The 72,089-nt window shown below is 44.8% G+C and overlaps 2 protein-coding genes across 5 annotated transcripts; both read right to left on the bottom strand.

Annotated features, from left to right (window-relative positions):
- Nucleotides 1-55,000: 55,000 nt before the first annotated feature.
- On the bottom strand, nucleotides 55,001-60,829 carry LOC123046522 (uncharacterized). Of its 4 annotated transcripts, XM_044469920.1 has the most exons (10): nucleotides 60,604-60,740; nucleotides 59,874-59,983; nucleotides 59,605-59,767; nucleotides 58,390-59,430; nucleotides 58,202-58,290; nucleotides 57,113-57,286; nucleotides 56,922-57,038; nucleotides 56,586-56,765; nucleotides 56,440-56,486; nucleotides 55,001-55,575 (listed from the first exon to the last, which is right to left on the bottom strand). In XM_044469920.1, the coding sequence occupies exons 2-10, from the start codon at nucleotides 59,949-59,951 to the stop codon at nucleotides 55,341-55,343; spliced, it is 2,124 nt and encodes a 707-aa protein (XP_044325855.1). In that variant the 5' UTR covers nucleotides 59,952-59,983; nucleotides 60,604-60,740; the 3' UTR covers nucleotides 55,001-55,340. The 4 variants fall into 4 exon arrangements, with proteins under 4 accessions (XP_044325855.1, XP_044325856.1, XP_044325853.1 ...); XM_044469921.1 differs by lacking the exon at nucleotides 59,874-59,983 and having other exon boundaries at nucleotides 60,604-60,829; XM_044469918.1 differs by having other exon boundaries at nucleotides 58,202-59,430; nucleotides 60,604-60,738.
- Nucleotides 60,830-61,417: 588 nt separating this feature from the next.
- On the bottom strand, nucleotides 61,418-71,296 carry LOC123046521 (putative DNA ligase 4). Its single transcript, XM_044469917.1, has 27 exons — nucleotides 70,882-71,296; nucleotides 70,312-70,403; nucleotides 70,146-70,231; nucleotides 69,907-70,043; nucleotides 69,620-69,694; nucleotides 69,395-69,486; nucleotides 69,207-69,278; nucleotides 68,758-68,837; nucleotides 68,636-68,673; nucleotides 68,527-68,533; nucleotides 68,093-68,248; nucleotides 67,773-67,848; nucleotides 67,546-67,670; nucleotides 67,412-67,446; nucleotides 67,121-67,179; nucleotides 66,737-66,820; nucleotides 66,530-66,622; nucleotides 66,390-66,438; nucleotides 66,157-66,244; nucleotides 65,807-66,010; nucleotides 65,558-65,683; nucleotides 65,377-65,476; nucleotides 65,195-65,300; nucleotides 63,142-63,272; nucleotides 62,896-63,054; nucleotides 62,663-62,818; nucleotides 61,418-62,557 (listed from the first exon to the last, which is right to left on the bottom strand). The coding sequence occupies exons 1-27, from the start codon at nucleotides 71,215-71,217 to the stop codon at nucleotides 61,795-61,797; spliced, it is 3,525 nt and encodes a 1,174-aa protein (XP_044325852.1). The 5' UTR covers nucleotides 71,218-71,296; the 3' UTR covers nucleotides 61,418-61,794.
- Between the last annotated feature and the right edge of the window lie 793 nt (nucleotides 71,297-72,089).

The raw sequence follows: 72,089 nt of genomic DNA, 5'->3' as shown, positions 1-72,089 counted from the left end.
TAGGAACAACACATACATAGGGCTCAATCAACTCCTACACATGCTAGTGGGTTTCATCTAGTTACTGTGGCAATGACAGGTCATGCAGAGGAAATGGGTTCAACTACCGTTGCACACAGCAGTTTGAATCGCGTTGTCTTAATGCAGTAAAAGAGAGCAGGAGCGAGAACATGGGATTGTATCGATATGATCAAATGGTTGGTTGCTTGCCTGATGGTTCGATGCACTGATACGGTTCTTCGTTAGGGTAATCACGGTACTCCTCGGAGGCAGAACCTATCGCAAAGGACACCGATACACAACCATCACCAAACAATGTGCAACAATATGATGCATGCATGAAACATAGCAATATGAGTGTGTTGGGGTAATGCAACTAAAACCAGAGGGGTTTGAACAAATTTGAATCAAAGATTCAAATTTCAAACTCAAACATGGTCTCTTTAAGTGCTTTTCCTTGTTCTGCTTGAAACATCAATTTAACTTGTTTGATCATGCATGAAAATAGTACAGATGGATAGATTGGATTTTTCTGATCATTTTTCATATATAATTTGTCCAATTTGGAGTTACAGAATAAAAGTTATGAATTTTTGAAGTTTAAATAATATTCTGGAATTTCTTGATTTAAATTGAATCCAGAAATTATAATTATTGCGTCAGCATGACGTCAGCATGACGTCAGTGGTCAACTGCGGCTGGCTGAAGTCAAACCTGACGTGTGGGGCCCACACGTTAGTGACAGGGGGGTTAAACAGGGTTAATTTAATCCTAATTAGTAATCAGTGACGCTGGGGCCCACTAGTCAGTGTCAGGGGGTTAACTAACAGTGGTTAGCGCTAATCCTAATTAGCTACAGGGCTGGGCCCACCTGTCAGGGACTCAGGGGGTGTCCTGCCGTGGTCAAAGTGGGTCAAACCCACCGGCGACGTGACGCCGACGAGGCCTGAGACGGCGGCGCGATGCGGGATCGCGCTACAGGGCACGGGCGAGGCCGTGCTTGGGCTCGTTGGAAAGCTCTTGCTCCCGCGCGTCGAACGGTGGCCGTGGCTGGGCCTGGGGTGGCCGGAGTCGACGGCGGCGAGCTCGGCTGCGGCCGCCGGGGTTCGGTCGTGCACGGGAACAGGGTTGGAGCTCGAAGTCGAGCGAAGCGAGGCACTAGGGATGCTCTACGGGGTTTTGCGAACTCGTTGGACTCGCCGGGGTGACCAAATGGTCACCGGAGCTGCGTCGACGGCGAGCTCGGTGACGGCGGAGGTTCGGCCGTGGTGGGGAGGAGGCTACGGTGGGGGAAACGAGGGGGAGGATAGGGGGAAACGGTGGCGTAGCTCACCGCGGTTGCAGTGGGCGTCGAAGCGGGCTCGGGGACGCGCTGGAGACGGCGAATCGACGGCGACGGTGGTCGGAGCCCGAGGAGGGGAACGGCGACGTGACGGCGATGCAGGGCTTCTGGAGGACCGTGGAGCGGTGGGGAGGAAGAGGGGGTCGTGGCGGAGCTTCTGAGCTAGTCGGGGGAGCGAGGGGTGGCCGGAGACGGCTGCTATGGCGAACGGCGGCGACGGTGGTGTTCGGCCGTGTGAGAGAGAGAGCGAGGGAGAGGAGGGAAGAGCCGGGGCGAGTGAGAGAGAGCAGGGGGGAGGCGTGGCGTCGTCCAGGGGCATCGAGGCGAGGAGGGGAGGGCAGGCAGGCAGGGAGAGAGGTGGCGTGGCGCGGTGGCGCGCGCACGCGCCGGCCACACTCCCCTCCCTCTGTCGGGACGAAGACGACAGAGGAGGGAGACGGGCTGGGCCGCCTGCTGGCTGGGCCGGCCAGCTGGCTGGGCTGCACAGGGAGGAGCCCAGGTAAGCTTCTCCCTTTTATTTTTTTTCTGTTTTCTAATTTCTGACATTTGTTTTGATTTAAATAATATATTAAATCATTTATTTAACTTATGCCAATTTTTGCAGGGGCTAGATATATTATTCCAGAGCTCCTTTATAATTGGCATAATATTTGGACATATATTAATATATATAGAAATATATTTCCAATGCAAATATGTATGCATTAATTCCAAATGCCCATAATAAATGTCCATGAGCCACTAAAAATATTGCTTTGATTTTTATCTCTGTCCAATATTTCCAGAGAGCAACATGAGCATTTTCTTGGACCCTTTTGGAGAAATTTTTATTTGGGTCATTTTCAAAATGATTCTGAGGGTTTCACAGATCCCCATTTCAAGTTTCTGATGAAAGAGTAAACATGATGCAACACTCTAATGCATGACTAGCTAGGGTGTGACAACTCACCCCCACTCAAAAGAATCTCGTCCCGAGATTTGGGTTCCTCCGGGAAGAAGGCGGGGTACTCAAGTCGAAGACGATCCTCCCTTTCCCAAGTTGCTTCATCCTCAGAATGGTGCGACCATTGAACTTTGAGAAACTTGATGTTCTAACGTCGGGTGATACGTTCGGCCTGATCGAGGATACGAACGGGGTACTCTCGATATGTAAGATTATCTTGGAGATCAAGCGTTTCGTGGTCCACTTCACGGATAGGATCCGAGAAGCAACGCCTGAGTTGAGAAACGTGGAAGACATCGTGGACTCTGGAGAGGTGCGGAGGTAGTTCCAACTGGTAGGCAACTTCTCCTCGTTTGGCGAGAATGCGAAAAGGTCCAATGTAACGAGGAGCCAATTTGCCTTTGATACCGAAACGATGGGTTCCCTTCAGAGGGGTGACCCGAAGATAAGCCTTCTCGTCAAGCTCGAAAGTCATAGCCTTATGCTTTCGGTCATATTGACTCTTTTGACGGGATTGGGCTGTTTTCAACTTTTCACGAACGATACGAACTTGTTCTTCTGCTTCCTGAATCATATCCGGGCCAAAGAATTGTCTTTCCCCGGTCTCTGACCAGTTAAGGGGTGTTCGACACCGTCGTCCATAGAGAACTTCAAAAGGGGCTTTACCCAAGCTAGATTGATAGCTGTTGTTGTAAGCGAATTCGGCAAATGGAAGGCACTTCTCCCAGTCCATTCCGAACGAGATAACAGAGGCTCGAAGCATGTCTTCTAGAATTTGGTTGACGCGTTCCACTTGACCACTCGACTGAGGGTGGAAAGCGGTGCTAAAGGAGAGACGAGTTCCCATAGCATTTTGGAAACTTTCCCAAAATCGAGAGGTGAAAAGACTTCCTCGATCCGAGTTAATTTCCAAAGGAACACCATGGAGAGACACTATTCGGGAGATGTACAAATCTGCCAGCTGACTAGCGGTTATACTCTCACGAACAGGTAAGAAATGGGCTACTTTGGAGAGACGATCGACCACGACGAAAATAGCATTATTCCCTCTCTTGGTCCTGGGAAAACCGGTAATGAAATCCATACCAATTTTATCCCATTTCCATTCAGGAATAGCTAAGGGTTGAAGGGTGCCAGCAGGCCGTTGGTGCTCTGCTTTTACACGACGACAGACGTCGCAATTAGCAATAAACTGAGCAATTTCTCTCTTCATCCTAGTCCACCAGAACCTCTGGCGTAGGTCCTGATACATCTTAGTACTACCGGGATGAATGGTGAGAGGAGATTCATGAGCCTCCTTAAGGATCAACTGCCGTAGATGCTGGTTCTTGGGAACCACTAGACGGTTCTCAAAGTACACAACACCATGATCATTTGTGGAGAAACAACTAGCACCTCCGCTAGCAATGTTCTCTTTGATTTTAGATATTCCCTTATCTCGCTTTTGGGCAGTGATGATTTGATCCGTAAGAGTAGGTTTTGCTACCAAGGTGGAAAGAAAACCTTGAGGAACAATGTGAAGGTTAAGCTTCCGAAATTCCTCATGGAGAAGCGGTTGACTTTGTTGTAACATCAGGTTGTTACAATAAGATTTACGACTTAGCGCATCAGCCATGACGTTGGCTTTCCCTGGGGTGTAGGTTATTCCTAAGTCGAAGTCTGTGATCAATTCAACCCAACGTCTCTGCCTGAGATTCAAATCCGGTTGGGTGAAAATGTACTTCAGACTTTGGTGATCAGTGAATATTTCGCAACGGTTACCGAGGAGGTAATGTCGCCAGGTCTTAAGTGCATAGACTACGGCTGCAAGCTCTAGATCATGAGTAGGATAATTCTCCTCATGTGGGTGCAATTGCCGTGAAGCGTAGGCAATTACGTGTCGATCTTGCATAAGAATGCAACCTAGTCCTTGTCGCGAGGCGTCGCAGTAGATAACAAAGTCCTTGGAAAAGTCTGGCGGCACCAGCACGGGAGCAGAGGTCAGGCGTCTTTTCAGTTCCTGAAAGCTGTGCTCACATTGTGGAGTCCATTCGAACTTCTTATCTTTCTTGAGGAGTTCGGTTAGAGGTTTAGCAACTTTGGAGAAGTTCTCGACAAAGCGACGACAATAGCTCGCTAAGCCTAGAAAACTCCGAACTTGCTTGACCAATTCAGGTGGAGTCCAATTAAGGACGGCTTGAACTCGCTCAGGGTTAACAGCAATACCTTTACCAGATATTACATGACCCAGATAGGTCACTTCTGACAACCAGAATTCACATTTCGAAAATTTGGCATAAAGGCGATGCTCTCGAAGTTTCTTCAACACTAGCCTTAAATGTTCGGCATGTTCTTCCTTGTTCTTGGAGTAGATGAGTATATCATCGAGATATACTATGACGAATTTATCCAAATACTCCATGAAGATTGAGTTCATTAACCGAGAAAAGGTGGCTGGAGCGTTGGTTAAACCGAAGGACATGACGGTGTACTCGTATTGGCCATAACGAGTAACAAAGGCCGTTTTAGGAATGTCCCCGTTTCTGATTTTGATTTGATGGTAGCCCAACCTCAAATCCATCTTGGAGAAGACTGAGGATCCAGCGAGCTGATCGTACAGGTCGTTGATCCTGGGAAGTGGATATTTGTTCTTGATTGTGACCAAATTGACAGGTCGGTAATCTACAACCATCCGGTCCGTACCATCCTTCTTCTTAACGAATAGGACGGGGCAAGCCCACGGAGATGAGCTAGGTCGGATGAAACCCTTTTTCAAGGACTCATCGAGTTGTTTCTTAAGCTCGGCTAGTTCTAGGGGTGCCATCTTATAGGGTCTTCTAGCAATCGGAACGGTTCCTGGAATGAGATCTATTACGAACTCAACATCCCTGTCAGGTGGAACACCTGGCAATTCCTCTGGGAAGACATCCGGAAAGTCACAGACTACCGGCACGTCCTCAAGATCTGGCAAAGGGCTGGCGTTAAGAGAATATAACTGTCGCTTGGCTATTCGGGTCAAGACATTGACTATCTTCCCCGAAGGATGGGTGAGTTGAACGGTCCTAGAGAAGCAATCAATTTTGGCTTGATGAGCTGACATCCAGTCCATACCCAAAATGATATTAATATCTGAAGATTTAAGGGCTATCAAAGATGCGAGAAAAACAAGTCTGTCGACTTGGATTTCATTTCCATGGCTTACTCTAGAAGTTTGCCATTTGGATCCCGGAGTTTGAATTACCATAGAGGTTGGCATATCACCGAATGCGACGTTATGCAAGCGAGCATAGTTTTCAGATATAAAAGAATGAGAGGCTCCTGTATCGAAAAGAACAAATGCCGGGTGGCAATTAACAAGAAGCGTACCGAGAACGACGTTGGGATCCTCTTGAGCTTCTTCGGCAGAGATGCAGTTAACATGGCCACGTGGAGCGGTGACCGGCTTGGCGTGGAACACTTTCCCTGTCGGCTTGCCACGGCCAACAGCTTTAGCAGATTGATTGGGGTTGGTCTGGGGACACTCACGCATATAGTGGCCAGATTCCCCACACTTGAAACAAGTCACGGAACTGGTACGTGGAGGAGCATTGTTGGTTGGACCCCCATAGGGCTTGGCCGGTGCAGACTGTTGAACAGGGCGAGGCGCCTGGAAAGATGGCCTCGGTGTGAACCTGGGTGGCAGGGCGGTGTTGGGTACCCACACGCGGCGCTTCTGAGGTCCAGCACCGGATGAGGAACCCATGTCACGACCATGCTTGCGTGTTGCGTCATAGTCAGTCTGACCAGTTTCAGCACTGATGGCTTTGTTGACAAGTTTCTGGAAGGATGTGCACTCATGCAGACGGAGGTCGCGGCGAAGCTCAGGACTAAGGCCCTTACGGAACCTTGCTTGCTTCTTGGCATCGGTAGACACTTCCTCAGTTGCATATCGTGCGAGATTACCAAACTCCCTGCTATAGGCATCCACAGGAAGTCGGCCTTGGGTGAAACTGCAAAATTCTTCACGTTTACGGTCCATGAGACCCTCCGGAATGTGATGTTCACGGAAAGCCTCGCTGAACTCAGCCCAAGTAGTGACATGGCCCGCTGGGCGCATAGCTCCATAATTCTCCCACCATAGACTGGCGGGGCCTTCAAGATGATATGCAGCAAAGGTGACCTTGTCAGCCTCAGCTACTAGCGCGGAACGCAGCTTGTGAGAGATACTGCGAAGCCAGTCATCAGCGTCGAGAGGCTCGACGGAGTGGTGGAACGTGGGTGGATGCAATTTGATAAAATCACTGAGTGACACCACGTTAGCCCTCTGATGGTGTGTTGTATTCTGTTCAATACGCTCCAACAAACGGTTGGTCTCCCGCTTGTTTCTCTCAGCTTCCATCATAACCTCGGCTAGTGAAGGAGGATGAGGCAGATTTGCATCCCTGACTTCACTGCCTTCGGCCTGCTCTTGGGAAGCAGGGTTAGCACGTGTGTTGACCATCCTAGGTAACAAGACAATGATTTAGTCAGAACGATAAAATTCCGACATAGGGTACAGAATGTAAGGAATAATTCGGAATGCAAGATGATCATCCGTATGACATGGTAAATACAGAAACTGCTTCTTTATTCCATCGTCATACACACCATACAGGGTTTAGTACAAGACCAAACAAAGTACTATTACGGTGAAAAAGGATTACATCTCATCGGAGGCATTCCAAGCTCCTCTACATTATTTTTCTACACCTCCGGAAGGAGTACAAACTAGGTCATATCCCACGAGTCACGCGGGACGACAGACGACACAGCTAGTGCGAACTAGTGATACTACCACTAACTCAGACCGATCCGTAGTAGTCCTCGTAAAAGTCACCTCCATAGCCTGGAAGCTCAACATGATCATCCGGAAACAGACGATCTCGCGGAGCTTGTGGACCATAGGGGCTAGGATGAGGCCTTGGACCAACAGACGGTGGCCTGCGGGGACCGCGAGGTGGGGTGATGCCTCCTACATCACGCCAAACCATCACGTCTGGCAGAGCAGATCTCACAGGATAGAGATCGCGCATATCTGAATATCCAGCTTGCATCGCCGGTGCGAACCGAGTCAAAGTGGCCCAGTGGTCAGCACGGGTATTGAAGAGCTCTAACCTTAAGGCCCGATTTTCACGGTCCTTATCCTCGAGCATCTCAGCAGTGGTGCGAGTCCGTGAATCCTCCTGAGTGGGGTCAGCATAAATAGCCTGGAGATACCCTTGTGCTCCCGGAAGTGATCCTGGCATATACCGGAAGTCAGAGTCCCGAAATAGACCAGATCTGACTCGCATAATGGTCATCATAGAGTAGGCGGCGTCCTGCACAGCCATCTCAATAGTAACCCCGAGTCCATAGGAGCAGTGAAGAGGCTCGGTGGATCCAGGATAAGATGGAAATATCCTGACAGTGCAGAGATACTGGCTTTGATTAAAATCTCGGAATTGCTCTTCGACCGTGTACTCGGGATACCAGCGGTATCCAGCCTCAGTCATTACCCTGACCAACTTAGCAGTATGGCCGAGTACATCTAGGCATCAAGTCAGGCGAACCACTTGATTGAGGTCGCGAGTGGCCATCTGAAAGCACAATCATAATGCAAAGGCATTAGAATTTCTAACAGAATTTTGGCAGCATAACAGCTGTAAATGCTCAGAAAGGATTTTGAGACATTTGACAAAGGATTTCGTACACACTCAACATCATCATATCAAAGTTCTGAAACCATTCTAGCAACATAATGTGGTAGTAGAACTGAACTAGGCTTGTAACCATCAAACTTATAAGGTACTACGGATTAGTAACTCGTGATCCTGATAGAGAGAATAGATCCTGATTCCTTAACCCCGGTGGAAGAATGGACTGACTCAGATCAGAAAGTCATAAGGTATAAGGAGTAAAAAGAGCCTTACGTTCCAACCCACAAACAATTCCCCTACATATAACTAAAGAATTTCTAGACTCAACATCGACCAGTTTGGCTTGGAGAACCTACAGGCAGTCCGGCTCTGATGCCAACGCTGTCAGGACCCCGACTCGATGTCACATCGATCTAGCCGGTAACACCTCATATTACTTTGCGGCCTCACGCACGGTATCCCCACGGGTGTCGTCTTACCTTTTCCCGGGACCGTTTGCGCCTTTTGGCTCACGTATATGATAGTGTCGCTAGCATCCATATGATAAGGAGCCCGGGCTGACATGACTAGTCGTAAACCCAAAGTGGCACAGACTTACAGGGACAGGCATCCATGACCCAGCTTCGAATGTGTCGGTCATCAGCAAGTGGGTCCGGGCTGTAGCACTGGGCTAACAGGACTCCGGTAAACCGGGCTGTAGCGGGCTAACAGGACTCCGGTACTCAAAGCGTGACATTTCCCCGAAGGGACAGACACAGGAACGAAGAAGGACACATGCCGGCCAGCCTAAGTGTTCCAGAGCAGTAGCAAGCTACCATGGCTCAGCGGTAACACTAGGAGACATTTCCCGGTAAGAGAGGCTACTAAAGATAAACAACTAGATAGTCAGATCCCACACATACCAAGCATTTCAATCATACACACAATATGCTCGATATGTGCAAATACAACGAAGCATCACAACATGACTCTATGACACAAGTACTTTATTTAAGGCTCAGGGAGCCATACATAACATACACCAAGGTACGGGTCTCACGACCCAACATACAAGTCATACAGTCATACAAACCAGCAGCGGAAGTAAGTTGTCTGAGTACAGACAACTAGTAAAATAAAAGAGGCTTGGAAAGCCTAGCTATACTACGTGGTCCTTCACAAGCTCAGGGTCACCACCTGGGTCTTTAGCCTACTCGTTGATGTCAACGTCTACATAGAACCCATCAGAAGGGGTTGCAGCATCTTCTGTAAAAATGTAGATTATAGCAACATGAGTACAAAGGTACTCAGCAAGACTTACATCAGATCCTACATACATGCATATTATCAAGAAGGGTTGGTGGAGTTATTGCAGCAAGCCAGCTTTGACTCTTGGCTAGACTATCCTACGATACTCCAACTTGAAATGGTTTTGCGCACACGAGTCCACTACTCACCACTTCAATACACTACCGAGGATCCACCTCCGTCTTCCTACGGAAGAGCCATCCTCGGCACTCACACTTATCTTGAGGCTTTTAGTAGTTTTCCATTTACTTGTCTATGAACTGTATAGGCAACCAAGTAGTCCTTTACCGCGGACGCGGCTATTCGAATAGATCATGTTAACCCTGCAGGGGTGTACTTCTTCATACATGTTTCCACCACTTAGCGTCTGCACACGACATGTGCTCGGCAGACTTCAAGCGAAAGCCGACGTGGGTGTAGACCACGACCTACCTAAACACTTAAGCCTCTAGTCCAGGTTTATCGCCTATTCAGGTTCCATCCGCAGGGAGTCCGGTCGAGGTTTCCCATACGGCCCCGAACGATGTGAACAGGGTTCCCGAGATACCTAACGGGTATTCGGTACACCGTGCCACGTACCTACCGCATCACAGCCCACCCCTACGGTCAGCGCTGTCCACGGCCTCCAGTAGGCTACAAACACCAGAAACTACTTGCAACTCCTAGACAGAGAGCTAGGGTGAATAAGAAGTCGAGCGGGGTCATATTTCAGGGCCCAATGCATGGTAGTAGCTGTACCTTAAATCACATATACAGATCTCAGTGCTTAAGGTCGGCTTCAATGAAACAACCCACCATGTACTCCTACATGGCCTCTCATCGATACCTTTACCAAATCGTGTTCACCACACCACTCTCATTACCGACATAATCATTTCACTCTAGCCCATTACCCAAATGAACCAGACCTGACACGACTCTAAGCATAGCAGGCATAGCAAGGTAGGAACAACACATACATAGGGCTCAATCAACTCCTACACATGCTAGTGGGTTTCATCTAGTTACTGTGGCAATGACATGTCATGCAGAGGAAATGGGTTCAACTACCGTTGCACACAGCAGTTTGAATCGCGTTGTCTTAATGCAGTAAAAGAGAGTAGGTGCGAGAACATGGGATTGTATCGATATGATCAAATGGTTGGTTGCTTGCCTGATGGTTCGATGCACTGATACGGTTCTTCGTTAGGGTAATCACGGTACTCCTCGGAGGCAGAACCTGTCGCAAAGGACACCGATACACAACCATCACCAAACAATGTGCAACAATATGATGCATGCATGAAACATAGCAATATGAGTGTGTTGGGCTAATGCAACTAAAACCAGAGGGGTTTGAACAAATTTGAATCAAAGATTCAAATTTCAAACTCAAACATGGTCTCTTTAAGTGCTTTTCCTTGTTCTGCTTGAAACATCAATTTAACTTGTTTGATCATGCATGAAAATAGTACAGATGGATAGATTGGATTTTTCTGATCATTTTTCATATATAATTTGTCCAATTTGGAGTTACAGAATAAAAGTTATGAATTTTTGAAGTTTAAATAATATTCTGGAATTTCCTGATTTAAATTGAATCCAGAAATTATAATTATTGCGCCAGCATGACGTCAGCATGACGTCAGTGGTCAACTGCGGCTGGCTGAAGTCAAACCTGACGTGTGGGGCCCACACGTCAGTGACAGGGGGGTTAAACAGGGTTAATTTAATCCTAATTAGTAATCAGTGACGCTGGGGCCCACTAGTCAGTGTCAGGGGGTTAACTAACAGTGGTTAGCGCTAATCCTAATTAGCTACAGGGCTGGGCCCACCTGTCAGGGACTTAGGGGGTGTCCTGCCGTGGTCAAAGTGGGTCAAACCCACCGGCGACGTGACGCCGGCGAGGCCCGAGACGGCGGCGCGATGCGGGATCGCGCTACAGGGCACGGGCGAGGCCGTGCTTGGGCTCGTTGGAAAGCTCTTGCTCCCGCGCGTCGAACGGTGGCCGTGGCTGGGCCTGGGGTGGCCGGAGTCGACGGCGGCGAGCTCGGCTGCGGCCGCCGGGGTTCGGTCGTGCACGGGAACAGGGTTGGAGCTCGAAGTCGAGCGAAGCGAGGCGCTAGGGATGCTCTACGGGGTTTTGCGAACTCGTTGGACTCGCTGGGGTGACCAAATGGTCACCGGAGCTGCGTCGACGGCGAGCTCGGTGACGGCGGAGGTTCGGCCGTGGTGGGGAGGAGGCTACGGTGGGGGAAACGAGGGGGAGGATAGGGGGAAACGGTGGCGTAGCTCACCGCGGTTGAAGTGGGCGTCGAAGCGGGCTCGGGGACGCGCTGGAGACGGCGAATCGACGGCGACGGTGGTCGGAGCCCGAGGAGGGGAACGGCGACGTGACGGCGATGCAGGGCTTCTGGAGGACCGTGGAGCGGTGGGGAGGAAGAGGGGGTCGTGGCGGAGCTTCTGAGCTAGTCGGGGGAGCGAGGGGTGGCCGGAGACGGCTGCTATGGCGAACGGCGGCGACGGTGGTGTTCGGCCGTGTGAGAGAGAGAGCGAGGGAGAGGAGGGAAGAGCCGGGGCGAGTGAGAGAGAGCAGGGGGGAGGCGTGGCGTCGTCCAGGGGCATCGAGGCGAGGAGGGGAGGGCAGGCAGGCAGGGAGAGAGGTGGCGTGGCGCGGTGGCGCGCGCACGCGCCGGCCACACTCCCCTCCCTCTGTCGGGACGAAGACGACAGAGGAGGGAGACGGGCTGGGCCGCCTGCTGGCTGGGCCGGCCAGCTGGCTGGGCTGCACAGGGAGGAGCCCAGGTAAGCTTCTCCCTTTTATTTTTTTTCTGTTTTCTAATTTCTGACATTTGTTTTGATTTAAATAATATATTAAATCATTTATTTAACTTATGCCAATTTTTGCAGGGGCTAGATATATTATTCCAGAGCTCCTTTATAATTGGCATAATATTTGGACATATATTAATATATATAGAAATATATTTCCAATGCAAATATTTATGCATTAATTCCAAATGCCCATAATAAATGTCCATGAGCCACTAAAAATATTGGTTTGATTTTTATCTCTGTCCAATATTTCCAGAGAGCAACATGAGCATTTTCTTGGACCCTTTTGGAGAAATTTTTATTTGGGTCATTTTCAAAATGATTCTGAGGGTTTCACAGATCCCCATTTCAAGTTTCTGATGAAAGAGTAAACATGATGCAACACTCTAATGCATGACTAGCTAGGGTGTGACAATCTGTCTCCCGCGGCGAGCGCCGCGACGCCCGAAGATGGGCGATGTCCTCGATGGTGACATTCGAACCCATCCAGGAGCCCGACGGCAGTGCCATGATCGAAGAAAGGAGAAAGAAGATGGACGACGAAGGGGTTCTGCTCGGAGCAGCGGGCGCCGCAGTGCGTCGGTTGCGAAGAGAAGAGCAAGAGCAAAGGGACAGGAGGGCATGAGCGAGAATAATGTCCGCCACCCCACTGCCCCCCAATTTATAACCCTCAATTTGAACATGGGGGAGTGGGATTGTCTGCACGCGCCCTTTCCACTACCCCACAATAAGTGTGCACGTACACACGCAGTAATTGTCCGGGGAAGAGCAACCGGCCCCCGGACGCCGCAATAAAACCGGGCGCGTGGGCCAAGGGCGCACGGCGGCGAGCCCCAGCCCGTCGCCCAGTCCCGTCACGCGCATGGACTGTCAGGCCCCTACGACTTCCGGGCACCACTTGGCGCCCGCACGAAGCCCGAGCGATCGCCCAAGATTCGACGGACTCCTCGGTTCCCGCCATGGCCGGGATGCCGCGATCCGGTTTCCGAAGAAACCGACACACAATGGGTGTTGCCGGACCCAACATTCGCAGAATCTGCCTTGCTTAAGGGGGAAACTGCGAAGGCCCACTCATCCGAAGACGGCGGACCTTCACAGCTTCGGGGACTACTGTCGGGGGGATGAACCCCGGGTAGGCAATGGAACCCGGATCCTTTTTAAAAACAACGGGGCTGGCACCACCCCTCGAGCCGACATGCGCTTGGCCGGGTCGCTCGACCCGGTCAATCACCGCAACTCGGCCGAACTCTCCGACCCGGCAAGACGCGTCGAATCGGCCTCAATAACTAGTGCAAGACAGCCGAACCCGGCACAACTAAAGCTTTCTCGACAAGTCAGCTCCACCTGTGGAATGCTCCGCAATCCAGCCACGGGTCGGCTCCCATCCCATCCAGGTCGTACGATGGGACGAGTCTTCAATCAACGATGACCAAGGCAGCAGTGCCCCGCCCATGCCTCTGGTCAGCCGGAGCGTGGCAATAGTGCCCCTCACCTACCCGCTGACCAGGGCTGGCGTGGCTATAGTGCTCCTGCCCTCACCGCTGACGACAGCAAGCAGCAACCTGGCAGAGAGCCATTGTACGCGACTCGACTCGGCCACGCCCTGATGATCGATAAGACGGTGCACAGTCCCCCTAGGCACGTGGGGCCCGCGCCTAGGGGAACCCAGCGAACCACAAGCCCTCAGCGGGTCCCAGCCCGGGTCCCCGGACACCGACTACCCGGACCCACCGACTTGTAACATTACCATTGTACCCCTGGGGGGTTGGTCTATAAAACCCCGCAGGAGCCCACACTCATACGGGCACGTAACGAGAGAAAGGCCAGTAAGCACAGAACTAGCCTCCAAGATAGAAACACCAGGGAGAAGGAGCAGCCTAAGCCTTGGCCAGCCTCCTTCCTCCCCCATATAGCTCCAGGAGCAACATTGTACTATCGAACATCCAACTACACTCGGCATGACTAGGGGTGTTATCTCTCCGGAGAGCCCCGAACCTGGGTATGTCCGGCGTCCCGCGCCCGCTCATGCCAACCTCGCCTCTGGAGCCCACCAGCGCCCTCGAGCCTCCTCCTCTCTTTAGCCATCCCTTGGCATCTGTCGTGCGCCCACCACGACACGTTTGCAATAGCAAAAACAAATTAGCAGGCTAATTCGCCATTAGCAGGCTAATTGCCCTATTATTAATAATCCATTTATTAATCTAATTGTCGTTCATATTAAACACATAATATATTTCATTCCCATATTAAGGAAGTAGGGCTTCATAATTGAAATACATCAGAGTACAACATGATAGCTTTAGCACTCAACTACCCCATTACACAACTGCACCAGCACCAAGTTTTACATGACCTTTCGAAATTAGCATCATAGACGGTACATAGACAAATGCATCTCATCAGGAAAACTGCTGAAGCGGAAGGCAAATATTGAGCCTTCATTGATGTTGAAGGTATTTGAAACTTTAGGCCAGTGCCTGTGGATGATTGATCATCCATCCTTCGTCCTCTTCAGGAACACTTCAATATTGAACCGTGGGTGTTGTATGAATACCTTCCTTGCCTCCTGTCCATACAGGTGGTTTGAGAGGTAATCATCAGTGAACTGTTTTGGAAAGGCCTAAAAACAAGGATGTGCATAAATATCTTCTCTATATTGGAAATGGGGCAAAGGAATAAAAAATACAAGGTATGATAGTTAGTACCATCCTGTAGTGAACTGATGTCTTCTTCATTGTGCAGACAAAGATCTTGTTGTTTTTTGTCGCCAATTTCTTTATCCTAACAATCTTTCTGAGTTTCTTGACTTGATTGATATTCATGGACAACTCATTTCCCCATATGCAAAAAGGGTCAAACAGTGGGTCAAAACCTCTGACAGCAGGACCTACATGTGCAAGACCAAAATTTTAAAACCTAAGTATTAGAATGGTTCCTGCAATTGCACAATAATGTGCTATTAGACAACAGACCATGCACGTGCTAACCTCAATTGTAAACCTCAGTGCTTCACATTATATTGTTTCCCTGCAACACATATATGGTAGGTAGTCATCAGGTTAAGTAAGGGTTCGCATGCTATCAGTAAAATATGTTGATGAAAAATAAGCATGTTGCAGATTCATCAGATTAATTCAAGCCACATGGAAAACCCATTTATCCAAACCAAGCATCATCAAGAACTAGGAAATATAGCAATTGTATATGTTTCCCATGTATTAAGTGCAGCCAAATTCGATTATTCCTCACATGCACAACAATACAAAATTATACCCACGACAATTGGACATTGCATTGCAGAATTGAACCAAGCAGTTAACTAAACACCACAACAAATGAACCAAACATTAACTGAGCACCACATTGCACAACATAACATACTCCTAATAGAAGATAAGACATTTAACCAAGCCAAGCATGCTTAACAACTTGGAAATATTGCAATTGTATTTGTTTCTCATGTATTTAGTATAGCCAAATTCAATTTATTTCTCACATGGTATACAATAACAGAATGCACCCACAACAATTGAACATCGCATTGCAGAATGGAACCAAATAGTTAACTAAACACCACAACAAATGAATCAAACGTTAACTGAGCACCACATTGCACAATGTATAACATACTAGAAGATCAAACAGTTAACCAAAACTAAGCATGCTTGACAACTTGGAAATATAGCAATTGGATTTGTTTCTCATGTATTTTGTAAAGAAAAAATCGATTTATTTCTCACATGGAAGACAATACAAAATTGCACCCTGAAGAATTGAACATCACATTTGCAAAATTGAACCAAACAGTTAACTGAACACGACAACTAATTAACCAAACAGTTAATAAGTGAGCACCACATTGCACGACATATAGAACATATACACTAGAGCAATTTGTTAACGAAAGGCAGGAGCGACACACGCAACGGGTAAATCGAGTATGCTTAACCGGCGTAGCTAGCAAATGGCAAGGTGCTCCTCCAAGATCTATGGGTCGGCACGAATGGCAGCCATCACGACCTCATCCGCGCGTGCGTCCGTGATTTGCTTCTCCGCTGCCAAATGCTCCTTGAGATCCTGGCTATACTACGTGCACCATGGCTTAGGGCGGTGCTTATTTTGTGGAGGAGCCGGTGATTTGGGTGGAAGGTGTCGCGCTCGCGCCGACGGTTGGGGCATGTGGGATGTGGAAGGAGGAGGAGGATGGGGGTCGGGTGTGGATTACCGGCCTGGATAGGCGAGGCCGAGTAGTGTGAAGGAGGGTCGTCGGCAAGGGGGGCGGCGCTGCAAGCAAGGAGTGAAGGTTTCAACTTGGAAAGGAAGGTGGAAACAGGGGAAATGTGGCTTTTGGTAAGGGGGAGGGGAGGGGTAGATATTTCCGCGGAAGCCGAAAATTTGGAATCGCTTCAGTGAAAAAACTGGCGCGCAAAGTGTCATCAGACATTGCCCTCGGGATGCGGGTACACATCCCCATCTTTCACCGGTGACGATTGAACAGTGAAATGATATTTTGGGAGCGAGCTAGTGTGCTTGACACGCCGGCTGTGGACTGTAGCCGACGAACCTTCTCGCGTAAGCCATAGGCGTACTATACACCGACGGTGCTCCAGGATATTTTGTACAACATCTCACACGGTTGGTGATAATAAACTGTGTGAGATCTACTTGATTTTTCATCTTGATTTGAATTACATAATGGGGTCACAGCTGCAAAGGATGGTGTTTGAATTCCTAGAACTTCTATCCGTAGTTAACATGCAACTATAGGTGTTTCGTCAAAAAATTTGGAATTATTCAGGGTTCGTTTGGACATTTTTATACGGTAACTTGGTTTTCTAGGCATTTCAGGTGCACAATTCAAAATTAAACCACATGCACATGCTCCGGTGCACCAAAATGGGTTGTAAAATGATATATGTGTCCATGGGTTGATTCTTACGTCCCATACAAGAATTGGGGATGAATTTGAAACACCACGGCACCGTGGCTCTCCAGCAAACGTTGAGGTGCTTGCTTTTGTAATTCTAGTAAATACAAACTCATCTGAAATTCATGAACCTTGGCATGCTATCATGGAACGGCATCAAGATGCTGGGGTAAAAAAATATTGTCCCATTTGGGCCAGGTTATGTATAATCTTCTCTCAAACTAGAGCTTCTCTCACCACAAGCATGATGGTTTCGGTAGGGAATGTGCCACCTTGGGGGACGAAATGATATTTGCTGCATCTTCTTACTTTTAAAAAAATTCTTGTGTCAACAAAGAACAACATGAATGTTTGCAATTTTTTGGGATAATTAGGGGTTCGCGTGGACATTTTTATACATTAACTGAGTTTTCTATGCATTCATGTGCATAATTCAAATTTGAACTGCATGCACATGCTCCAATGCATATAAAGGGGTTGAAAAATCAAATGTGTGTCCTTGGTTGCAACCTTAGGTCCCATGCAAGAAATGGGAATGAATGTCAAACACCTTTGCCATTGTCGCTCGGCCGCTAACATTGAGATACATGGTTTTAAAATTCTAGTAAATCGAAAACTCGTCTGAAATTCATGAAACTTGACATGCTATCATGGAATGGCAGCAACATGCAGTGGTAAAAATATTGTCCCATTTGGGGCAGGTTGGGGTATAAGCTTCTCACAAACCAGTGCTTCTCGCAACAAGCCTCATGGTTACGGTAGGGAACGTTTCACCTTTCTGGACAAAACAATATCCTTTGCCTCTTCTTGATTTCAATTTTTTCTCTAGTGTCAACATATAGAACAACAAGAGTGTTGTGTTAAATTTTGAACTTTTTTGGGGTTCATTAGGACATTTTTATGCATTAATTGACCTTTCAATGCATTTATGTGCATAATTCAAATTTGAACTACATGCACATGCTCTAATAGATATAAATTGGTTGAAAATTCAAATATGTCTCCTTGGTTGCATGCTTAGGTCCCATGCAAGAAATGAGAATGAATGTCAAACACCCTGCCACCGTCACTCGGCCACAAACATTGAGATACCTGATTTTTAAATTCTAGTAAATCCAAAACTCGTTTGTAATTCATGAAACATGGCATGCTATCATGGAGCGGCATCAACATGCCATCGTAAAAATTTTATCCCATTTGGGGCAGGTTTGGGTATAAGCTTCTCACAACAAGCCTGATGGTTTCGGTAGGGAACGTTTCACCTTTCTAGATGAAACGATAGCCGTTGCCTCTTCTTGATTTTTTTTTCTCTAGTGTCAACATAGAACAACATGAGTGTTGTGTTAAATTTTGGAATTTTTGGGGTTCGTTAGCACATTTCTTATGCATTAATTGAGTTTTCAATGCATTTATGTGCATAATTCAAATTTGAACTACATGCACATGCTCTGATGCATATAAATTGGTTGAAAATTCAAATATGTGTCCTTGGTTGCATGCTTAGGTCACATGCAAGAAATGGGAATGAATGTCAAACACCCCGCCACCGTCACTCGGCCGCAAACATTGAGATACCTGGTTTTTAAATTCTAGTAAATCCAAAACTCGTCTGAAATTCATGAAACCTGGCATGCTATCATGGAATGGCACCCGACATGCCATGGTAATTTTTTTGTCCCATTTGGGGCAGGTTTGGGTATAAGCTTCTCACAAACCAGAGCTTCTCACAACAAGCTTGACGGTTTTGGTAGGGAACGTGCCATCTTTGGGGACGAAACGATACCCGTTGCCTGTTATTGCTTTCAAAAAAATTCTAGTGTCAACATAGAACAACAGGAGTGTTGTGTTCAATTTTAGATTTTTTCAGGGTTCGTTTGGACATTTTTATATATTAACTGGGTTTTCTAGGCATTTTATGTGCATAATTCAAATTTTAACTACATGCACAAGCTCCAGTGCATATAAATTGGTTGAAAAATAAAATCTGTGTCCTTGGGTGCATGCTTAGGTCCCATGCAAGAAATGGGAATGAATTTCAAACACCAGCACTATTGACTACCGGCAAAACGTTGAGATACTTTGTTTTTAAATTATAGTAAATCCAAAACTCGTCTGAAATTCATGAAACTTGGCATGCTACCAAGGAATGGCACCCGACATGTTGTGGTAATTTTCATGTCCATTTTGAGAGAAGGCGCACTCGAATAACAGTCAACAAAGGCATTTTGAAACAACTAGCTATCACTCTAACATCGCAAACGTTTTAGATAGAACACCCGTACGTACACTAATAGCTTCCCCAGTAAGCCAAGGGAAAATGTGCCGAGCAGGATTTGTGGAGCTCTTCATTGCAAACATTTTAGATAGAACACTTGTATGCAAAGTGAGAGCTTTGGTCTTCCGCAATAAGCCAAGGGGAAATTCGTTGCGTAGGATTTGTGCATCTCTTCATGGCAAACAATTCAAATTGAATAAGGTATACAAAGCGAGACTTCAGCGCTAAGCCAAGAGAAAATTTGGCAAGCAGGATTTCTACCTCTCTTCAACGCAAACGGTTTTTTCGGATGACCCGTGTGCAACCACGTACAGACAATTTGGTAAGATTTGCATTTGTCATATTGGGTATATTGCCATTTGTCAAATTGGAAATATTGATATTTGTTGATCTAGTAACATTGCCATTTGTCAATCCTTGTAACACTGTGATTTGTGAAAATATGCAACTAACAAAAATCACTAGCACTATCTAATTTTTGCCACTAAAATTCAGTAATTAAGCATAGATTTCATTCATAGATTGAGCAGTCATGCTTAATTTATACAAACAGTTCAACTTTAAAGCTGAACCGACCAAACTTTTCCCCAAATGTTGCCAACCACGTACTGAAATAGCGAGTTCAACTATATATACTAGTTAATTTTAAGTACGCTGTATAGTTTCACCACATCTATAGTTAGATGAACTGAACAAAATAGCCCCTAGATACTACTACGGAGGGGCTTTGTACTACATCCGGCAGCCTCTCCTCTACTGAGCGCGCTCAGTACGAGGAAGAGGAGGAGAAGGCTACCGACAAACTGGACAACTGCAATACGGTGCCTGCCACTGCTGCACCTTCAGCGACGCTCACCTCGAACGCCCTCTGCTGCTCCAGACGACCCCTCTCAAAGCGGTGATTCTCCTTGTAGATATCCTAATTCCTCGCCTCTGCATCGGCGTGTGCCGCGGCCACGACGGTGGTAAGGCTCTTTGCATTCTCGACGAGGCGCTCCTCCTCCTCCCACAGGAACTCCATGTAGCGTGCAAGGTCGCTGCCGCACGTGCAGACCTCCACCTCCACCTTCCTCCTGCGGGCGGTGGTGGCGGAGCGGGTGATGATCCCTGTGGTCGACGGTGGGCTAGCGGCCACGGCGGACAACGATGGGGTGCCGGCCACGACCACCACCTCCCGCCTTCTGGTCGTGGTGGCGGAGCGGGTGATGGCCACGGTGGCCGGCAGTGGGGTGATGGCCATGGCGGCGCAGTGGGTGATGGCCCTGGCTTTCGACGGAGGTGTGGCGGCAACGGCGGCCGGCAACAGCTGCCGATAGGCACCGGCGGCCGAGCGTGTGGTGCGTGTTCCACGCACACCCAACTTGGAAGCCGTGCGCACTATAGTATGTCGGGGACTGCGCCGCCGCTGTGGTGTAGCCTCCCAGCTGGAGTTGTGCTCTGATAACGGCGGAGTGGCTGAGCGACGATGACGGTCCAGTGCCATTGCCGATTTTGGGAAAAGCGGACGAGATAAGCTACAGGGAGGGAGGGGAAAATGCGACGCAGGAGTCGCCGGCCGTGAGGGTTTATATAGTAGGCTAATAAGCATTGGGATTTGGGGGGATTTCACTGAGTCGGGCGGGAAGCATGCGCGGGAACCTGCGCGGTTGTGCGGGAACGGGCTTAGCACCATCTGGCCAAAAGAACGCCCCCACGCGCTGCTCAAGCTTGCGCTCGAACGTCTATGGCAGCGGGGTGACCAGACGTGCGAGAGAAGGACGAAAGGACACGTACACATGATGAGATGAACACGGACCACACGAGGGAACCCGTTGGTGATGAATTCATCAATCGCAAATGATTGTACACTAGCAAGCGTTTGCCCACAACACACACGGCTTATTCCATCACAAACAGGTCGGGTAGATCAACTGTATGCCACGTATACACATTATCAAAAAGTAATGCGGTAGGCCTTCTTTAACATATGTTAAAATATAAAATAAAAATAAAAACAAGAACCTCGAGGTTAAATTAGCTGAGGGAATGGGGCATTTCGGTCATTTTGATGACCGAAATGACCCATCCTATCAACTAATTTAACATCAACACAACTTCCCATACAGTCACCCATCCTATGGCTGCTCCAGCCTGAGCACAATTAACTTGAGAGTTCTCTTAGATGAGCTACCGGTGGAACAGCTAGATCTTGCTGATGTAGGATGCCTCTTCGCATCCTTATGGTGTATCCGGATGACCGCCCGTCCCCCAATGGCCAATACATGTTGTGTAGACAGAGCATATCACATACGTCTTATTAGAAGCAATCGTCTGTGTTATTATCGGGCTTCGCACACATTTCTGATTATAGACCTGTTTGCCGCGTATCACACACACCTTGTTATATTGAGCCATTTATGTTCGCTTGTCTCAACACAAGCAGTTCAACCGAGTGAACCGCATGTTGTATATCGCACACACCTGGTTCTGGCTGACCATTTCTTTTGTGTTGCCTAATCACAAACAGTTCATACTAGTGAACCGTATGTTGTGTATCGCACACGCCTTCATCTGGCTGCCTGTTTCGTTTGTTACTCCTCATCGCAAACAGTTAATTGAACTGAACTGTATGCCCTGCATCGCACACGCAACTAAAATCTGAACCGTGTTTGATGCATCCGTCATCGCAAACGTTTTGGACATTTTTTACGGTTCTCTGACACCACTATTTGCGATTATTGCATCGCACACAGTTTCTCGAAGGGTTTCTGATCGTAGTGTCATGTTAGCAGCATCCTACACTAGTGGTAGCTCTGGAGTTGATGATCTCGCTCACCATGAACCACCATCCCAGGTGCTTGCTTTGACTTTGCGGTGTCATATGTGGTTGCATATTGCTATGGTATCTAGCTTGTATTGCTTCCAATTCGGTTAAATTGCATCTGCTTAGCTTACACATTGTACCTTTGAATATGACATGCCTTCCTATTTCTGGTACATACTAGTACATCTGTCTATTAACCATGTTCTTACATCAAACTAATGTTCTTGTGTATCCCTCATCAATCACTTATGATGAGACAGTCATGCCAGTGGGTTACTCTGAGAAAATACGCTCTTTTAAAGAATGCAATGTCAGCCTCCCCACATGATTCTCAAGAAACAGCAAGGCTAGATGAAGATAATGAACGTAGCTCTGTAGTTGATGACCGCTGAGGGAGTCCTGGATTAGGGGGTGTCCGGATGGCCGGACTAACCTTTGGCCGGACTCCCGGACTATGAAGATACAAGATTGAAGACTTCGTCCCGTGTCCGGATAGGACTTTCCTTGGCGTGGAAGGCAAGCTTGGTGATATGATATGAAGATATCCTCCCATTGTAACCGACTCTATGTAACCCTAGCCCTCTCCGGTGTCTATATAAACCGGAGAGTTTTAGTCCGTAGGACGAACAACAATCATACCATAGGCTAGCTTCTAGGGTTTAGCCTCTCTGATCTCGTGGTAGATCAACTCTTGTACTACCCATATCATCAATATTAATCAGGCAGGAGTAGGGTTTTACCTCCATCGAGAGGGCCCGAACCTGGGTAAAAACATCGTGTCCCTTGTCTCCTGTTACCATCTGCCTAGACGCACAGTTCGGGACCCTCTACCCGAGATCCGCCAGTTTTGACACCGACATAAAGGGCTTATAAATAATTAAATAACAAGCATGTCATAGTCGGGCGTCTGAGTGACACCACATAAAGGGCTTATAAGTAATTTAAATAGCAAGCATGCCATAGTCGGGCGTCTGAGAGACACCACATAAAGGGCTTATAAATAATTAAATAGCAAGCATGCCATAGTCGAGCGTCTGAGCGACACCACATAAAGGGCTTATAAGAGAATAATCACAATGAATATCCAGGAGGTAGAACCGTCCCAGGGATACTCAATAATTCAAATAATACCAATGGTTAGGCTATAGTAATAATAATCATAATCATCATATGTCCCAAGCCATGATCAATGTTCTGGTTTAGCAATTTTTCCTCCGAAGACCGACACTAAGACCGACACTTGACCCATCCCAGAATGTAGTCGTTAACCATGGACACAGCTATTCGAATAGATATAATTCTGAAGAGGGTGTACCCTTTACCCACGAGTAACGGATTCCTTTAGTCCGTCGGGGCTAATTTCGTCTACGGCCTTTTAATTGAAAACACACCTGACCGCACACACCAGCCTAACTTACTGTTGTCTGGAATCACCCACGACACCCGTTAAGCGAAACTCTAAATGGGGAGGCTACAACCTCGACTAGCATGGGATCACAAAATTTACAACGCGCGCAAACTAGGGGAGCTACCCCCTCGGCTCCAACCGGAAACACCCATGCCAGGGTGAGACTTTTCTCCCCGGACAGATCTTCGCATTCGGCAGCTTCGCACTACGGGCCAATTCGCTTGGCCATCTGGAGCAGATCGAAAGCTACGCCCCTGGCCATCAGGTCAGGTTTGGAAGCTTAAACTACACGACCGACATCCGCGGGGACTTGATCTTCGACGGATTCGAGCCACGTCCGAGCGTGCCGCACTGTCACGATGGGCATGATCTAGCTCTGCTGCCGGACAGCGCCCAGAGCGCCGCTCAGGTGTCCGCTCCGACCGTTAGCTCGGAGCCGACTGCGCCAGTCAGGGACGGACGGTTGGACGCCACCCCAGGAGCCGCAATCTCTACGGTGATAGAGCCGAATACCAGCCTAGTCCTTTGCGAGGCCTATGACTCCAAGGTGCCGGACTTCGTTCCGGACTCCGAATCTTCCGCACCCCTTCCGATCGAACCCGATTGGGCTCCGATCATGGAGTTCACCACCGCGGACGTCTTTCAGCACTCGCCCTTTGGCGATATCCTGAATTCACTAAAGTCTCTCTCTTTGTCAGGAGAGCCTTGGCCGGACTATGGTCAGCTTGGTTGGGATGCGGACGACGAAGAAATTTGAAACCCACCCAGCACCACTTTGTAGCCATTGTCGACGATCTAACCGACATGCTCGACTTCGACTCCAAAGACATCGACGGTATGGACGCCGATGAAGGAGACGACCAAGAACCAGCACCTATAGGACACTGGAAAGCCACCTCGTCATATGACATATACATGGTGGACACCCCCAAAGCAGGGGATGGCGATGAAAAAACGGAGGATGACCCCTCCAAGAAGCAACCCAAGCGCCAACGTCAGCGGCGCCGCTCTAAATCCCGCCAAAGCAAAAACGGCGAGTCCGGCACTGGAGACAACAACACCCCGAGCAGTGCCGAAGACAACCCCCTCCAGCAGGATTCAGCGCAGGAGGACGGAGGAGCCAGCCCTCATGAGAGAGCGGCAGACAAGGAGGTCGAGGACGACAATTATATGCCTCCCTCCGAAGACGAGGCAAGCCTCGACGACGACGAATTCGTCGTGCCAGAGGATCCCGTCGAACAAGAGCGTTTCAAACGCAGGCTTATGGCCACGGCAAGCAGCCTCAATAAAAAATAGCAGCAGCTTAGAGCTGACCAAGACTTGCTAGCCGACAGATGGACTGAATTCCTGGCGGCCGAAGAGTATAAACTCGAACGCCCCTCCAAGAGCTACCCAAACCGCAGGCTGCTACTCCAACTAGAGGAAGCAACTAAACCTACATCACCAGCGTACGATGCACCCGATCGGCCACCCCATGGCCGCGACAGAGAGGCCTTTTGGCCCTCAACTCAAGCCGCACCCCGGCGCCGCTCCAAATATATCAGAGCACGGGGAAACACAACAGACCTGCGAGACATATTGGAGGATAAGGCAAGGAAACAAGATCGATCTACGGATCGCGTGGGCGCCCCACGTCACGTGACGATAACCGTCACGCTGGATATGATAAATACGGCTAGGCCGAACACAACAGACAAAGCTCATCTGAGCTACGTCGTGATATAGCCTAGTACAGGGGCGTCGTACACCCACTATGCTTCACATACGAAGTAATGGATCATCAAATCCCCGAGGGTTTTAAACCCGTAAACATCGAATCATACGATGGCACAACAGATCCCGCGGTATGGATCGAGGACTCTCTCCTTCATATCCACATGGCCCGTGGTGATAATCTACACGCCATCAAATACCTCCCGCTCAAGCTTAAAGGACCAGCTCGGCATTGGCTTAACAGCCTGCCAGCAGAGTCAATTAGTTGCTGGGAGGACCTGGAATCTGCGTTCCTTGACAACTTCTAGGGCACTTATGTGCGACCACCAGACGCCGATGACCTAAGCCACATAATCCAGCAGCCAGAGGAATTGGCCAGACAATTCTAGACACGGTTCCTAACCAAGAAAAATCAAATAGTCGACTGTCCGGACGCCGAGGCCCTTGCAGCCTTCAGGCACAACATCCGAGACGAATGGCTTGCCCGGCACCTAGACATGAAAAGCCGAAATCTATGGCAGCCCTCACGACACTCATGACCCGCTTTTGCGCGGGAGAAGACAGCTGGCTAGCTCCTAGCAATAACATAACCAAGAGCCCTGGCAATTCGGATACCAAGGATAACAATGGCAGGTCACGCCGCAACAAGCACAAGCGCCGCATTAACGGCGACAATACTGAGGATACAACAGTTAACGCCGGATTCAGAGGCTCTAAACCCGGTCAGCGGAAGAAGCCATTCAAAAGAAACCCTCCAGGCCCATCCAGTTTAGACCGGATACTCGATCGCTCGTGCCAGATACACGGCACCCCCGAACAACTAGCCAACCACACCAACAGGGATTGTTGGGTGTTCAAGCAGGCAGGCAAGTTAAGTGTCGAAACCAGAGACAAGGGGCTGCATAGCGATGACGAGGAGGAGCCCCAGCCGCCGATCAACAAAGGACAGAAGGGCTTCCCCCCGCAAGTGCGGATGGTGAACATGATATACGCAACCCGTATCCCCAGAAGGAGCGGAAGCGTGCTCTCAAGGACGTCTATGCGTTGGAGCCAGTCGCCCAAAAGTTCAACCCATGGTCCTCCTGCCCGATCACTTTTGATCAAAGGGACCACCCCACTAGCATTCGTCACGACGGATTAGCCACATTGGTCCTAGACCCAATCATTGACGGATTTCACCTCACTAGAGTCCTCATGGACGGCAACAGCAGCCTGAACCTGCTTTATCAGGATACAGTGCGAAAAATGGGTATTAGATCCCTCAAGGATTAAACCCACAAAGACAACCTTTAAAGGCATCATACTAGGTGTAGAAGCCAGCTGTATAGGCTCGGTTACACTCGAAGTGGTCTTCGGATCCCTAAATAATTTCCGAAGTGAAGAGTTAATCTTCGACATAGTCCCATTTCGCAGTGGCTATCACGCCCTGCTCGGACGAACCGCATTCGCAAAATTCAATGCGGTGCCGCACTACGCATATCTCAAGCTCAAGATGCCAGGCCCTCGCGGAGTCATTACGGTAAATGGAAACACTGAACGCTCTCTCCGAACAGAGGAGCACACGGCGGCCCTGGCGGTGGAAGTACAAAGTAGCCTCTCAATGCAATTCTCCAATCCGGGTGTTAAACATCCGGACAACGTCAAGCGCGCCCAAAGTAACCTACAACAAAACCGGCTGGCACGTTCCGAGCAAGCATAGCAGTGCGGCCCCAACCCCAGCCCTCGCCAGATGGCGATAGCGGTACCACGCGTACATAACTACGCTTTGGAAATACCATGGGCATAAGGGGAGGGGCACAACCACGGCACGCCCAGAATGCGGCTCAACCGCACTAGGGGCTCCCTATTCTGCTGTTTCCTTTTTATATATACTTTCAGGACCAAACTATCCGGAAGGCCTGTCCGGCAATACACTCGCCGAACACACGATGCAACAGCCAGGGAGAAAACAAGCCACGTCAAATGTCCAGGTGGTCTCTATAATGAGCTAAATACCTGTTTTACTTAAAGTCTCGCAGCTTGCCCCTGGAGGGGGACATGTCAAATAATCCCATCTCTTGCTTATCGCACTATTTGTATCATTCTGCTTTCATAGCAGCCCCTTTTTAATAAACAATACATAGCTCTTACCTATTATTGTATTCATCTATTTTTATACAAATATGTTCATTAATGACATTATGCAACCGTACACTTTGGTACGGCCAATACACCAGGGGCTTAAACACCCCATAACACGGTGTGAGAAGACCGAACACTCTCATGAGTGCGGCACCCCGAACTTATAGCACTATATGCATCGGCTCCGAATCATGTCTTGGGTCAATTGTTGGGTTTGCCCGGCTCCCATGTTTTGGTACCTTACATTCCGCAATGTTGGCTAAGGTAGCGTTGGGAGAACTACTGCGATTGTGCCCCAGTTGAGCTGGGTTAACACCTCAGTAGAGAAAGCTAAAACTGACCGTCATGATAGTGCGAGAGACTGTTCGCTGTTCGCGAGGTTTTCGAGTCCCTAAAGACTTATGCCGCTTAGAGCGAGGAGCCGGATTTATCTAGCCTAGGCGTGGATAGCGCCCCGAACTCGGTCTTCCGAATACTAGGGGCTTTGCTGAAATTTAAAATTATAGAATTCTATGGCTAAGTGAGAGTGATAAAGCATTATAAGTCCGATGGCCTTGTTCGTTGTGCTGAGCGTCTCCCTAGATGGACCCAAGAATGGGAATAAGAGCGCCCAGGTTTATCCCGAACACCCCAGCACTCGTGGCATGGGGGTAGAAGCCGAGGACTTGCATCTCTCAGATTTGATAAACGGTCGCACATAAGGTAATATTTTAAATTAACAAGCGTTGCTTAGCGCATATGAACAAAGTTTTCAGCGTACAGGATAACAGATGCGAGTCTACTCAAAAATTACATCTTTGGAGCATTCACCTGCTATAAGGCGGGCACCCTTCAGGACGCCCTCATAATACATCTCGGGCTTGCGATACTCCTTGCCCGGCGGCGGTGCGTCCATCACAAGCTTCTCGGCGTCCATCCTGCCCCAGTGCACTTTAGCACGGGCAAGGGCCCGACGGGCACCTTCAATACAGACGGAGCGCTTGATGACTTCAATCCATGGACAGGCGTCCACCAGCCGCCGCACCAGACCAAAGTAGCTCCCAGGCATGGCTTCTCTAGGCCACAGCCGAAGTATGAGGCCCTTCATGGCCTGTTCGGCCACCTTGTGGAGCTCGACCAGCTGCTTTAGCTGGTCGCTCAGGGGCACCGTATGTCCGGCCTCAGCATATTGAGACCAGAACACCTTTTCCATCGAGCTCCCCTCCTCGGCTCGGTAGAACGCGGCAGCATCAGACACACTACGGTGCAGATCGGCGAACGCTCCTGGAGAGCTCCGAATTCGGGTAAGTAACAGATAATTCACTTTTGTATGCTTGCTTTGCATAAAGAATTCCTTACCCGCCACTATTTTCTTTATCGCCTCGATCTCCTCGAGGGCCTTCTGGGCTTCGGCCTTAGCGGTTTTGGCACTCTCAAGAGCCAAGGTGAGCTCGGACTCTCGAGTCTTCGAGTCACGCTCCAAACTCTCGTGTTTCTCCACGAGATCCTGGAGCTCTTGCCGCACCTCCGCCACCCGCGCCTCCTGCTTCTCTCGCTCAGTGCACTCCAAGGCCGCACTGTTTTTGGCCTTGGACACAGCTTCCTTCAGGGTCGCCACCTCGGTTGTGGCCCCTGCAATACCCATGTTATTCCTGTCATTTTTTTGCAACCAAATCCTTTCTATAAGGTATTACTTACCTTCCTTGTCCTCGAGCTGCCTCTTGGCACGGCCGAGCTCGTTCTCGGACCACTCGAGGTTCTGCTTCAATATGTCGACCTCCGCAGTCAGTGCGGCAGAGGTTAGCAGCGCAGCCTGCATTCGCATATTGACATATTTATGTTAGAATCCTGCGTATATCTTTTTAGATCCTCTGCTCGGCTTTTCTTTCCGAACACCAAACTGAGCATCAGGGGCTACTGTCTATGCGGTAACATTTTTATATGTTTTGAATACATACCTCAAAGCCTGTTAATAGGCTCGTACAGGCTTCTGTCAGCCCGCTCTTGGCGGACTGAACCTTCTAAATCACCGCACTCATAACAGTGTGGTGTTCCTCGTTGATGGAGGCACCGTTAAGCACCTCCAGCAAATTGTCTGGCGCCACCGGTTGGACGGAGGTCGCCGGCGTTGTAGGCTTGCCCTTCTTACGAAGGCGCCGCCTGCTGGACTCCGGAACCACTGAAGGTTCCGGAGCAGTGTCCTGCCCAGGGCCAGACTTAGACACCTCTTGGGTTTTACCCCCTTTGGGCCTGGAATCCGAGAGGTCGCCTTGCGGCGCCTCCAGGACCACCTCTCCTGGTTTAGTCCCTTTTGGGACTCCACCTCCGCGTCGTCCGTAGGGAGACGGGAGGAGGCCGTCGGAAGTGAAGCGCTATTCACGTCCGATGAATCCATGAAGCCGCTCGACGAATCGCTGAGCTGAGCCTTGGGCGGACTGCATGATTGAATTCGGCGTCAGAAGGTACCATACATTAGAGGAGCACCATGAGTTATTCTAGTATCCGGATACTTACGATTTTGCCAGGGGCTTGACCCTGGATGGCCATTCCTCCCCGCCGTCTTTAGCATCGGAGGCGTAGTCCGGCAGAAGGGTCCTCCCCTTCTTGGACCCTCCGGCCTCCCTAGTTGGGGCGGCCTTCCTTTTCTTTCCTCCCCCGGTTGGAGGGGGAGAGGCTTCTTCTTCCTCCTCCTCGTCTTCAGAGGCGGAGGGTGCTTCGGGGTTGTCAGGCGATGAATCCGACACCACCAGGCGTCGGGAACTCTTTCGAGTCCCCGTGGCCTTCTTCTTGGCCTTCTTCTCCGACACCACGTGAGGTGCCGGAACCAGCAGCTTCGTTAAACGAGCATCCGCTGGGTCTTCGGGCAAAGGAGCCGGACAGTTGATCTGTCCGGCCTTCTTCTGCGAGTCCTGTTAAAGGGATGGGAGTTTAGATCCCGCATAGAATCTAATCTATGGAAAACAAATACTCCGTAATGGGAAAATTAAGCTTACCGCGCTGGCTTGGCGCTTGGCGCAGAATCCGCGATCCTCGATGACGGGAGGGGAGACCTCGGAGCTCTTGAATAGCACCTTCCAAGCATCCTCGTGCTTTGTGTCGAAGAGCCGGGACAGAGTATGGTGCTGGGCCGGGTCGAACTCCCACAAGTTGAAAGCCCGTCATTGACACGAGAGGATCCGGTGGAAGAGCATCACCTAGACTACGGTGACAAGTTTAACCTTCCTGCCGATCAGGTCTTTGACGCAGGTTTGAAGTCCGATCACCTTTGCCGAATTACCCCACAACAGGCCCATCTCTTTCCAAGATGTGAGCCGCGTGGGGATGCCAGATCGGAATTCGGGGGCTACCGCCCATTCAGGGTCACGCAACTCGGTGATATAGAACCACCCCGATTGCCACCCTTTGATGGTCTCTACGAAGGCGCCCTCGAGCCATGTGACGTTGGCTATCTTCCCCACCATGGCGCCTCCGCACTCCGCTTGGCGGCCGCCCACGACCTTCGGCTTGACGCTGAAGATCTTCAGCCATAGGCCAAAGTGAGGCTGGATGCGGAGGAAGGCCTCACACATGACGATAAACGTCGAGATGTTGAGGACGAAGTTCGGGGCCAAATCGTGGAAGTCCAGGCCGTAGTAGAACATGAGCCCCCAGACGAACGGGTGAAGAGGAAAACCCAGTCCGTGGAGGAAATGGGGGAGAAACACGACCCTCTCATGGGGCCCAGGGGTGGGGATGAGTTGCCCCTCATCTGGAAGCCGGTGCGCGATGTCTTCAGACAAGTATCCGACCTTCCTTAACTTTTTGATTTGCCCCTCCATCACAGAGGAGGCCATCCATCTACCTCCCACTCCGGACATAATTGGAGAAGGTTGAGGTGGGAAGTGCGGACTTGGGCGCTAGAGCTCGAGTGCGCAGGGATGGATAAGCAAAGGAGGAAGAAGGCGTAAATGGAAAGGGTGGATCCTTATCCCCTTATACCGTAGGAGTGCTTTGGGTGTACCAAACGTCACAATGTAACTGGGTGACTATAAAGGTATACTACAGGTATCTCTGAAAGTGTCTGTTGGGTTGACACGGATCGAGACTGGGATTTGTCACTCCGTATGACGGAGAGGTATCTTTGGGCCCACTCAGTAATGCATCATCATAATGAGCTCAATGTGACCAAGTGGTTGGTCACGAGATCATGCATTACGGTACGAGTAAAGTGACTTGCCGGTAACGAGATTGAATGAGGTATTGGGATACCGACGATCGAATCTCGGGCAAGTAACGTACCGATTGACAAAGGGAATTTCATACGGGGTTGCTTGAATCCTTGACATCGTGGTTCATCTGATGAGATCATCATGGAACATGTGGGAGCCAACATGGGTATCTAGATCTCGTTGTTGGTTATTGGCCGGAGAGCTGTCTCGTTCATGTCTGCATGATTCCCGAATCCGTAGGGTCTACACACTTAAGGTTTGGTGATGCTAGGGTTATTAGGAAGACTTGTAAGTGATTACCGAATGTTGTTCGGAGTCCCGGATGAGATCCCGGACATCACGAGGAGTTCCGAAATGGTCCGGAGGTGAAGATTTATATATGGGAAGTTGTCATACGGTCACCGGAAAAGTTCGGGGGCTTATTGGTATTGTACCAGGGCCACCGAAGGGGTTCCGGGGGTCCACCAGGAGGGGCCAACTCTCTTGGAGGGCCTCATAGGCCGTAGTGGGCAGGGAACCAGCCTCTGGAGGGCTGGGCGCATCCCTCCCTTGGGCCCATGCGCCTAGGGTTGGGGGGGGACTCTAGAGGGGGTGCCCCCCTTGCTTGGGGGGCAATCCCCCTCCCCTTGGCCGCCCCCCCCCCCCTCTAGATCTCATCTAGAGGGGGCCGGCCCCCTTCCCCTATAAATAGAGGGGCGAGGGGAGGGATGCACACCACATCAACGGCGCAGCCCCTCCCCTCCCCAACACCTCTCCTCCTCCGTTAAGAGCTTCGCGAAGCCTTGCCGGAGAACTGCCTCTCCACCACCACCACGCCGTCGTGCTGCTGCTGGAGCTCTCTTCCTCAACCTCTCCCTCCTCCTTGCTGGATCAAGGTGCGGGAGACGTCTCTGCTCCGTACTTGTGTTGAACACGAAGGTGTCGTCCGTTCGGCGCTAGGATCTTCAGTGATTTGGATCACAACGAGTACGACTCCATCAACCCCGTTCTCTTGAACGCTTCCGCTCGCGATCTACAAGGGTACGTAGATGCACTCCTCTCTCACTCGTTGCTAGATGACTCCATAGATTGATCTTGGTGATGCGTAGAAAATTTTAAATTTCTGCTACGATCCCCAACAGTGGTATCAGAGCTAGTTCTATGCGTAGTTTCTATGCACGAGTAGAACACAATTTTGTTGTGGGCGTAGATGTTGTCAATTTACTTGCCACTACTAGTCTTATCTTGTTTCGGCGGCATCGTGGGATGAAGCGGCCCGGACCGACCTTACACGTACGCTTACGTGAGACAGGTTCCACCGACTGACATGCACTAGTTGCATAAGGTGGCTAGCGGGTGTCTGTCTCTCCCACTTTATTCGGATCGGATTCGATGAAAAGGGTCCTTATGAAGGGTAAATAGAAATTGGCATATGTTTTTGACGTAGGTAAGAAACGTTCTTGCTAGAACCCTATTGCAGCCACGTAAAAACATGCAACAACAATTAGAGGACGTCTAACTTGTTTTTGCAGCATATGCCTTGTGATGTGATATGGCCAAAAGGATGTGATGAATGATATATATGTGATGTATGAGATTGATCATGTTCTTGTAATAGGAATCACGACTTGCATGTTGATGAGTATGACAACCGACAGGAGCCATAGGAGTTGTCTTAATTATTGTATGACATGCGCGTCATTGAATAACGCCATGTAATTACTTTACTTTATTGCTAAACCGTTAGCCATAGTAGTAGAAGTAATCATTGGCGTGACAACTTCATGAAGACACGATGATGGAGATCATGGTGTCATGCCGGTGACGATGATGATCATGGCGCCCGAAGATGGAGATCAAAAGGAGCAAAATGATATTGGCCATATCATGTCACTATTTGATTGCATGTGATGTTTATCATGTTTTTGCATCTTATTTGCTTAGAACGACGGTAGTAAATAATATGATCCCTCATAATAATTTCAAGAAAGCGTTCCCCCTAACTGTGCGCCGTTCTGAAAGTTCGTTGTTTCGAAGCACCACGTGATGATCGGGTGTGATAGATTCTAACGTTCACATACAACGAGTGTAAGACAGATTTACACATGCAAAAACACTTAGGTTGACTTGACGAGCCTAGCATGTACAGACATGGCCTCGGAACACAAGAGATCGAAAGGTCGAACATGAGTCGTATAGAAGATACGATCAACATGAAGATGTTCACCGATGATGACTAGTCCGTCTCACGTGATGATTGGACACGGCCTAGTTGACTCAGATCATGGATCACTTAGATGACTAGAGGGATGTCTATCTGAGTGGGAGTTCATCAAATAATTTGATTAGATGGACTTAATTATCATAAACTTAGTCTAAAACTTTTGCAATATGTCTTGTAGATCAAATGGCCCATGCTAATGTTGCCCTCAACTTCAACATGTTCCTAGAGAAAACCAAGCTGAAAGATGATGGCAGCAACTATACGGACTGGGTCCGGAACTTGAGGATCATCCTCATAGCTGCCAAGAAAGCATATGTCCTAGATGCACTGCTAGGTGAAGCACCCGTTTTCCCAGCAACTCAAGACGTTATGAACGCCTGGCAGTCACGTAGTGATGATTACTCCCTGGTTCAGTGCGGCATGCTTTACAGCTTAGAACCGGGGCTCCAAAAGCGTTTTGAGCAGCACGGAGCATATGAGATGTTCCAAGAGCTGAAAATGGTTTTCCAAGCTCATGCCCGGGTCGAGAGATATGAAGTCTCCGACAAGTTCTACAGCTGTAAGATGGAGGAGAATGGTTCTATCAGCGAGCACATACTCAAAATGTCTGGGTTGCACAACCGCTTGTCTCAGCTGGGAGTTAATCTCCCGGATGACGCGGTCATTTACAGAATCCTCCAGTCGCTCCCACCTAGCTACAAGAGCTTTGTGATGAACTACAATATGCAGGGGATGGTGAAAACCATTCCTGAGGTATTTTCAATGCTGAAATCAGCGGAGGTGGAGATCAAAAAGGAACATCAAGTGTTGATGGTCAATAAAACCACTAGTTTCAAGAAAGGCAAGGGTAAGAAGAACTTCAAGAAGGACGACAAGGGAGTTGCCGCGCCCGGTAAGCCAGTTGCCGGCAAGAAGCCAAAGCATGGACCCAAACCTGAGACTGACTGCTTTTATTGCAAGGGAAGCGGCACTGGAAGCGGAACTGCCCCAAGTACTTAGCGGACAAGAAGGCCGGCAACACCAAAGGTATGTGTGATATACATGTAATTGATGTGTACCTTACCAGTACTCTTAGTAGCTCCTGGGTATTTGATACCGGTGCGGTTGCTCATATTTGTAACTCAAAATAGGAGCGGCGGAATAAGCGGAGACTGGCGAAGGACGAGGTGACGATGCGCATCAGGAATGGTTCCAAGGTCGATGTGATCGCCGTCGGCACGTTACCTCTACATTTACCTACGGGATTAGTTTTAAACCTCAATAATTGTTATTTAGTGCCAGCTTTGAGCATGAACATTGTATCTGGATCTCGTTTAATATGAGATGGCTACTCATTTAAATCCGAGAATAATGGTTGTTCTATTTATATGAGAGATATGTTTTATGGTCATGCCCCGCTGGTCAATGGTTTATTCTTAATGAATCTCGAACGTGATGTTACACACACATTCATAGTGTGAATACCAAAAGATGTAAGGTTGATAACGATAGTCCCACATACTTGTGGCACTGCCGCCTTGGTCACATTGGTGTCAAACGCATGAAGAAGCTACATGCTGATGGACTTTTGGAGTCTCTTGATTACAAATCATTTGACACATGCGAACCATGCCTCATGGGCAAAATGACCAAGACTCCGTTCTTCGGAACAATGGAGCGAGCAACCAACTTATTGGAAATCATACATACTGATGTGTGCGGTCCAATGAGCGTTGAGGCTCGCGGAGGCTATCATTATGTTCTCACTCTCACTGATGACTTAAGTAGATATGGGTATGTCTACTTGATGAAACACAAGTCTGAGACCTTTGAAAAGTTCAAGGAATTTCAGAATGAGGTAGAGAATTAACGTGACCGAAAAATAAATTTCTTACGATCAGATCGTGGGGGAGAATATTTAAGTCACGAATTTGGTACACACTTAAGGAAATGTGGAATCGTTTCACAACTCACGCTGTCTAGAACACCTCAGCGTAACAGTGTGTCCGAACGTCGTAATCGCACTCTATTGGATATGGTGCGATCTATGATGTCACTCACCGATTTACCGCTATCATATTGGGGATACGCTCTAGAGACAGCTACATTCACTTTAAATAGGGCACCCTCTAAATCCGTTGAGGCGACACCGTATGAATTATGGTTTGGGAAGAAACCTAAGTTGTCATTTCTAAAAGTTTGGGGGTGCGATGCTTATGTCAAGAAACTTTAACCTGAAAAGCTCGAACCCAAGTCTGGAAAATGCGTCTTCATAGGATACCCTAAGGAAACCATTGGGTATACCTTATACCTTAGATCCAAAGGCAAGATCTTTGTTGCCAAGAACGGGTCCTTTCTGGAGAAACAGTTTCTCTCGAAAGAAATAAGTGGGAGGAAAGTAGAACTCGATGAAGTACTGCCTCTTGAACCGGAAAGTAGCGCAGCTCAGGAAGATGTTCCTATGGTGCCTGCACCGACTAGAGAGGAAGTTAATGATGATGATCAAGGTACTTCAAATCAAGTTGCTACTGAACTTCGAAGGTCCACAAGGACACGTTCCACACCAGAATGGTATGGCAACCCTGTCCTGGAAATCATGTTGTTAGACAACGGTGAACCTTCGAACTATGAAGAAGCGATGGCGGGCCCAGATTCCAAAAAATGGCTTGAAGCCATGCAATCCGAGATAGGATCCATGTATGAAAACAAAGTATGGACTTTGACAGACTTGCCCGATGATCGGCGAGCGATAGAAAATAAATGGATCTTTAAGAAGAAGACGGACGCGGATGGTAATGTTACCATCTATAAGGCTCGACTTGTCGCTAAGGGTTATCGACAAGTTCAAGGGGTTGACTACGATGAGACTTTCTCTCCCGTGGCGAAGCTGAAGTCCGTCCGAATCATGTTAGCAATTGCCGCATACTATGATTATGAGATATGGCAAATGGACGTCAAAACGGCATTCCTTAACGGCTATCTTAAGGAAGAATTGTATATGATGCAGCCGGAAGGTTTTGTCGATCCTAAGAATGCTAACAAGGTATGCAAGCTCCAGCACTCTATCTATGGGCTGGTGCAAGCATCTCGGAGTTGGAACATTCACTTTGATTAAATGATCAAAGCATTTGGGTTTATGCAGACTTATGGAGAAGCCTGCGTTTACAAGAAAGTGAGTGGGAGCTCTGTAGCATTTCTCATATTATATGTAGATGACATGCTTTTGATGGGAAATGATATAGAACTTTTGGACAGGATTAAGGCCTACTTGAATAAGTGTTTTCCAATGAAGGACCTTGGAGAAGCTGCTTACATAATAGGCATCAAGATCTATAGAGATAGATCAAGACGCCTCATAGGTCTTTCACAAAGCACATACCTTGATAAGATATTGAAGAAGTTCAATATGGATCAGTCCAAGAAGGGGTTCTTGCCTGTGTTGCAAGGTGTGAAATTGAGCTCGGCTCAATGCCCGACCACGGCAGAAGATAGAGAAAAGATGAGTGTCATCACCTATGCCTCGGCTATAGGGTCTATTATGTATGCCATGTTGTGTACCAGACCTGATGTAAACCTTGCCGTAAGTTTGGTAGGAAGGTACCAAAGTAATCCCGGCATGGAACACCGCGCAGCGGTCAAGAATATCCTAAAGTACCTGAAAAGGACTAAGGATATGTTTCTCGTTTATGGAGGTGACAAAGAGCTCGTCGTAAAGGGTTACGTCGACGCTAGCTTCAACACAGATCTGGATGACTCTAAGTCACAAACCGGATACGTGTATATTCTGAATGGTGGGGCAGTAAACTGGTGTAGTTGCAAGCAAAGCGTCGTGGTGGGATCTACATGTGAAGCGGAGTGCATGGCAGCCTCGGAGGCAGCACATGAAGCAATCTGGATGAAGGAGTTCATTACCGACCTAGGAGTTATTCCCAATGCATCGGGACCGCTGACTCTCTTCTGTGACAACACTGGAGCCATTGCCCTTGCCAAGGAGCCCAGGTTTCACAAGAAGACCAGGCACATCAAGCGTCGCTTCAACTCCATTCATGAAAGTGTTCAATATGGAGACATAGATATTTGCAAAGTGCATACGGATCTGAATGTCGCAGATCCGTTGACTAAACCTCTTCCGCGAGCAAAACATGACCAACACCAGAACTCTATGGGTGTTCGATTCATCACAATGTAACTAGATTATTGATTCTAGTGCAAGTGGGAGACTGTTGGAAATATGCCCTAGAGGCAATAATAAAATGGTTATTATTATATTTCCTTGTTCATGATAATTGTCTATTGTTCATGCTATAATTGTGTTACCCAGAAATCGTAATACATGTGTGAATACATAGACCACAACATGTCCCTAGTGAGCCTCTAGTTGACTAGCTCGTCGATCAATGGATGGTTACGGTTTCCTGACAAAGGACATTGGATGTCATTGATAACGGGATCACATCATTGGGAGAATGATGTGATGGACAAGACCCAACCCTAAGCATAGCACAAGATCGTGTAGTTCGTTTGCTAGAGCTTTTCTAATGTCAAGTATCATTTCCTTAGACCATGAGATCGTGTAACTCCGGGATACCATAGGAGTGCTTTGGGTGTACCAAACGTCACAACGTAACTGGGTGACTATAAAGGTATACTACAGGTATCTCCGAAAGTGTCTTTTGGGTTGACACGGATCGGGACAAGGATTTGTCACTCCGTATGATGGAGAGGTATCTCTGGTCCCACTCGGTAATGCATCATCATAATGAGCTCAATGTGACCAAGTGGTTGGTCATGGGATCATGCATTACAGTACGAGTAAAGTGACTTGCCGGTAACGAGATTGAACGAGGTATTGGGATACCGACGATCTAATCTCGGGCAAGTAACGTATCGATTGACAAAGGGAATTGTATACGGGATTGCTTGAATCCTTGACATCGTGGTTCATCCAATGAGATCATCGTGGAACATGTGGGAGCCAACATGGGTATCCAGATCCCGCTGTTGGTTATTGGTCGGAGAGCTGTCTCGGTCATGTGTGCATGATTCCCGAACCCGTAGGGTCTACACACTTAAGGTTCGGTGACGCTAGGGTTATTAGGAAGACTTGTAAGTGATTAACGAATGTTGTTCGGAGTCCCGGATGAGATCCCGGACGTCACGAGGAGTTTCGGAATGGTCCGGAGGTGAAGATCTATATATGGGAAGTTGTCATACGGTCACCGGAAAAGTTCGGGGGCTTATCGGTATTGTACCGGGTCCACCAGGAGGGACCACCTCTCTCAGAGGGCCTCATGGGCCGTAGTGGGCAGGGAACCAGCCCCTGGAGGGCTGGGCGCATCCCCACCTTGGGCCCATGCGCCTAGGGTTGGGGGGGACCCTAGAGGGGGCGCCCCCCTTGCTTGGGGGGCAAGCCCCCTCCCCTTGCCCCCCCCCCCTCTAGATCTCATCTAGAGGGGGCTGGCCCCCTTCCCCCTTCCCCTATAAATAAAGGGGCGAGGGGAGGGCTGCACACCACATTAAAGGCGCAGCCCCTCCCCTCCCCAACACCTCTCCTCCTCCGTTAAGAGCTTGGCGAAGCCCTGCCGGAGTACTGCCTCTCCACCACCACCACGTTGTCGTGCTACTGCTGGAGCTCTCTTCCTCAACCTCTCCCTCCTCCTTGCTGGATCAAGGCGCGGGAGACGTCTCCGCTCCGTACATGTGTTGAACGCGGAGGTGTCGTCCATTCGGCGCTAGGATCTTCGGTGATTTGGATCACGACGAGTATGACTCCATCAACCCCGTTCTCTTGAACGCTTCCGCTCGCGATCTACAAGGGTACGTAGATGCACTCCTCTCTCACTCGTTGCTAGATGACTCCATATATTTATCTTGGTGATGCGTAGAAAATTTTAAATTTCTGCTACGATCCCCAACAACATGTGTTATTCTGCTTAGTTTATACATTGTACCTCTTAATGTGACATGCCTTCCTGTTTTTAGTACATAGTACATCTGTCTATTAAGTATGTCCTTACATAAAACTATTGTTTTTTTGTATCCGACATCAATCAATATGACGAGACACCTTTAGTATATGCAGTGCGATATTAGTTGCATCTTTCATATGATTTATAGCATGCGCTGCTTCTAATTTGTTGAAATGCCATTTATGATGGGACGCTTGTAACTTGACAGAGTCATATTGGTTGCATCTTTCATGTGGTGTCTAGCTTGCATTGCTTCTTATTTGTTGAAATGTCTTCTTCTTACTTTACACAAATAGTTGTGAATATGCCATGCCGTCCTGTTTTTCATACATATTCCATCCTGGTATCATGTGTTTGCCTTACATCAAAGTAGTGATTGTCAGTATCATGCACAAATGAGTTCTAAAGAGTGAATTTTATTGCTTTTTCTTGTCGGTTTTACTTGGCAATTCAAAATCAATAAAGTGGAAGGAAATTAGCAAGGCAATGGATAAAGGTGCTCCTTTCAAATGGAGGGCCTCTACAGATTCTACTCGGCCATCCACCCCAACAACATTTGGAAGACAACACATGCATAGACACTCAAAGTAGCTGTGTTGATGATGAGCACATCCCGCCTTGTGCACCATCACAGGTGCTCCCTCTAACTTGGCACTGTTACATGTGGTTGCGTGTTATGTATGATGTCTAGCTTGTATTGCTTCTAATTTTGTTGAATTCCGTTTGCTTACTTTACACATTATACTTGTGAATAAGACATGTGTTCCTGTTTCTAGAACATACAATATCTGTCTATCACACCATGTTCTTACATCAAAGTACTATTGTTGTGTAACCTGCAACAATCACTTATCATAAGACACGTTTGACTTGGGAGTGTGATATGGGTTACATCTCGCATTCTTTTCTAGCTTGTACTACTTCTAATTTGTTGAAATGGCAGTAATGACGAGACAATTTTAACTTGGTAGAGTGATATTCGTTGCATCTTTCATATGGTGTCTAGCTTTCATTGCTTCTAATTTGTTGAAAAGCCTTCTGCTTAGTTTACACATCATAGCTGTGAATATGCAAGCTGCCCTTTTTTCTTACACATTCAATCATCCTGTCATGCGGTCACCTTACATTAAAGTAGTGCTCGTCAGCATCCTACATCAATGAGTTCTGAAAAGTGGATTTTAATCCATTTTTCTTGTGGGTTTAACTTGAGAAGGCAATACAATTAAGAAATAGGAAGGGAAAAATAAGGCAGGGATTGATGGCGGTCTTCCGGCGAAACCGGCATCCCAGGTGCTTTCTCTAGCTTGGCAGTGTGATATTGTCTTGCAAGTTGCAAATGGTGTCTCACTTGTATTGCTTGTAATTTGATTAAATTACTTCTGCTTAGTTTACACAAATAGTTTTGAATATGCCATGTTGTCCTGTTTTTCATACATATTCCATCCTCGTATCATGTGTTTGCCTTACATCAAGGTAGTGATTGTCAGTATCATGCATGAGTGAGTTCTGAAGAGTGAATTTTATTGCTTTTTCTTGTCACTTTTACTTGACAATGCAAAATCTATAAAGTAGAAGGAAATTAGCAAGGCAATGGATAAAGGTGCTTCTTCCAAATGGAGGGCCTCTACACATTCTACTCAGCCATCCCCCCAACAACATTTGGAAGACAACACATGCATAGACACTCAAAGTAGTTGTGTTGATGATGAGCACATCCCGCCTTGTCCACCATCACAGGTGCTCCCTCTAACATGGCACTGTTATATGTGGTTTCATGTTATGTATGATGTCTAGCTTGTATTTCTTCTAATTTTATTGAATTCCATCTGCTTACTTTACACATTATACTTGTCAATAAGACACATGTTCCTGTTTCTAGAACATACAATATATGTCTATCACACCATGTTCTTACATCAAAGTACTACTGTTGTGTAACCTGCAACAATCACTTTGCACAAGACACGTTTAACTTGGGAGTCTGATATAGTTTACATCTCGCATTATTTTCTAGCTTATACTACTAATTTGTTGAAATGGCACTAATGACGAGATAATTTTACCTCGGTAGAGTGATATTTTTTGCGTCTTACATATGGTGTCTAGCTTTCGTTGCTTCTAATTTGTTGAAATGCCTTCTGCTTAGTTTATGAATCATAGGTTGTGAATATGCAATGGCACTAATGATGAGAGACCTTTAACTTGGTAGTCTGATGTTGTTTGCATCTTGCATATTGTTTATTTCTTGTACTGCTTCACATTTGTTTAAACGCCAGTTATGACGAGACACTGTTAACTTGGCAGAGCGATATTTGTAGCATCTTTCATATGGTGTCTACCTTCCATTGCATTGCTTCTAATTCATTGAAATGCCTTCTGCTTAGTTTACACATCATAGTTCTGATTATCTCATGTCGTCCTATTTTCCATACATATTACACACTCCTATCATGTGGTTGTATAACATCAAAGTTTAGTTTGTCTGTATCACGCATCAATTTGTTCTGAAAAAATAATTTTTTATTCCTTTTTCTTGTCGGCTTGACTTAACATGGCACAGAGAAAGAGGAAGGAACACAAAATGATAGGGGATGGTGTTAGTACTAAGGACACACGGCAACGAAAGTGGAAGAATTATGCAGATTCTGCTGGTACTAATGGTGCAATAGAAGGTCAAAGTCCAGTGGAAAATTGTACAAACACGGTATCCCATGCTACACGAGCTGCAAAACAAGCCAAACAGAAACTAGTAGCTGCGACCAAACAAGCAGCAACAGCCCTAGTTGTTGCAACACCTTCCACAGCACCATTAGCTGCACGAGTTACTTATTTGTCAACTCAGCTAGTAGCACGTTCCCAAGCTCCCTTGCCACCTGACACTACTTCTGAAGCACTCTTGACACAAGATGAGTTGGCAAGATCAGATGAACCTTGTGAGCTTCAACAACAAGAAGGTAGTTGCTGGAGTCAAGTTACAATTGCATGTTTCTTTATATGTAGTCTCACAGTTTGATGTACACTAACACTTCCTATGCTCGTTGTTGGACTAGCACCTGGGCACAAGAGGAAACAAACATCAAGGATAATGCTCAATAGGTTAAATAAATCTAGAGGAGGAAGAATGAAGATCTGTTTTGAGGCAGGTTTAAAAAGGCCACGTGATGCTACAGAGTTAGCCAAGTTAGTATCAGAGGCAGCGGTTTTCGTTAGGTATCATGCACGTATCCTCCCAACATGGATTCAGTACAGGAATGACAAAGATGAAACCCAGTTCAACACCTTCCTCGACCATTTATTTGTAAGTATGGTTATGTATGGAAGCTAGTAATATTGTCTTGCTCTGTCCCATACTTTCTAGGTTGTTGATAATGAGACTCCCATAATTTTCATAGATGAGTTCAAGTTGGATAGCCAAGATGATGCAACCAGACAAGCTTGCACCCATGTTTTCAAGTCTGCTCTGCAACAGTATTGGTATAACTTGAGGAAAACTCACTTTGAAGGCAAGGCTAACAGTGAACTTGCCCAAACATCTCTAGTGGAAAATATATTGGATGAAGACTGGAGAGGCCTTGTTAAACATTAGTATGATCCAAAGTATAAAGTACGTTATATGTATGTGATCAGATCACATGTTGAACTCATATTTACGCATGTGCCTCACAAATCTATCTCCTTGTAGGTTTCCAACAGACGACAGGATCTCATAGCTATATTGCACACTGCGAGGCTCTTGTAATTAGTTGTTGTTTGACTCTTTTCATTGTACCATATTATCAGATCTATATTGACTTGTTCCAAATGCAGAGGAAAGACCGCAAGGACCAAAAAGTACCTGAACCAAATGTTGTGGAAATCTCCAAGGATTGTCACACCAGCAAGACGAAGGCATGACTACACCAGTCAAAGCCGCTGTTGTAAGTCCTTAATCATCATGCCTTTTAACTACTACTTACTCTGACGTGTGCATTGAATTGCACGGTTTGCAGCCAATGTATATTACTCTTTTAAATTTTATACACAATTGTCTTAGCGTATCATTGCACCTTACAAGGTTTAAAAGAGAGGAGTGATGTTCCTTTGATCTTGATTTGTAATCTAGTTTCGTGATGGACTTGCCCACACGACATTACAATTGCCCGTTTGTCTGTTCTCGGTTGTTTTGTTATATGAATGATGTCATACTATGCTTACCGTATTATAAACTTTATCTCTTTATCCTTAGCTGTCAATACAATGTGAAGAAATGACAATACATTAGCCATGGTACATGGTTATATGTTTGGAACCTGGTTTTATTATGTACTTTGCAGTAAAATACAACTAATATTTTACACGGGTTCACCAGAATAAGTTTTGTATATAGACCAAAACTATTTTGTTTGGTTTTGCTGCCTCCTTAATATCTTTTGTTCTGGTACTACTAATGTAAAAACTGAACTTTTCGGCAAGCTATGGAAAAAATGGTGGAACCACCACCTTCTAAAGGTGACGAGGCAACTATAACCGTAATGTCACCTCTTGCTACAGTATACCTGCCCACTAACAATGCCAAAAGCATGTTCCTGCATAATACTGGGTTGGTTGTTAAGGTAATCTCGTCCAAACTGCCTCATGATCAAGACAAGCTCAAAACAATGTTATATTTGCGCTCCAGACACAAGTCCATTCCCTAACAGAGACCCTTTGTGAAACAAGGACAACCATTGTTCGATGTCGTCAAGATATGCATGGTTTTGAAACCAAACTATCAGACATTTGCTATGCTGTTCAGGAGCCTAGGAGAAATGATGGCGAAGGTTATGGTGCTCCATCGGACAGTACAACATGAAAATGTAACAGTGGTGGTGCATTTATCTGCCAGACTGTTAACTTTTATGCCAATCTTCCTTTTGTTTTATGGTTGTAATTTGTTTTTTGCGATACAAAATTTGTTCTTAACGTGCAGCCGCTGGCTGAAGAAAACAGCATGCCATTTTTTTATAGTTTAGGGTGTTCCCTATATTTGCACTGGTGGCGAACTTTGATGCCCAGTGGATGTAATCTGTGCAATCGCCTTAATAGCCTAGCGTTAGTTTCTGGCTTATTTATTTCCTAGTCTTCTTTTTCCCTGGTTTGCTAGTGACCGCAACAACCATGGGCCATATACGGACCGTGGTAACCTTGACCCTGCTACAGGCCGTAGGATCCATTGGCCTCCTACGGGCCATCAGATAAATGGGCCTCCAACGGGCCGTAGAATCGGTGGGCCTCGGGCCGTCGGATAAATGGGTCCACATGGGCCATAAACGGGCGTAATTGGTATCGGGCCAGCACTGTAATGGGCCATTAACATACCGGAAGACCGCAAAGGCTTAATTCTGTCACAGGCATAACAGGTCATTAATGGGCCAGAATATAGGATGGACTGGAAATGGCGCAACGGGTTAATAGGCCACAAACGGGCCGATTCTAACCATGGGAGGAATTTGGCCCATTAGGGGAACAGGCCAGTAATGGGCTGGAAGTAATCAAGGGCCAGAAAGGAGCCCAAGAACGTATGGGCCGCAGTAGGCCGAAAGCTAACATGGGCTAGAAACGGCCCATGTGAATCATGGGACGTCAATGGGTACAAAGAAATTTACTGGTCATTTTGGGTCGGAGTCACCGTGGGCCACAAAAGGGCCTAAAGATATGAAAGGCCTCATATGGACCGAAAGACGTCATGGGCCATACACGGGCCGAAAGTGAAAGGGCTGGTGTTATATTCGACGGCCCACATGACGTTGTTGGGCCGATTTCGGGAAGGCCCTAATGGGTCATGAGTTACCGGGCTGTAAAATGGGCTATATGCAAACAAACCGTTAACATGCTTTTCATGGGCCGGCTTGCTAACTTTTGACCATGTCAAACGGGCCAACCTTTGTAAGCTAAATGGGCCAGTGTTGGGCCATCGCACATGTCGACATAACATAGGCGCCTATCTGACCCAATGACGAGCTGACACGTGTTTCCTTCGGCCAATGAGAATTTTAGACGTGGAAAATCCCCATTGGTCTGAGCTGTTAACGGGTTATCGGATCCAAAACCAGACCCGACAGCTTAACGGCGACCTGTTATGGTGGATGCCACAGTCGGCTACCATTGACGAAAGCACTTCCATGACGCGTCATTTATCAGCATGGAAGTGAACACTTCTGTGATGATAATTTTGGTATTGTCATGGAACACTTCTACGACAGCACAGGTATGACTATCTTGATTCTGTCATGATATCGTCATGGATGTACATACATGACAGAAAACGTGACCTACTATGACAAACAAGTATCATCACGGAAGTGTATTTTTTTGTAGTGTATCTACCACGGGTGAAATCAACTGGATTCTGATCAGCTCCGAGTTGAAGGAGAATAGAGCAAAGAGAGTTTATCTTTTGTGCTTAATCACAACCCCTCCAACCAGTTGTAGTCCTTTGGCAGAAGGGCGAACTGGTCTACCAAATCTCTCTGTCACCATCAAGTACCACTTGTTTAATCTACTTTACTACATTACTTTCGGTAGTCTACTTTCTTGCTCTGTGTCGATAGTTTATCTGATCATTATCTATCTGTTGCATATCATTCTTATCCATCACCTCTGTCTTCATCAATTATGACTCGCTGCTCACCCTTTTGCATTCCTTTCATTCATGACAACGGTCCCAGTCATATGAGCTACTTATCGTGCCTACTGCATTTAGTCTGAAGTGTTTTATCTATATTATTTTTCTTCACCTGTCTCTGTTAAGCATCATTTTCTCTCCATGCAGTTCATAGTGTGTTCTCTATCATGTTACTATTTCTGCTCGCATATTGCATTACCATCATTATCATCAAACCTGCGATATCCTATGCTCGGTCTATTATTGCATCCTATCTTGATACTTTTGTTCCTCAATAATCGGATATTCTCTTTGGAGGCCAAGCTCCATGGAGCTCGGTTTTGAAAATTTTGATTTTTTTCGAATTTCATATTGTCTACATTTCAAAAAATTCTGATAAAAGCACACATATACATGAAGGCATAACACACAGGTGTGTAAATTTTCAGGGAAAAATAAGTTGAAATGAGGGTTGTGCAAAAAAGATAAATCTGGGGCTTTTTAACACATGATACTATTCATCCTCCCAGGACATGAATTTGTCTTTTTTGTACAGGTCACATTTCAATGTTTTTCATTCTAAAATTTTACACGCATAGGCATAACATACTTGTTTACTTGCACAATTTTTTCAGATTTTTTTGAAATCAAAAGGTTTGAATTTTGATTTGTTTTCAAAAAAAGGCATCCATGGCTCCTGGGAGCCAAACGTTCGCTCTCATCAATAACTTGCTTGATTGAGTTCATTTCTAACGAACCCTTATTTCCGTTGATGTTAGATGTACTGTAAAAAGGTCAAGTTAAAGAAATATTAGAGAAATTGTTTCGGTTGTTTGTGCTATCATTTTTTTGGAAGGTTTTAAGCCTGTTGTCCAAATGTTGCTGCCTAAAAGTAGTTCTTGTAAATTGTTTTCTATTCAAAACATTCGTAAGAATTTTTGAATCTCCCATTCACCCCCCACCCCTCTGGTCGATATACTCTCGGTCCTAACAGTCTTGAACTCCTAGCAGAATTGTTCTGAGCTCGGAGCACAAAGCAACGAAAGATGAACAAGAGTCATATGGAGATATGATCGGCAAAAGTTGCTCATCGGTCAAAATTCTCGTCATTAGTGATGTCCACATTAATGGCTGACAACTAGACTTTGATCTTGAATCACTCACTATTAATTATGAGTGATATTAATTTGAGTGGGAGCGTACTTTAAAATTAAAATATATTTTAATGACTAGTGCAAAAATTAATTATGAACTATGTCTAAAATTATTTGTGGTTATCATTGTAGATTAAATGGCTTGCAATATGTTCAACTTAGCCCCTATGCTTGAGAAAGAAAAGTTGGCTGCAAATGGTGGAAACTATGCGGATTGGATTCGCAACCTGAGATTTGTTCTCAGGAGTGCTAAGAAGGAGTACCTGCTGGATCAGCCCCTAGGTGATGCTCCCTCAAAGGATGCATCACCAGAAGAAGTTACTGCTTATACTGCTCGTAGTGATGACTATGAGGTAGTCCAGTGTCTCATGTTAATTTGCATGGATCCTAAACTACATAAGCGTTTTGAATGATCTACCACTCAATTTATAATTGGGTCACCAGAAGTTTTGTACAAGAAACAGGCAAGGACCGAACAGTTTGAATTAACCAAGGCCCTGATCGAATGCAAGATGAAAGAGGGTTCCTCAATGAGTGAGCATATAGTGAAGCTTGTTGGCTATGTTGATAGACTTGCTTCACTGGAATTTGGAATTCCGCCAACATCCGATACAGATATTGTGCTTGCTTCACTCCTCCCATCTTAAGATAGTTTTATCATGAATTACAACATGAATGGGACGGAAAAAAGTGCAAACGAGTTGCTTTCTATGCTCAAAACTGCGGAAGCTGGAATGCAGAAGAACAAAGAAGTGTTGATGGTCAACAAAACTACAAGTTTTAAGAAGAAGGGAAAGTCCAAGAAGAAATATGTCGGTGCCAGTAAGACCGTCTCTCTGAAGAAGAACAAGGGCGGAGCCTCTAAGGAGACTGGATGTTTCTGCTACAAATAGAAGGGTCAATGGAAGCGGAACTGCAAGAAATATCTAGCACATAACAAGAATGGTTCTTTTGGTAATGGTATAAAAGTTATACAAAGTTAATGTTATTACTCTTGTTTCTGTAAGTCACAAGTATTTGATATTGATCGATTGCTCTCGTTTGCAATTTGATGCAAGGACTACTGAAAGCTCACAAGTTGAGAAGAAATAAAGACGTGATGCTAGTCAAGGATGGTGATGGGATCGCTACTCAGGACCGATGGAATCATGGCTTTAATTTATCTTAAAGATTCATCTTAGGATCAAATAATAGTTATTACGTTCCAGAGTTGTATAAGACATTATATTTTGGATTATACGATGGATATTCTTATAAAGTTTTGAACAATATTGTTGAAGTGATTATAAGAATATGTTTGGATTTACCTCAGATTTTTGATAGTTTATTCATGAATCTTGATTTCAAATTTTAACATTAATGCTAAACATCTTGAGAAGACTGATGAGATCCACTTAAATGGGTCATTGCTTGGCTATATCAGGAAAAAATCTTCATATAGATGAAGTATTGAATTCTCTTAATTGAGAAATCATATAACATAATACATAGTAATGTATGAAGTCCGATGAACGAGTCAGGGCTTGGTGGATAATAATGCTTCATTAAAAACTAGGTAAATATGATTTACTTATAAATAAAAACTAAAATATTTGAATAGTTCAAAGGAATTTCAGAATGTATTTAAAAAGTTCAAATATTTTATAACGAAGATAAGGATCATTATGACAAAAGATAAAGTAATTCTTCAAGACTGAAGAAAATTATATGAGTCATAAGTTTAGCAAAAACATTCGAATAATTATGGAATTATTTATTACTGGTCTGCTTTTATACCTTGGGGTATAAATTGAAACGACAAGATATACACTAAACAGAGTATCGTATATTAATCTGGTTAATGAAACCATAAGAGTTATGGAAATTATTAACCAGATAAATGTTGTAGGATATCTCAAATAAAATGATTTGGGTTCCTCCATTGAAATGTTCAAAAGGCAAAATGTTTGATACAGATGGACACTTTTTCAAGAAAAGGTTTTCTTGTCAAAGAAATAAGTGGGAGGATATTACAGCTTAGAAAGGGTTATTGAATCTTTGACGGTGATAAGCAGAAATTAACAAACCGGAAATTATTTTTCTCATAGTTTGCATGCAAAATAACCGTAGATTAGTACATTGTATGTAGAAATTCTAAAACTTGTAACAGGTTAATCGGGAATATTGTTGAATTTTTGAAATTTTACAATGAGATATTCATCTTGGAAATAAGATGAACTAGCATACTACAAGAAAGCAATAGTTGCGCCCAGCTCAAAGGAATGGCTCATAGCCATGCACACTTGAATGAAAAAACTATATACAATTAAGTTTAGAACTTAATTGTAATTTTTCATAAATAATAATAAACAAGTTTAGAACTTGGTTAATACTTCAAAGAGTTTTTAAGGAAATGGATATTAAAAGAAGTTTCCTAAAAGGAAAGGATGTATAAATGATACAACTAGAAAAGTTTTAAAATCCTCAGGATACCAGATAAAAGTGCAAACTTCAAAAGAGTTTTTTTTTTTTGAAGATTATAACAAGTGAGCTGGTATTGAGATTTTGATCCTGTCAAAATGATAAAATTACTTTGTGTGTATATATATAACTCAGTGGGAGCTATATAGTATTTCTGATCCCATATGTACATGACATATTATGGAACAAAAATAATATATAAGCTTCTTAGCACAAAACAAAATAGTTTTTGAAACAAGTTTTCATCAAAAGCAAAGCAAGATATTGGACATAAAATAATCAATGAAAATAGATTAGTATGTCTGATTGAGCTAAAAGATTTATATATTATGACAAAGGTTTAAAAGGTTTAAATAGAGAAATTGTTTCTCTCGGTATCATATAACTAGATGCTTATGAGAATCAATTAATAAGATTGACTAGATGAAAGAAATTCATCTTGATAGTTATAATATATATGAAAGGGCCAAGATTTTTACTAAGTGTTAGTAACAGATATCAAGGATCTCAAAAGAATAAATGTATTATTTTGAGCATATGAAGTTAGAAAGTTCATTATTGAGAATATATGAATATCAACTTCATGATTGATACAATTAGGGCTATGATAAAATCGTTTTATGAACAATATTGTTGATTCTATAATGATAATTCTTGTTTTGAAAACATTAGATGTTTCAATGTTGTCTGAATCAAGAAATGTCTTGATATAATTGGATGTTACAAAAGTTGTAAGAAACCCATTAACACTATATTATGAGTATGGCCAATCAAGAAGAGTCTTGATATAAATGGGTAAGATCCAATAATCAAGAAATGTCTTGATATAATTGGATATTACAAAAGTTGTAAAAGAAACCCATAGACATTATGAATATAGACAATCAAGAAAAGTCTTGATATGAATGTTAGATCCAATAATCAAGAAATGTCTTGATATAATTGGATATTACAAAAGTTGTAATAAACCCATAAGCATTATTTTATGAATATGGCCAGTCAATAAGAATCTTGATATGAATGGGTGAATCTGAATTATGATTACAATGTATAGTCAAGAAGAGTCTTGATATAGTTGATGTGATTCTAAGTGCAATGAGTCTAAATGATATTTTATTTTGAATAAAATGTTATAGCTCAAAGAAAAATGGATTGAGATCCTGAAAATAGACAAGACTGACACAAATATTACTGAGTTTTGAATATGTCAAAACAAATGACAAAGGCTCTACTACAAGCAAAGCATGAGCAACACCAAATTACCCATAGGTGTTTGCAAAACCATGCAGCTAGATTATTGACTCTAGTGCAAGTGGGAGACTATTGGAAATATGCCCTAGAGGAAATAATATTGTATTATTATATTATTTATTCATAATTAAGAGTTTATATTTCATGTTATAACTATTATGATCCTAGAATATGTGATTTAGTGGAAAACTCATAAGCACGTGTGAAATGATAAACAATTAACAATAGGTTCTCAGTCTCGTCTCTAAGACTAGCTCAAGTGTTGTTGGTGATCATGTTTTCCGGATCTTAGGATATCGTTAAGTGTAACCATAGTCCTAAAACAACATTGAGGGTATGAGTTAGAAGAACAAGCATATTGAATCGACCCAATACTTGTCTGTTATGCTATGTGATTATATCGTCTGAAATCATATGTTACAACACAGAGTGTTAGCATGTGTTTTACTTCCTCATACCATGAGAGTGTCTCGGGTCACTTCCTACTAGACGATGGGCTTTGGGGTTGCTCAAACGTCATCTATAACAAGGTGATCATAACGACAACTTTCAGGCACACTGGAAAGTTTGACAAGTGACCAGACAACTTGAGAGTGGGATTTGCTCCTCCGATGATGCAGAGATATTCTTAGGGTCCTCTCGGTGTGAGGGCATCCATCATCGTCTGGCCAGACACAAGTGACTACGTCACGAGGATGTTGGAATACGTTAATGAGAAAGAAGAACAAAACTAGTAACATGAGCAACTATATAGTGAGCATAGTGATGACTGAGGAGGATACCGATGCACACCGGGTTTTGTAAAGTATCATGAAGAAAATGGAACATCACATGATAACCAAAGGTTAACTCGAATATCATTTGTGTAATCATAGGGACCGATATGGATGTCCACGGTTCCCCTATCGGTCATTGAACGAAGGGGTTTCGTTCATGTCTATGGTTTACCGAACCTACAGGGTCACAAGATTAAGGTAATCACGATCTACTGAGTGTTAGTGGGATGGGAGTGATGAGAATATATTTGTGGAATTATTTCGTCAATATCTGCAATAGTTCTGAGAGGTTCCAGAAGCATTTCGCGGTCATCGGAAGGGTTTCGGTGAATACCAGGTAATACCGGGTATTATCGATTAATTATATATAGGTGGAAAATGTTTCCGGGGATGTTAAGTTATATATATGTAATGGTCTAGAAGTGTTTAGAACATTTTATATTTAATTTAAATACCAACGGGCCTTAAAATACCAAGAGGTGGAAGGCTACTTGGGCCACAAGGGTGATACGTCTCCAACGTATCTATAAATTTTTTATTGTTCCATGCTATTATAGTATCAATCTAGGATGTTTTGTATACATTTACAAGCAAATTCATATCATTTTTTGGGACTAACCTACTAACTTAGTGCCCAGTGCCAGTTGCTGTTTTTTCTTGTTTTTGACTTTGCAAAATATCAGTACCAAACGAAGTCCAAATGCCACGAAACTTTTTGGAGATTTTTTATGGCGATAAGAGACCCTGGAAGCTTTAGGAGGGGATGAGAAGACAAAGCAGTGGCCCACTAGGCACCAGGGCGCGCTAGGGGCCTGGGGTGTGCCCTGGTAGATAGTGGGGCCCACAAGCCTCCATTTGACCTAACTCCGCCTCAATAAATTCCCAAAAATCGGAAAACCTACCAGGGAGTCCACGAAATACTTTTTACGCTGCCGCAAGCCTCTGTTCTTGAGAGATCCCATCTCGGGCCTTTTTTAGAACTTTGATGGAGGGGGATTCAATCATGGAGGGGCTCTACATCAACCTTGCCTCCCCTCCGATGATGCGTGAGTAGTTTACCACAGACCTACGGGTCCATAGTTAGTAGCTAGATGGCTTCTTCTCTCTCAACGTTCTTCAATACAATTTTCTCATTGATGTTCTTGGAGTTCTATCCGATGTAATTCTTTTATGTGGTGTGTTTGTTTTGATCCGATGAATTGTGAGTTTATGATCAGATCTATCCATGAATATTGTTTGAGTTTTCTCTGAACTATTTTATGCAAGATTGTTATAGCTTCGCATTTCTTCTAAGATTTATTGGTTTGGTTTGTCGAACTAGATTGATTTATCTTGCCATGGGAAGAGGTACTTTGTAATGGGTTCGATCGTTGCTATTAAGGGTAAAAAGATGGGGTTTATTCATACGTGAGTTTATCTTGTCTACATCATGTCATCTTGCCTAAGGCATTACTCAATTTTCTCATGAACTTAATACATTAGATGCATGTTGGATAGTCGTCGATGTGTAGAGTTACAGTAGTAGATGCAGAATCGTTTCGGTCTACTAATCTTGGACGTGATGCCTATGTACATGATCATTGCCTTGAATATTGTCATAATTCTTTGCTTTTCTATCAATTGCCCAACAGTATTTGTCTACCCACTGTGTGCTATTTTCTCGAGAGAAGCCTCTAGTGAAAACTACGGCCCCCGGGTCTATCTTTTATCGTGTAAAAAAATCCTAAAGTTACTTGCTGCAATTTTTCTTTATTTTATTTTATTTTATATTTTGTGCAATCTATTTATCTATCACCATACAATTTAATCTTGCAATTGACCGTCAAGGGATTGACAGCCCCTTATTCACGTTGGGTGCGAGGATTTGTTATCTTATGTGCGGGTATTGTTTACATAGTGTTGCTTGGTTCTCCTACTGGATTGATAACCTTGGTTTCATAACTGAGGAGAATACTTATCTTTATTGTACTGCATCATCCCCTCCTCTTCAGGGAAGTCCCAACGCAGCTCACAAGTAACAAAGGGCCCAAGAGGAGTTGCCCCCGCTAAATTGGACTAGGGAGGGAGTCCTACTCCCTCTCCTAGGACGGCGCCCCAAAGGGGACTTTCCCCCCTTGGTGGTCGCCCTCTCCCTCCCCTCTAACCTATATATACTAGGGGATTTCCATCCTATGGATATACAAGTTTTGGAGCCTCCTCTAGTTGATCTAGTTCTACTTCTTGTTGGTCCTAGTTGACTAATTAGAGCTAGCCCGAGCCACCTCTAATCCTCATAATTAGAAGCCCCGTGTCATTCTAATATATTCCCTCTAGTTCTCCGACAACGATTAGCTCTGGATGGTGAAGCGCTGCCAGATCGTGAAGACCGTACGCTTGCAACCAAGTAGAGGGGTCGTGCTTTCGGTCTTACATTCAAGGGATCGTTCGAGGGCGGTTCGCGGGATCATCATCGATGTTCGAGGGACTTCAAGTACGATCTACACGGACTCATCTACTTTCGCTGCACTCCGGGAGTTGGTAACGATCATTGATCACAACCTGTTATGCATCTTCATATTGTTCCTGGATGATCGTAGGGTGATTTTTTTTTTGTTTTCTACTATGTTTCCCAACACTATACACTACCTTGTACAATAATATTCGACACAACTCCAACAAACTCAACTTTTGCGAATATTCTTCATCCCCTTGGATTCATCCATGCATCGAACCTCCATGTATATTGGACTTGAGATTATACCATGAGCACCGTTGCTATTCCCAGACTCCGTATAACTACTAGTCCCTTCTTGTCTTCTTCGTAGTCAACACTCAAGCAAAAAATTAAGTTCCTCGTTACTCTAATTTGTGCTCCCAACTTCCGGAGTATCCGTTCAACGCCATCACACACTAATCACTAATTTGCGTGTAAGTGAACAACTGACAAATTGGACGCCACATATAAGAGTTACATGAACTCAACATCACCACTCTTTCTTGACTGTCTATCTGAAACTTGAAGGAATTTCACCGTCGTCCTTTGTCATCCTGAGTCAACTTCGCAATTGTCTCACCCTTTTTCCGAATAGTCTCTGACATGTCCCATAGCTGTAGCAATCCGCCTCCTTCTGTACTTGTCATCCGCACTTTGCCAGGAATATAACATGCATACATTGCAATCATATTATTTGCCAATATATATGATTTGATTCTGTACAAACATAGGCACATAATTTCATGTTTATTTACATGACAGATAGATTACAACCAAGTTTAATTACAACAGTAAATACTGATATATGTCCATCTCCATATCTGTATATTTACAAAGCACGAGAGCCAAACACCTGCATAGTTTGGAGGTTCACTTCCAACAGTAGCAGTTTGGGGCTGTACATTCTGCTGCTTGGCACATACATTTTGGGCGAGCCAAGATGCTGCTGCCCTCTTATTGACCAAGACATATTTGAACAGTGAACTGAACCACTCTAGGCTTAATTTGCTTCTAGCACCTCCCATTCGTTGTCGTCGTCATCCGAAGATGTGGTATGGTCCTTAGCATGGCTCCTATGAGGCAGATCATTTCTGTCATCGTTCCCCAAAGGCCGGTCTGTGTCAACTGACGCACTCTTACAGTCATCCTTGTGGGAAGAATTAGCTGAGCTGCTAGTTGTCACCAGGGCTGATTTAAGCTTGCTTACACGGGCGAGGATGCTTGATATTTCTCCTCTACAAAAGTAAAACAAGGGCATTCATATTCGGAGGTTGTATCGATAATACAAGAGCTAACTATGGTGGCCAAAGAGCTAGAAGCCAGTGTGCAGCTCAATTCAAAGCATGGCTTAGTAATCTTCACTAGTTAGGAGTTTTCTCCTTTTTAGCTCTGTTTTTTTCTTTACTTTGTTTGACACTTGTTAATCATGTAGTATTGGTTTATATTAACAATATAAAAAATGCACTGGGGAATTCCCCACTGTTATGCTAAAAAAAAAGGCTATCTCACATGCAGCACCAAGCTCCTTTTCTACAGGTTCTTGATGCCGAGGCCCCCCAGCTCGACCGGCCTGCAGTCATCGTACCATGCTACTGAGCAGTTGGCACCATTAGCGTCGAGGTGATCGGTTCAGAAGAACTTGTGCAACCACTTATCGATGGCCTCGAGCAGGCACTTATCGATGGCCTCAAGAAGCCACATGGGCATCTCAGTTGCCATCATGGTGTGGATGGAATCGCGGGCAGAATCGTTTTCACCATGACGAGCCACCCTCCTTTGATGATCATCCCGCTCACCAGCCACAAACTTGTTACCAGTTTTGTCCAATAAAGATTGGTAGTCAGCTACCAGATGGAAAGGCAAGGTTGGTAACTAGATTTTTCACTACGAAGAAGACACGAGTCACCAAAGTTTTGGCTGAAGAGTTGGGTGGTGGGGGAGTGCACCCACCCTCCTATCGAGATAGACTCCAAAACAAAAGGATGCACACGACATAGTATGGTAGAGCCTCATTTTGAAATTATACACACTAACACTGGTCAAATAAATGCATGTATGAATGAGCAGCAAGCCTATATGAATGGGAGAGTGTAACATACTGCATGATATCAATGATGTGACCCCGGTCCAACAATTGTTCTCTCAGCTGCAACGAGAAAATTTTGAATCCATTAATACAAGGTATGCAAGAAGAGTGTGTGTGTGAAAGAAACTGCAAAATCTACAAACTAATTTTGCCTATTACCAAAATGTTCTCTTCGGCTTCCTTTTGGAGCTTTCTTGACTCCTCCATTATGCTCCCCATTGTAGCTTCCTTCTCTTTACGTACCAATAGAGCTAATTTATCTTCTTGGATAATTTGCTCCATTGCTGTAGCCTCTTCCTCCAGCGAAGTTGCTAGACGTGCATCTTGTTGAAATTTAATCTGCGCAATCGTAGTGGGTATGAACATAAAGCATTACTATCAATTTCTTACTCACAAAATAACAGCATCCTTGTTCAATATTATTCTATTGGCATTTTGCTCTTAATTAAGTTTAGCTGTTGTTCATCAGAAAAAAAAAAGTTTAGCTGTTGTTACCTCCTGAACAGCTGTAAGCACTTCATTTCTTTGAGCAGCCAATTTGGTAAGCTTAGACTGAAGGTCCTGAGTTAGAGCCACCAACGAACAATTTTCTTCGCACACTACTTGAGCTTGCTATTTAGGAATGAATGAATAGTAAGCCTCATTTTCAATACATATGAAGATACCAAAGCATTAATAAATGGTACCTTATCATTTGACTCTTTGGAATTCTCAATGAGGTGATTAAAGTGCTCTGCCATGGCAAGAAAATTTTGATGTGCCTTGTCAGCATTTTGTTTTGCTAGTCGAGACTTTTCCTCCTGAAGCTCAACCTCTTTCATCTTCATGATTGTTGATTCATACAAACAGCTCAATAATTCCTGCAATGAGCTTTATGTGATTTTTCTACAAAATTCATGATCAAATTATTGTGTTCTACATATTTAACGAAATTACCTTATGTATATTACAGAATAATTTAAATTTTATTACAAAATTCGGTACCATAATTTGACAAGTGTTGGCATGCAAAATCTTGGCTTACCACTGACTAACTTGGAAAATTCAGGCCTTAAACAAAGCAAAAAAATCAATAAACAATGGAAGCTACCCTTCCCCAGACCCTGCGCAAGCGGGAGCTACATGCACCGGGCTGCCCTTTGTTTAATGGAAGCTTTTTAACCCCGGCCTCTGCATCTTAGATGCATGCAGACACACTTATAACAGAGTTTATTACATCATCAAGAAAAATTAATCTCGGCTAAAAAAGAAGAGACCAAAACATCCTGGCCAATAACTACCACGAGATATTATACCCACAAGCAAGACTACTCTATAAACTAATTAGTCTATCAGTGGCACGCAATCCAAATCAGGACATAAAGCAGGACCCATATGTTTCTCAATTTGTTTCAGTGTATTATCTTAATGCTTTCAAGTGAGGAAAAAGAGAAATAACTAGCTGCATGCATACCAATGACTGAAATAAGATTAAACTTCACAGTTTACATAAACATAACTAGATAACTGATAATTTGTGATTCCACAATTAAGAGTAAGGGTTGAATCAAAAGCAATCCCATTGACTTAGCTTTGTACCGTATTTTTAGACTAATAAGCATGTTTTTTCATAAAGGGTAATATATTAATATCAAACTGATATAAAAAACACCTGGCCTGAGACTAATAAGCATGTAAGAATACGAAAAAATTTACTGAGCTTTTAAAGTGATTTATTGGCAGGTAGGATTAAAAATATTGTTTCCAAGGAGAAAGCCTAGTCGTGCAACAGTTACCTTGCTTTTAGTGATATCAGAAATATTCTTGTTTATTTCAGTGATATGAAATGACTGAGTGGAGTTATCGAGAAATCCCTCACTTTTATCTGCACCAGGCATCACCCATTCTTCATTAGGCTGATCTGCATCAAGCTCAACCATCGGGCATAAGGAGTAGTGCTTATCACCATCGAAATTGCACGTACTAGTAAATGTTCCACGATGATTGAAATTGAGATGTATTGAAGGTAGCTCCTCATTATGAACTGTCTCGGAACCACCCTTTTCTTGAAAGGCTTGTAATGAATTGTCGATGATTTTGGATGAGGCAAATAAGTCAAATAGTTTGTGTTGGTCGTCTAGCTTAACAAAAGACTGCTCATTTTTCTCCTCGGTAAAATTCAAAGGTGCTTTTGTTGTCTCGTCAACTGTGCATAGATCGCCAAATAAATTGTAGAAGTTGCCATCATTTGCTGACTTGTGGAGTTCAGGGGTATTTTCTGCAGTACAGAGTGCACCCAACTCTTCTCCAGCATTATCTTTGTTTTCAAACAGAACTTGTAAGTCATTATTATCCTTTGGGTTGGAGAGCGTATGGACAGTTGGAGCATTTGGCAAGTTCTTTGATGTCTGTTTGCCTTCCTTTGAGTGAAAATTCGCAAGTAAGGTTTCCAAGTAACAGTTATCTCCTGACTTGGCGAAATCATGTTTACTTACCTCATCAGAAAGTTTCAGAGGCACTTGCCCTCCATGTTTCACTGCACAATCTGAAGGGCTCTCCATAAATAATGGCAACATATTCCCAGAAGAGGCAAGCAAATCTGATAGCTCATAATTATCATTATAATGCTTGTGGTTGCCTATTTCAGTCTCTGGAGTCACTTCATCTTTTTCAGCTGCACAATGATCATTACATCCTCCTGAATCAGACTGCTCATACTCTATCATATGTGGCTCCGTTGCAGATGTCGATGACGATCCAAGCAGAGCATAATGCTCCTGAAGAAGGCTGTTCATTACTGTTGTAGGAATTCTTGTTTCATTTATCACCACCTTATCCTCGATCTGGGAACATTTTTCTACTGTGTTGTTACTCTGGAATGGTCCATCATAATCTGAAAATGGATCACATTCACCAACAGTGCCACTGCTCTCAGCTGACGTAGCGAATAGGGCACTGGCATCCTCTTTAGCTCCTACTAGATCCACCAATGATATCCCTCCAGAGTGTAAGTTAGACTTCCTGCCTAACATTTGAAAACAAACAAGCATGAGACTGAAGGCCCCATTGAATAAACAACTAGCAGATGCACATATTTGATTGCTTTTTTTTTATTGCTACAAGTATTTCCACGTAATGGGTGAAAACAAACAACAGGAATGAAAAAAAGGGTGCAAACACAGTGCACAAAATTACTTACAATCAGCAGGTCCGTGTTCTGCATAATCAACATCTTGGAGTGTGAAAACTGTTTCGGTAGGTTCGCTTACTGCTGGAATGACATCGGAAAGAACAAATCCAACAGCTGCATCGACATCAGAGGAATACTGACTGGCTACAGCCTTCAATATTCGAAGATCAACCTGTAACACGAATACAAAGGAAAAAAATAACCTTAAATATGCCGTGTTTTCTTTATCTCGATGTACAGTTGCACATATGTTAGAATTGGTTGCATAAATACAGTACAAGATATTTGAGGTGGTTCACGTTCATGTTCATGTTAATGAATCCAGTCTCCAGGACGAAGTAAATCATGTTTGGCATTGGTTGACAGGGAAATCAGTAATCCAGCAGGGCTGCACAATGAAATGTCAGCATTTTATATTTATTTTTTGGAAAGGTTGAATAATGTCAGCGTAAATGACTTGATGCTTCGACATTTTACTTGGTTGTTGACTCCTTGCTACTTCTGTCACTATCTTTTACTGTATTTCCCTATAATTACTCCCTCTGTAAAGAAATATAAAATCGTTTAGATCACTATCTGCAGGCCTACTACTGATGTTCCTTCCATATATGATACACACTGAGCAGAGCATTTTTTCTTAATAGTATTCAATTATCCTTTATTGGCCTAAACCGGAAATTTGTCTCCCCCTAAGAAAAACTGAAATGCTCCCGGGAGCCTATTAATGGATTTTTTTTGAATTGCCCAATTAATAGATTTCATCAAACAGTTTGTCGGCAACCCATATGGTGGTGCCTTGTAGGAGATAGAGCAAAAAAAAAATGCGGAGGAGGAGAGAAAAGAAGATTCTCCAAATAGAATCTTCGCGTGTAAGCTAGATGAATTACTCCAATTTTTATTTTATTTCTGCTAAATAGGACTATATTATAGAAGAAATTGACCTTGAGGTATTTACAAACAAAAACATGAACAAATCTTGTGGAGCCAGCCAGCCGGACCAATCCATACCTGTGGGAAGACCTCTCGCAGGGCGCAGAAGACCTGCTTGAATGTCATCGCCGACGCCTCCAGAAATAGAAAGGGGCTGGATTTTTGGTCAAGGAGAAGGGGGCTGACATGAAGGTTGGGGGGAGTGGAGAAAACCAGTGAGACAGAGAGAGGGGGTGACGGATGGAAAGAAGCCGAGGGAGACGACAGGTGAGGAGGAAAAGCTCGGATGGGGACGGGCCAGTTACTCGCGAATATTCATGGCGTATAGAATGGCAGCTGGGGCCGCAGGTCGTGGGGGCCATACGGTCAGTGAGTGCCACGGCGTGCGGCGCTTGGCTCCCGCCTTCCTGGGACGCTGGGGCGCGAGGAGACCGGCTTGTCAGTGACACGGATACTGTCGCTCCTTGTCTTGTCTCACGGTGGGTTGACTAGGACAGCAACCAGAGGACCCTTTAAAAAAAATACTTCCCTCAAAAAAAAAAAAAAAACTGGACGTGTCCAGTGTTGCCGACACGGAGGCCGTTGGCACGTCAAGTTTCAATGTGGTCCACCCGTCACACATCGTGTGCGTTTCTTTCCCAGTGCTGCCGACCACCCGTCACGCCCACCGCGAGCCCGTGGTGTCGCGTCGTGCGCCTTCCGCTACACGAGGCCTCATCTGAGACCTGGACAGACGGGCCGTCCTGGTGCGCAAGCTGTTCTGTAATTCGCCGCCGGCTGAAGCGCACGACGGCATGGGCAATGGACGCGTCGACGCCTGACGGAAAACCAACCCAGCCATAGGGCCGAACCAGGCTACCGACGCGACTACGGGACACACTTTGCAAGCCAACGAGTGCTGCAAGCCATCACAGTTTGGTCCAGCATCAGTTTTTTCAGGCACCTCACTCCTCAAGGCACAAGATAATTAGGGCGATGATTCGGACAGGGTTGATAGTTACAAGCATCTGTCATATTTACAGGACCGTGGAAACGGTGAAAAAAGACGTGCTGCATACATGCTACCCCGAGCCCAAAGAGGCGAAGCATTCTCACCAATCTTTCAGAAACTCGTCGGCCAGATCTTTGTAGCTCACCTTTTTCTTCTTCGGAGCCACGGGGTTTGGATCTGGGGCTGGAACCCCCGCACTGTATGACGAACTTCCTGCACGCGGTGCCGGAGCCATGGGATTGGATGCAGAGCCTCCTGTCTCAGGCACCGGAGCCCTGTTACGTGGAACTTCTCACACGCGGCGGATCGTGCTCAACTTTGGCTGGGGGAGCGCTGCTTGCGTCTTCCCTAAGCGACGGTATCATGTCGAGAAGCATCGCATGCAGAGGATCCACCATCTGTTCTATCTTCTCGGCTGCCATGCTTGTTCCTTCACCAGCGTCTGCTCTTTCAGAAGTTCCTTTGCTTTCGAACTTTGGACTGGTTGTCGTATCCTCTGCTGCACTCAATTTGACGACTTTTGGCTCTCGCTCATCCAGTGTGATGAACTGGGCACCTGCTGGCGGTCCTTGGTCTTCATCCAGGCTATCTTCTTCCATCTTTACGACAGAATCTGTGCCCAGCTTTTGATCTTCACCTGTTTCACCAGGGCCGCTTTCGTCAGATTCACGATAGTCTATTTTTGCTTGCCGGGTTCCTCTTCTAGCACTTGTTCTTCGAACTGGTCTAGGAGCAGCTCGAGGTGGTCGTTGGTCCTTGTCACTGTTATCTTCTTCCATCCTGGAGATGTGATGTGTGTTCAACTTTTCATCATCTTGACCTGTTTCACCAGGACCGTTTTCTTCAGGTTCACCATCATCTATTTTTGCCTGCTTATTTCCTCTTCTAGCCCTTGTTGTTCGGACTGGCCTAGGAGCAGCCCGTACAGTTTTCGAACTACCGCTGGCCGCCCTGCCCCTTTTCCTTGCATGTTTAACATGAGATATTTCAACATCCTCATTTTTAGCAGTCTTGTCATTAGAGGGCTGGGCCATTTCCTCACTGAAATAAAACATCACGATAACAATCAAAAGGTAAATAGTTGTTTTCATAGATGATGAAATGGTGGATACGCTGAACCTTCAAATGTTAACATTCAACATATACCTCCTTTCGATTTGTATTTCTTCTAATGTATCTGGTTTAAGGTTGTAGGCGGTTTCAGGCAGTTTCATTTGTTTCTCCACTGAATCTTCTAACCACTTGTTACTGACAACATGCAATCTTTTGTCGTGTAGGTAACGCCTCTCAGCTGGAGAGAAGCTGCATAAACAATAGACTCATTACTGTTCCTATTCCCTGTCACTCACATAATACACAAAAAAACATTAAATCATCACCTCTTGTACAATATGTCAAAATTGTACACCTGAAGAACTGAAACTATAACCAAATGTGTGGCAGGAGCAAGGCTACTGCAATACTGACCACCATGCATTGTAAGGTCCTGCTTCACCCTCTTTAGTGCAAGATCAGATATTACATTGTAGTCCTCATTCCTTCAGGAAGAGAACAAAAAAAAAAGGAGAAACAAATAAGTAGTGACATTACATGGAATATGATATTTGACAGTAAATGAGACTTACACTAAAGGTGCATGATACAAGTAAACGCAGCAACCCTGGAAGAAGCAGAATCTTTCATCTGCATAATACTTCTTTTTGTACCGATGTACCATGCTTGGATCAACAGTAACTTTGTCCATGTTGATGAAAATCTGAACAAGAAGTCAATGAAAGAACTGAAACTATAATCTTAAACTAGCCCTTATAAAAGGGCAAAAGGCAGCAATATTTCAAGACAGCCTGCAACACCTTCGCTGCCACTCGCTAGTCAGAGCAACCTTCTTAGCACAAGCTAAGAATTTTATGTGTTAAAACAACTTTAACAACAAATTGCAATGCCAGGGGATGCAAACAATACATAGTTCTATGGCGAAGTAACAATGCAAAATTATCTTTGGGTGCTGTCAACCAAACTATTATCTTTGGGTGCTGTCAACCAAACTTCAACAGTGGTCGTTGGGTAAGTTTTTGGATGAACATTATCAAGAGATTTAAATTGGTGAAATATGTCGAAGATTTATGTGTCTGAAAGGGATATTGCAACATGATTTCTCTAACTAGGAGATATCCAATGGTGATTTCTCTAACTAGGAGATATCCAATGGTGATTTCTCTATCTTTGAGGCGTTATTCACAAAATGTACATATAACTGGCCTTCAGATATCCTTAAAGCTAGCCTATTCCAGATTCATCTGATCCCAAGGCTCGTGTTGAGGGGTTTCCATGTAGCTTCCAGCCAGCTACAGGGTGTACTGTAGTATGTGGCTATGTACACCTTCTACTACTAGTAATTTGTACGTGCTTTGCACGTGAGATTATTATGTATAGTCACAATACTAAATCATTAAATTAGAGCACCTATGTTTTGGTAAATTTGTCATGTAATCTTGAAAAGGATATTTCTGTAGTCTCTTCACTACAGTACTAACAATTTTCTATATGAAGAATGCATTAGGCAAAACCTTTACTTTTTTCCAAAAGATATGTTATTGGTGTGTTTCTGAAATCTTCTAATTTTTTAAATGCAAACATGAAATATAGGGCAATTAGTTTAATGTAACTAATTCACCTTTTCACACCTTCAAGTCATATTTTACTCTGTTCTAAAAAAGTCATATTTTACTCATAATTTCTATTTCACTTGCGTGTCCTCGACCTCAAAGGTGTTTTAAATAAATTAACATCATGTTAAAAATCCAGATCTAAATTTTCTATTTGAACATTTCTTTAAAAACCAAGCAATGTTGCCATTTACACTACTCTTTTCTAATTCCTCCCATGTGTTGAACGGTAAACTGCTTGCTAGCTAGCCTCTGCATCGACACTTCCCGAGATACTTCTAGCATGCACTGGCGTTTTTACTTCACATGGCCTGCTCTGAAGCTAGTTGGTTCTCACGTGAAAGTTCAGAAGCGAACGTCACGTCACATGCTGATGGAAAGAGAGTGGTGCCCAACCGCGAATCCCTGGGATACTAGCCGTAGGATTGTCACATCTAATGGCACATGTGAATCCACGTTTCCACAAATTCAAATCAATCAATCACAGCCGTACGACTGTAAAGATCCAACGGCTCGTATGTCATATTATTGGTACACTATATAGTAGTAAGTATAGATATAACTGACTGAGAGAACTGAGCACCACTCAGTTTGTGGGGCCACGTGAACATCAACCCACCCAGGGGCTGATCTAGATTCAAGGCCAAACAAGGCCAGGGTGCACAGCTCAGGGGCTAAGGAGGATACACCAAATTGGTGTAGAGCCCATGAGATAGGAAAAAGATGTTGGGCCCTGATGCATGTGCACCCTGGTAGCCTAACGTGGCTCTGTCGCTGAACCCACCCACCGGGGTTCAACTCATGGTATTGGTGCCTGGTGTCTAGGTCATCGTTCTTCTATAAACAATGCCAACAGCTTCCATAGCCTGCTGTCTACGTCATTCTTCTATAAACAATGTCACCAGCCATACTATAGCTGGTAGCATGATTAATTCAGACCCCCGTAACACATCTTGATTCTGGAAAATTGCAACAATAAAGCATTTGCCGCATACAAAAATAAGCTTTGTACCTGCTTCAGGTCAGAAACATCGATGTCCCAGTAGTAAAAATCAGCGTACGAGTCAATCTCTTCAGGAAATTTGTGCCTAGCAAAATCTGCAAGAAAGAGGATATACCTGCACAGCGAAATGCATTAGAATATGTTGGGTAAAAAGATTAGAGAGGAATATGTGATATAAGCAAAGGACGAACTTGGGTTGCAAACGAAGAAGTATTTTTTGCTTGCAACAGTCCAAGATCCAGGAATAATGAATGATCCTTCCGTGGCGTATGGCCGCCTGATATTTGATACCTGAGAGTGCAGCAAATAGCCTCAAACTTACTCAGCACCCAGGATAAGGAAAAGTAGCCTTGCACAACAAAAGTGGAATACCTTTCTTCTCTGCTGCTATGCAGTGAGTAACAGAGTCATTAAGATTCATCGAGAAAGATCCTCCATTCTCCACAACCAGTTTATGGAAATAGTCGAGGTTATATGACGGAGGGGTGTTGACAAAATCTAAGTATGATAAGGAATGTACCATTCTGAATATATGGTGTGCTTTTAAAGAATGCAGATATGGTTGCTCGACCTTCTACACAAATGTGTAGGTAGTGGCATATATGCCAAAAAAAAGGATACAGAACATCGTGTTTGCAAATATCAGGGTTTCGCCCTTTAAGCCTGATATGTCAGTCTTCATAAGATGTGAAGGGATGATTGATACATTCTTCTTCTCCCCCCTTTTGTTTATTTTTGGGTTCTTTAAGTTGTCGTTTTTCAGACTCTTATCATCTTCTGCCTTGTGCATTGACCCATTACTTGAGTGCACGATCTCCACAAATGCTGCAATGATCAATATTCCAGAGTTCATCTTTCAGATATATAATTAATATGCATGGCATCAGAAGCAATGTGCCTTACTGTGAGATATTCAAATTGAAATGAGGGTATTGATACAACAAAATTATTAAAAGCGCAAAAAGAATTACATTGCACATCAAGGCACTCGTGCCATGGCTTATCATATCTCACTCGTTGAATGCGGGGGAACCTCAAGCAGTATGGGGCAGCAAAAACCTTCAATATATCGGAAGCAATTGTCAAGAACCAATTGGAGAGCAAATCAGTGATTGGCTAAATTGGACAAGAAGAGATATTTCTTGAGCATAACTTTTTTAAAGACTGCAATACAACAAGTATTCGATTCTTTAAAATGAATTACCTCGGATTTGATTGTTCGAATATCACTTGTTATAGATAGTATGACTGACCTGCAATTCGTAATTTAGCAGATCAGATGCTTACTACAGCTGAGGCTGGCTAGTAAGAAGCCAAGAACCCAAACGATTAAAGAAAGCTTACTTATCAGTGCTTTCTATCCAAACATCTGGCCGCTCCTTCGAATTGTTTGTTACTTCATAAAATCTGGGTGTTTTTTGGGGGGTCCCACTTTTGCTGATTAAAAAAATAGCCATTCATGAGACGGAAATGGGGTGCCTTAACAAATAAATTCAAACATGTAGCATACTAAACTAATAATAATGCAACAGCAGAAACAAAGAAATATACCTAAAGTGGGGCTTCAGTTTCGTGACTAGAGTGGCAAGTTCTTCATCGGAGAGACCGGTACCGACTCGACAAAATGAAAGAAATCTTGCAAGGATAGCAAAATACATAAAGGTAGGAAACACAAACTTTGACAATCTGACCATATCAAAAGCTCGTAAGAAACACACTGAGAACTATTAGAACATGAAAAACTGAACGATCAAAATGCTATAATTTCTTTACTTGCTTATTTTTTCCTTTTGAGACCAGAACTTAGCTATTAAGAAAGTCAATATAGTATTAGGAGAACCGAATTCCCTCTCTTAACCATATATCCTCCTACTTTCCCCCACATTGGTAGATATAAAGGTACACAAACTACTGTAGGAGAAAAGGTTTGCTTACCTTTTGGGGTGACTATTATCATCTGAAGACACTGCAAGACCAACTAAAAACTGTGCAACCTATAAATCGATTTCGAATGATCAGAATTCCTTCATAGCATCCACTTGGAAGAACAAAGATAATTTAAGTATGGTCTTAGCATTACAAGAAAATTGCAATTGGTAAGTCATGAGTTGTTATGTAAGAATCAAGAGAGTACACATTCAAAACTTTGCACCTCAGCTAGTGTTAATGTTGAAACCAGAACAGTGAAAGAAGTATGTGAAATTCAAAACAAGCACATGTACACACCTCTCCTCCTCGACGCCCTGATCCATAATATCCACCTAAAAAATAAAGGAATGGACATACACTCAATCACTGCGCTCAATCAACAGGTGGAAAAGTTTACTGTTAATACTTCAAGTAAGCATCATGATGCTGACCTATAATAATAACATCCAGATCAGCACCAGCATGTATATAATCAGGCTTTAGTTTAAGCCACTTTCCAGTTCGATCACCAGGTTCCCATTTGGAATCAAGGTCCTTTAGTACAATTCCCTCATCTCTAATCACAAACAATGGATTGAAAAATCATGAGACCACATTTAGTTATTAGTGTTACAAACAGATTGCTACGTAGTTTTGTGTTTAGGAAGTGGAAACAAACCTGTTTTCGACAGTCTCCTTGAAGAATTTCTCAACGTCTTCAATATTGGGAGCAAAAATGGACCAGCATGGTTCATCTACAATTTGCAAGCATAACTACTGTTATATATTACTGAAAGGGAAAAAAAAGAGATATAGCAAAAAAATCAAGCTCGTTACGCACTGCAGAAAATAAATTTGTAAAGATTAAAAAAATACATGTCAAAGCAAAAAAGACAGTTCTGTTAACACCCCTGTGGAAATTTTTTTGAAGATGCCATCTAGATTAATTTATTTGAATCAGATGTCAAGTTGAGACGGCATATAACTTTCAGAAGCTACCTGGGGGACGATGGGTGTTTAGACCACCTGTTGGGACCAAAATCTCAAGACGACCCTTTAAAGGTTTGACAACCTTCCGCAGAATTTCATGCCGCTCCGACAAACTTTGGTGGATAACACTAGTGTCTCCAGAATAAAGAATGTCAAAAGCAATATCTGCACATTCCTAGCGTCAAGCAAAACATGGCCAGCATGAAAAGAAAAAGTGATATGAAAAACTGAAGGGTGAAATAATGTCATAATTAAGTATTTGTGAACCAAAGGAAAATAATTTTAAGGTCATGTGTTAAATGCATATAGGTCTACCCAAGCGAGAAACAGTTGTCCTAGTGTTTTCAGGACACTGACACCCAAAAGGTGTTTCATTACCAATTTGCCGGTTAGGTATCAATACAGAAAGCAAGATGCAAGAAGCAGTTAAAAGTGAAGGATACAGCACAACTGCAAGGGAAAAAAGGTAAATTCAGTTAGATAGGCACTGCCATATGCCCATACCAGGGTGAACCTAAAATGAACCTATAGTGAACAAGTTAATGATAAAACCTGTCGATTTGTCTCCAGCCCCTCACTAGCAGCCTTTGCTGTGAATAAAATAGTTTGAGTTCACTGTAAAATATTCAACAGAACATGCAAAACATTACTAATTCCAATGAAAGTTTAAAAACCTATTTCCTGGTTTGAGCCAAATTCAGCAAACCGATTCAGCGCAGTGTCCCAAACAAGCATCTCCCCATCCAAAATACACCTGAGGATTCAGTTGAATTCATATCAGAGTTAAGAATGAGTGACCAAGTTGTATTGTGAAATAATCTACACAAAACATTGATATCATTCCCACAGAGAGCTTATATTGTCAAGGAAATAATATAAGGGGCAAAGATCCCATAATAACTCAGCACATTCGGGTTTGTCTATCTAGCTAACTAGCCAAATAAGACCAACAAACTGACTACATGTTCCAATAATCACTGGAAAATTTTTGTCCATTTGATTATTATGATAAGACTAAGCCCTGAGATGGACTTCTTTCATGCAAAGTCTGGCATCATTTCTTATTAATGCTACAGTACCCCCAAAAGAGAGGATACTACTGCTTAGTAATAATAAACAATACCTGTCAACCAGGATATTTTCCTTAATAAATTTGGACATCCCAGATGTATATTCAGAATGATCAAGAAAGGTCCTGACATACAGAAAACATTAGTGGGCCAACATGAGGCTCTCTGTAATATGAGAACAACTCAACAAATATATACGTTTCAGAAGAATGTGCAAGTAAATAGGAACAATTTAATTTACCGTGAGAAGAAATGAATCTCTTCCCCATGCTTATGAATTTGGATACGGTCACCATCAAATTTGCACTCAGCAACCACTGGTTTGCCGTGAAGCTGGAGACAGGGAGGTGGCAGTTTGACGAAGCAGATTCAGGTGATGCCAAAGAGAAATACAGAGAAGGTATTTCCTTGGCAATAGTTACAACATGCAGTGTCAAACTAGGAGCTAGAAAAAACAAGGAAATACCTTCTTCCATGCAGATGAAGCGTTACCGACTCTCATAGCTAGCTGAGGCCTCACAGCCTTTCCGACTTCTATATCCTGATCATACAACATAGGAGTAACAGAAGTAATGAGGAAATTGTGTGTGCCTGAAAGACATTCAATGACCTATCCATCCAAAAGATGACTCCATGCATAGACAAAAGAGCAAAAGGTAAGAGCTATGAAATAATACTACATTTTCAAGACTTTGACCGTTGAACCATAAATAGTATGTGTCAGAAACAAAGTACAAGCAACAGTATAATCACCTGACGTTTATGCCTTTGACTTCGATCATTAAGCTTTTCACAGACCCATTTTAAGTCACAAGTGACATTGAACAAGTCCTCAGCGTCAGGATGAAATTCATGGAATATGCTCTTCTCACTGATCCCCAATTTCAAGTCTATGATGGTACAGAAAACATCAAAAGAAATTCAAACGTACTGTTGGAATGCGCATGAAATTATTAAGTGTAAAGAAACGATAGTGTGGAGAACAAGTTCACCTTTAATAATAATCATTAGAAGCCACTTCATTTCAAGGGCATTGGTTTTCTTGATCAGACTTGAAAGAACCGAAGCCTTCTCAGACCTATACAAAATGAGGAAGAACTTCTGATTTCTGACTTTCAGTCATACACGAATTCGAAGAAAAATAGATTCATAAGCTACCTAGTATCACTTGCAGATAGACGATCGAGTGCGTCATTAACCTCCTTTATTGTCAATCCGCCAGAAGTCATTCCTTGTCTCCGCTGCAGCACCTGAGTAGAAAAAGGAAATTATGTCAAAAGCGGCCTGAAAAAAAGGCAAGTTAAGCTGCTAGAACAAGCAGCATCTTAATAATTCAGCTACATGTGTTTTGAACTACATCGGCGTTTCTTTACACATTTATAGTATCAAACCAATGACATCATACAACTACCAATGAGGCTTCCAGCCTTCTACTTTCGAGCCATTAGACCATTTTTCGTTACAAGTTGTGCACCCGAATCACAAGAACACACTGACGATAGCCAGTGGTACATTGCTAAGCATATGAAGAAACATCATGTCAAGCACACAGCTGAAAGGTCAAACCCCCAAGTCAACCTCTAATCCTCAACGGCTAAACCCTACCCAATTCAATCAGTTGGCACAATCCATCGAACCCCACACAGCAATCCATCGACAGCGAAACGACGTAGTGATTACCGAGAATGACAATGCTGAATGGTGGGGAAAAAATGGTCCCGACTGTACCTCGGCGGCTACGAGGGAGAAGTTGCCCGCGTTGCGGCCGCCGCCGCCGCGGCGCCAGTTGGTGAGCCGGACGGCGTCGGGGGAGTCCTTGGCGATGCCGAGCGCTTCGACGAGGGCGGCGGCGAGGGCGGCCTCCTTGAGGCCGTAGGAGCCGCGCTCGCGGTCGAGGGACGGGAGGATGAGGCGGAGCGCGCTGAAGTAGTCGTCCCTGCCGCTGGCCCCGTAGGCGCGGTCGAGGAACGTGCGGAGGCGGCCCCGCTTCTTCGCGGACGTGCGGTCCCGCGTCATGGCCTGGAACATCGCCACCAGGAGCCCGAACCGCACCGTCGCCGCCATCGCCGGCGTCGTGGGTGCGGGGTGGGGACGGCAGAGGGTCAAACCAGGGGCTTCTCTGCAAAACGGTGCCGCCGCTATATTGTTTTTTTTTTTTTGCCTTCGTTCCTTCTCCCGCACGAGCTCGAGACGGTTCGGAGGAATGACGTGGTTTACTTTTGTGTACAAGGCCCAACAGACAAACTACATTCGTTCGTTGGCCCATCTTTGCTTTCGTTCTCCTAAAAAAAAGGTAACGTGGCCGTCACCGTATAAGGCCCGAAACAAAGGAGTGGAGAGATTGTTGTGTTTCAGTGTCTAGTTTATTTTACATTGTTGATTCTAGTACAAAGCATCCCCGTTTTGTGTTTAGGAGGATTAGAGTTCCATTCCAACACTGGGCTGGTCTCTAAATGCCAGGCAGCTAAACATAGCATTTGATAACTTGGATGTAGACACTTGCTCATAGGTTATACCATTGTGATTAGAGTTAAAATGGTCCCACTTTATCTTTTCCTTTGCATGTTCAAATGGCTGAACATTATTCATGTTTTCCCATCCAGACATCATTGTCCGATATATGGCTCTAAATCTTATTTTGTCCGGAACACATATAGGTCCGCACCTCATATATCCAGGAATTTTACTACCATACCACATATAGGTCCGCCCTCCAAGAATCTTATTTTGTTTTTTATAAGTTTAGCGTGACTATTTTTTCTCTCTCGCACGAGCTCGAGAGGGTTCCGAGGAATGGCGTGGTTCAATTTTGGGTAGAAGGACCAAAGGGCGCGTCTATAGCTCACGTGTAGCGAGCATGAGCCAAACAGTATTTGGAAAAATGTTCTACATGTATCAAAAAAAGTTTCCAGATGTATAAAGAATGTGTATGAGTA

This window comes from Triticum aestivum, chromosome 2B, assembly GCF_018294505.1.
Source record: "Triticum aestivum cultivar Chinese Spring chromosome 2B, IWGSC CS RefSeq v2.1, whole genome shotgun sequence".
Lineage (NCBI taxonomy): Eukaryota > Viridiplantae > Streptophyta > Magnoliopsida > Poales > Poaceae > Triticum > Triticum aestivum.
The sequence above is the reverse complement of the archived record's forward strand: the minus strand, read 5'-3'. Positions and strand labels throughout refer to the sequence as shown.

Excerpts from the sequence above, each read along its gene's own strand:
- LOC123046522 (XM_044469918.1), bottom strand. The coding sequence starts at position 59,951 with ATGCCAAACATGATTTACTTCGTCCTGGAGACTGGATTCATTAACATG. Across the intron at positions 57,287-58,201 it reads CTGATATCACTAAAAGCAAG|GAATTATTGAGCTGTTTGTA; the intron begins GTAACTGTTGCA and ends AGCTCATTGCAG. Across the intron at positions 55,576-56,439 it reads CACATCATTGATATCATGCA|AGGAGAAATATCAAGCATCC; the intron begins GTATGTTACACT and ends TTACTTTTGTAG.
- LOC123046521 (XM_044469917.1), bottom strand. The coding sequence starts at position 71,217 with ATGGCGGCGACGGTGCGGTTCGGGCTCCTGGTGGCGATGTTCCAGGCC. Across the intron at positions 68,674-68,757 it reads TGGCTCAAACCAGGAAATAG|CAAAGGCTGCTAGTGAGGGG; the intron begins GTTTTTAAACTT and ends TTTTATTCACAG. Across the intron at positions 63,055-63,141 it reads TTGTATCATGCACCTTTAGT|GAATGAGGACTACAATGTAA; the intron begins GTAAGTCTCATT and ends CTCTTCCTGAAG.